The sequence below is a fragment of the Pelobates fuscus genome, chromosome 5 (genome assembly GCF_036172605.1).
Source record: "Pelobates fuscus isolate aPelFus1 chromosome 5, aPelFus1.pri, whole genome shotgun sequence".
NCBI lineage: Eukaryota > Metazoa > Chordata > Amphibia > Anura > Pelobatidae > Pelobates > Pelobates fuscus.
Genome location: NC_086321.1, coordinates 150,855,636 through 150,927,724, shown reverse-complemented (window position 1 = coordinate 150,927,724; position 72,089 = coordinate 150,855,636). Strand labels below are relative to the sequence as shown.

The following is a 72,089-nucleotide window of genomic DNA, read 5'->3' as shown; positions in this document are numbered from 1 at the left end:
TCAGTGAGGCGGGTCTATGGACGCAGGGAGAGTGTCAGTCTTCGAAGACTGACACCACGTGAGCGGAAACACGGACCAATGACGGACCACACGGAATTTTGGCGCGAAGGGTAAGGGTAAGTTAGAGTATACTTATATCAGTCACTGGTTTCTGAACAGAGTAGAAATCTTTTTCCTTCCACAGCGGCCTAACCATTGCTCCTCATACAGTGAGGGCAAGCATTGCAGCAAGTGAGGGCTATCAGCCTTTGGTTTGAATTGGGCCGGTATTGGAGGAGTCATATTTCCTTCCTGCAGCAGGTTCACAGAGTCCGCTATGTAATTGGAGTAATCCACTGCTACCACTCAGTTAGCCCCATTGCTGGGTTATTACATTGTATCCATAGCAGGACAGGCGGCAACTCTGTGTCCCCCTAGATATACAGGGATATTGTACTCCCCAGCAGTGGCAGCTAGATATCAGTTACTGGTTTCTGAACAGAGTAGAAATCTTTTTCCTTCCACAGCGGCCTAACCATTGCTCCTCATACAGTAAGGGCAAGCATTGCAGCGAGTGAGTGCTGTCAGCCTTTGGTTTGAATTGGGCCGGTATTGGAGGAGTCATATTTCCTTCCTGCAGCAGGCTCACAGAGTCCGCTATGTAATTGGAGTAATCCACTGCTACCACTCAGTTAGCCCCATTGCTGGGTTATTACATTGTATCCATAGCAGGACAGGCGGCAACTCTGTGTCCCTCTAGATATACAGGGATATTGTACTCCCCAGCAGTGGCAGCTAGAGATCGAGCCACTTATTTTCTCTTCATGAATAGGTTTTTCTACAGACTGATGCTGAGGGATACAAGTCTCTAGTGCATAATTTAACACTGGCAACTGGATTATCCCTGCCACAGCACCAGGTTCAGTGTGTGCTACTGATTCAGTGTACAGACCCACCCCAGTGTGTTTATATTGGTGGCGGTACATTAAGTTTTATTTGTTCATTTATTATTTTTTCCATTAGGGATCATATTTTCAATGATACCCTCGATTAAAATATTTTAGACCATTATTTAAAGCAGTACAACAGCTGCAGTACTCCCCCTCCTGGCGCTCCCAAAGCTTGTCAAGCTAGGGAATACGCCTTATCTTCTTTATTTTGTGTATATATACAAGGGTTACCCCCTATTGAGTTCTGCAGACACACTCTAGTTCCCTCCTTTGGGAACCTAGCATTTCGGTGCTCCTTTGTTTCAACATAAACTTAAACCTTGTTTATTTGGCCCATTTTAGCCTTTGAGTTTGACATGCTTGATTTAGTGCATCAAATATTCTGATCTAAATGTTGCTGACATTGTATAATGTTTGCTTTGGAACCCATCATTACAGATGTATGGATAACTTCACCTTTAGATGAGTTGTAAAACGATATATTGTGCTAGGGAAATCAAGCTACACTTTATGACTATATAAGAAAGCAGTAATGACATGATCTGAAACATATTCCTTGATTTGTTGGTTAATATGAAACATAAAGTTATATATTGTACATACAAATGTTAAGGTTCAAAATGTGATATACTTGCTACTTGTATAATGCTATAAGGGCACTACAGAATATGTGGCCAAGATGATATTAATAAACCAGATAGGATTTGATGTCAAAATAAATTGCGTAAAAAATAAAATCATTACCAGTAGAGCAGCACCCTCTAGTGTTGTTTTGTCTGCTGTGCACATACATTCCATGACATTACAATCTACAGAAAGACATTGTCATTCATCAGAAACACTGTAATTTTGACTTGTTGAAAACAGTGCCGTACCATTATAGTGCTGTTTGATGATCATGGTAAGAGACTTTACAGTGCTTGGTATGCTGTGATACCAGATACAGCAATGGAATAGATTAATTACAGGGGTCTGTCTGAAGGCAATGTTGGCTTTTAAATGCAGTTATATATTTGTGTGTAGGAATAATGTTTGACTGAAGGGGTTAGTTTGTATATTATTTTGGTGTTTGATTGCAGAGGTCTGTTTGTATGTAATATTTGCTTTTGATTACAAGGGTGTGTTTGCATGTAGTGTTGGCGTTTGATTGCTGGGATGTATGCACATATATACATACACTGCCACATATATACATACTTACACAGATACAGATACACATGCACATTGCAATACACAGATACACACACTGACACACACACTCAGATACACACATGTGCACACACTGGCATACAAATACACACATTAACAAATACACACATATAGACAAACATTGCCACATACACTGATGACTTTTCTTCAAGGTCATGCAGCCGGTTAAAGGACTGGGAGAATTTGTAGTGCTCTAACTAAAACAGAAGGGTCGAGGTGTGATATGAGGCATAAGCTGTTCTGCACAAGGCCAGGAGTAAACAGCGGATTTTTTGTAAATGGGTAAAGGGTGGGAGAACTGCCTCAACTGCATCCAAACCCCATGAATCACAAAGTGGCCAATAATAAGGACCTCTTGGTGGGTCGAAATGTTGCTGTCTGTTTTATTTCAATTAATCTGCCTGCGGCTTTCACACTTTGAGTGCCTGGGAATCTTTCTTGCTGCCTTAATGTGTTGGGATTGCTGGTCCTGTTCCAGAGCACCTGTGGCTGCTGGGAGTGAGTGCGTTTCCTGTGATCAATTTTACAATAATAAGGACCAGTCTATCCTGTCGACTGAAGTAAAATAAATATGCATTTATTCTACTTCAAAAGCAAACAATCATATACTTAACAGATGCTATTTCTTAACAATGTTACAAAGAGTGAGAGAACTTAAGCAGTCGTCTTAATATCAGCAAGTCAGGGACACACCAGGAGAGGAGAGCGGAGCGGAGGAGAAACAGAATGTGGTCCTTTTGTCCTCAGTACTTTATAGGCAAAATTATATAGCTTTTCATTTAGACTCTGGCCATATAAGGAAACTCCCCATATAAGGACCTTACCCCCAATCTCCCTATACAGCACATTCCAGAGTCCTCATGGTACAGAATAACAAACACCATCTGTTCTTTTTAACCATTAGACAGCAACACCTTAATATGCATTTGAATAAGAATATATAGAATTTTCATTTGTATATACAATATGTATTTCTGTTTGCATTGTGAGTAGGATACATGTATATTTTAAATAAAGAACATCACATTGTGTATTAATATTTTGGGGTGATATTAAAGTATATTACAATGAGCCATTAATACAAGAAAATATATACATTTAAAAAAAAAAAAAAAAACTTATTCTAACCACCACTCAAAACAGATATCTGAGGGGAGTCTTTCAAATTAGAAATGTTATAGAAGATGTCCTGAAAAGCCTTAGTGATATAAGGTAAAAGATGGTACTCTATTCCAGTATGTGTTCTGATTTTTGTAATAAAGGTAGCCTGTCAGCTTTGTTGGAGTTCTTTTGCCAGTAGGCATCCACATTGGCCCCCTAATGCATAATACATGCTCTTGGTCACTAAGAGTTTATGTTTCGTTTGGGTGCCCAATAACATCTGCAATTCTGTCCATTTATCACTGAGCTTGTTGTATGTAAGAAAGGAGTGTCCTGATTTGTGTTTGTCTTCCAGATCCCCAATTTTCTGCAAATGTGTTTGGGCCTTTGAATCATGTAGCTGTTTCTTTTTATACTATGCTTATAAGGATTCCTGTAAGCGAACATTTGTGAGCTTGCCAAATAACAGTAGGAATTTGTGACGGGGAATTATTTTTCTGAAAGTACTGGTCAATGGATTTTTGAATTTGGGAAACTATTTCACAGTAGTTAAGGAGGAGATCATTGAGTTTCCATAGAAACTCTAGTGGAAAGGGAGGGAAGGGAAGGGAGATCTGCCCATACTATCTGAAACATATGTCTTATATACAAATGGTAAGTTAGCTGTAAACAGTATGGTCACACCCCGTAACTTTGATTCAATAAAACTGCAGAAGTATCCAGTATGATATCTTTGGTTTTGGAGAGTAGGTTTCTAAAATAAGTCTCTTGAATAAAGATAGCATCAGTTCTATCTGTGGAATTCTGCCAAGGTCAAAGATAATTCAGGAGTGTTTAAACCTCTGACATTAAGAGTTACAACATGATGAGTGGCCATAGTGTGGCAATAAATGAAGTATCATAATCCTATACCAAAACTCCAGAGTATAATCACAAAAGAACACAAAGAAACAACAATGAACAATAAAAAATAAACTGTTTTCTTTTGTTCTCGCCATAATCATAAATCCTTAGATAGTAGAAAAATACCATTGGTGTCTATCTCCGTATGGGAAGATTGTCACCAGGGATATTGAGTTTTGACAACGCCTTAGGTGAGGAAATTTGAGGGGATGATGCTTAAGACATGTGTCACTGGAAATCTTGAGCTGTAGTAGGATTCTTACACTTTAGACGGTATATGTCTAAAGTGTAAGAAGTACAGATCTAATAGTTTAAGGTCTGATCCACAGTTTCAGATAAGGAGGATGACCATCCATAATAGATGAGTTTATGTATCTGGCATATAGATATCATATAAAAGGGTAGTGGGATAATATTTCAACTCACAGTAAGGTGGAAACATTTAACTGGATGGCTCTTAAAGTGGTAAATCCTACATGCCTGTAGCCCCACCACCTGAATGGAGAAGTTCTGTTTTCTATACCTCATCAGGGATAATACCGGGCATGGACCATAAGTATATGGCTGCACAGTAGATTTGGTTCAATATTTGTTTTCAGTAAAATGGGTCATATGGAGCTCATAATGTTTACATGGTCAAAATAAAACTTTAGAGAATGGGTGGCGCATACCAATATAAATAGGTCCATTTAACAGATAAAACACAATAGAAAAATCTATAAAAGCTCATTAGAAGAAGAAGCAAAAACAAACTAATATGTGTCCTGGTTATCAACAACCCAGCATATTCAGATAATGGCCAAGTGGGTAAACAAGGAACCCCACCAAAATAGGTTCTGTAGGGTGAAGCAAGGTCCATGTGACTTAACAGTGAGGACCAGTCCAATTTGTCAGAATGAGGCTGTCGAACCCACAGGTGATAGTTATTCAGGTAAACAATGTAAGCTGTAAAACGGATACGACTATTTCACCTTAGATAAGCTTTTAGAGTATGCAGATTTGGAGGTTTAATCCATCAGTTCATTTTTTTAAGGTTACTACTTTGGTAGCTGGATGGATTAATTTGGTTGTTGTGGGGAGTACAAATCTATGATTAGTGTATCAGGTAAGAAATTGGTGTATCTTGAGAAATAGTTTCACTCAATGGAATGGTGGAGATTACGTTTTTGGACCAATTGTGGATAATAATTAGGACAAATAGAAAGCCCCAGCAATATTTTTAGTTACACTTAGGGAGATGTTCATTAATAGGTCTTAAAGCCCTTCTTGCCTGAAAGGTTAGCCAGAAAAGGTTGGTGAAATCTAGGATCGGATTGTCATGAAAAAGTAGGGGGGAGCAAAATCTTCTCTTTAAGGGAGTAATTGTGCAGCCTGCAAATAATATCACTGGAAGATTCATTGGGGGGACATCTAGGCCTCAAGGACTTATGTGCTCTTCAAGTTTGACCGGAGTATCCATGAACCTACCCAGGAATAAATTGAACAGCTCTGCCAAGACCTCACGGAGAGATTATGTATCCTACTCTGTAGGCCACAGATTCTTCATTTATTGCACTGACCGCATTTAACTTGGAAGTATATTGATATTAACTGAGATGCTATGTCATGGGCCAAGGTTTTTTTGTTTATTTATTTGTTTTTATTTGTTATTTAGCACACCTACACTTAGTGCACTTTAGGAGCTAATGTTATGTATTTTCTGTGTATATTGGGACTTTTTAGATACCTTTGTTGCATAATAAAGATTGATACACTTTTAGCCTTATTCCTTTAAACCATCCAGACATTTTGTCTGGTATGTGTTTTCCTTTGTGTTTTGTTCTAGTACTTAGTCATAGATAACTGTGGGTTATCCCCAATTTTCTGTTTAAGGCTAAAATTACCTTCAAACTGCACTTTCAGTACATGTTTGGTTCTAACATGTTGCCTAGTAATTACCTCAGATCTGCACACTAAAAGCTCAAAGAGCCCTCTGAAATCAGTGGGATAAAAGGAAACACCCATTCTCTATTGAGGCCTGCGCTATGTTTGGGTTCACATGGTCTGAGTAGCAGTCAGTCATGTTCCTGAAATACTTTGTCAAGGAACCCACTTTTCCTGAAGCTTTCTTGCCTGAAACATTCTGATAACTGTGTTTTTTTCTGGTTACACATAATTGTATCATGTCCAGCTATAGTTCTCTGTCCTTGTGTTGTGTTTGTATTATCTCGATGATTTAAAGTTAAGGCTAATCAAACTGTTTTCTCTTTTTAGGAGTCAAGAGAAAAGGAAAGAGGGAGATTCACTAAACAAGCAAATAAGTTAAAAAAATTATATTCCAAAAAATCTAATTTTGCCAGGTGAGTAAATAAAATTAGTTAATTTACCTTATAGGTTACAGAAGTTACTGAAAAGCTTCCAATTAGTTAGTGTGGAGCAGAGAAGGCCTTATGCAATTTGTGGAAAAAATACAGTAAGAATTTTTTTTAATTTTTTTTTATGGAAGAGGTATTTTCCTTGGTGGAAAACTGGTTTGGTAATTCGTAATCCTTCCAAAGGGTTAGTTTAAAGAACTTTATCAAAAAGTTTGTTCCAGGGTTGCAAACTGACAAAGTGTTAGAAATGGAACATATTGTATTTCATACATGTTTCTTTAAGCAATCACCTCTTACCTACTTTCAGTGCATCATATGTTTACGCCAATTTGTCTTAGCTTAATACAAAAACAAGTAATGCATAACATCTTCAAGGTTATGCTACATTATCCTGATTCATGCCATTTTGTCCTAAGTCAGGGAATTTCCCATGACGTGTGCACTCTTACGTTTTAGTATAAACAATAAATAAGATGTCTAGTTCATGACAAATAAACAATAGATAAGATTGGATTCTTCAAGGTGAAATAGGAAGCACCTTTCATGTGTCGAACAGCATTGATTTGTACCACATATTGTGATTTCTAATAATTGTTTGCGCTTTTTTGTCTATATTTTAAAATAGATAAGATGTTCAGACTTTAAGACGCCATCTTGTCCTAAGTCAGGGAATTTCCCATGACTTGTACACCTTTACATTTTAGTTATGGCCTTGTATCTTCGCCAAGTTAAGGGAGCTCCTAAATTAATGAAAAGTAAAAAAACTTTTACTATTTCATATATGTACTATGGTAACCCTAAAATGAAAAATGTATAAATAAGTGTACCTTTTAAATGTTAACGAAAAGAGAGGAGAGATTTGGAGACAGAGACACTGCTCCATATTATATGCATATTAAATTCATATTAAAATGCCTGAGAGATGTTGACATGTTCAAGAGGGTATGTTATTCTATTTTAATGATATTGCAAGCATATAGTTTAATCCTATAAACGCTGCTATAAATTATTGTAATGGATTTTGAATAATATATTTTGTATATAATAAAACATCTAAAAAGACAAAACTGTATTGCTTCCAAGACAATCCTTATTTTATATTGTATTCTCAATTATGTATATATTTCAGATAGAGGATCTCTTACTAACTATATAAATTTATGGCTAAGATATCTGTATGGTTAGCCATGCTAAGTTCTATGCTTTAAGACGTTATAGTGGTAAATAAGGGAACTGGCTGCGGTTACAATGGCACTGATAGGGCATTCTTTTATTCAATTTGTGGCATTTATAAGTGTCTCTTAAAGGCACAAGACAAAAAAAACTCAAATCAATAACATAATCATTACATCTTGACACTATATGATTCTTGACATTATCAGGGTTATTCATTAAACTCTGAATGACCCGTATCGAATGGGGTAAAACCACTGCCCTGAGTATCTGCGATTCTTGGTTTTCAGCTACCCAAGGAAGACCTCCAGGGTCTGAATAGACCATGACAGGGTCTTGTTGCATGCTCCTGCAGGGCTTTGCAAGATCCCCTTTACCAATCACATTTTGATCGGCATAGGTAGCATTTTACAGATATATAATTGTAACACTTAAAATAGTCAGTAGATGGCAGTCACATATCGTTCTCTAATGTTTTAACTAGTAAACCCATCAGCAGATATCAGTATTACTATTAGCAAATTGAATTTCTTAGGATTAGGGTTAGCTGTAGGGTTAGGGGTAGGGCTTGTGTTAGTGTTAATGCTCGGTTATGGTTAATGTTGTTTTTGTGTTAGGGATAGTGTAGGGTAAGGTTCAGTAGTAAGGTTAGGGTAGGTATATTGTTAGAGTTAATGTAAGCATAGGATTAGTGGTAGGATTGGTATAGCATTGGGGGGAGGGTTGGTATAGGGTTAATGTTAACTACCAAATATTTATTTGGATCCTAGATGTATGAGGCATTTAACAATCAGGACTGATAAATCAATGTCGAGTTATTTTCTTTAGTTACCCTGGATAAGTAAACACTATTATAAGCAAATAAATGTGCAAAAAAAAGTATTATTTTTTTTAAAAATGTATTTACCATTTGTGACATTTTTTCATTCTTAATGTTGGGTTAGATATACATATAGGATATTAAAAGAAAAACCTGTCTGTCATTTAAAAAACAATATAATATATATAGGGCAGGGCTTGGCAAATTTCCTTTGAATCTAGAAACCAGCAAAAAAAGTTAGAAGCCAGGTTTTTCAATGTCAAAAATACAGTTCTTAACCCCTTAAGGACACATGACATGTGTGACATGTCGTGATTTCATTTTATTCCAGAAGTTTGGTCCTTAAGGGGTTAAAGGGACACTATAGTCACCAGAACTACTACTACTTAATGTAGTTGTTCTCATGTCTGTAACCTGTCTCTCCATACTTTTCAATGTAAACCCTGCCTTTTCAGAGAAAAGGCAGTATTTACAGTGTTGCCTAGTAACACTTCTAGTAACAGTCACTCAGACGGCCTCTGGAGTGCATCCTGGGTCAGTGCTGCACAGTACGCAGCACCTACGTTTAGCGATTCAATTCACAGCTCCCTCGTGCACCTGCAATTCTGCCTCAATCCTCCAGTAGCCTCCCGCACGCTCGCCCTAAGCAGGATGACCGACCGCACGCCCACGCTTTCCCTTTAGCTGGCCAGCCGAACACACATTCTCTTTATGAGTCGGCCGGCTGCTCGCCTCCACTCATAAGCAGCCAACCACCTCCAGGGCTGAATGGGCCAACAAATCCCAGGTGCCAGGAATAAAATCCTCGTCGCCATGGTGACCTGGCGCATTACAATGGAATAAACAAATGCTAGGTTTTGTTTAGGTTCAGAATTTGCACAATTGCCTCAGTTCTTGAAGGGTAAGCAAGGGCAACTCAAACAGCTTGCCCTTCTGTTGTTCCCTGTTTAGTTCTCATGCTGGTTTTAGATTATCTTGTGCCATTAAAGAGAGAACCTAAACCATTTGGATAGCAAACTGATTCCACTCAAAAGGTCAGTCCAGATAAAAAAAAAGCAGGCAGGCTTCCTATGTACAAGAGCAAAAGCAACCCAGGTGATCATTTAGTGGCCCTCATCAGTGAGGTACCGTGTGGCTCATACTAATCACAGTGACCAAGGGGTTTTACAACTAGGTTATCTTTTTTCCTATAATTGATATATATAAAGTCAGGGAAGTCCAGGAATGACAAGAGAAGAGTGAGAAAATTCCAGACATTTCTGAAAGATATCACTGTGCTGCCTTTTACTAATAGTTTTAATAACTTCTACTGCCAAAGTGTCGAAAACCCAGAAGTCTCGTGCCTAACATATTTTTTTCTCAGTGGTTCTGTGGCTGAGATCTGAGACAATCATGCTATGGTTAGTTGATAAGTTGCAGGTCGGAGGCTGTGACTCAGAGGACTGAGCTGATTTTGTTTAAAATCTAATTATTACGAGTATATATTACTCTTATATAGTATTTTATTCTTATACTATGTCGATATTTTGCAGCACACTAATTGGCCCATTTTCACGCTTTGTTTTGTTCTTCTGATTTGGTTCCTGAATCTTAATATCGCTTCCAAAATTCTTTATTCAGCCAGAAATGTTTTCATTAAAATATTTTGGCCTAGCTGAAATTTCTCACCATGCACAAGTCTAGTTGCTTGCTCAGACCATGAATTCAGGGAATGTGTTAGCTATGCTCAAACCCAGATTTGTTAGAAAACTGTTTGCAAGCCTTATTAGGTGTTGAAATGACCATTGGTTCCTTTAAACTGTCAAATCCGGAGTGCTTCTGACTGTGGAATAATTCTGGCCTGATCAGATTGGGTTAGTGCAGGTAGGCAGGGCCTCCATCAGGGGTTGACAACCATGACTGTTGTCACAGGCCCGGCCACCCTGGGGGGCACGGCCACCTTGGGGGGCACGGCCGCCCGGGCTCCACGTGGAGTGGCGAAACTGCCGCAGGTGCATCTGCACCGGGGCCCATCAGGTGGCCCAAGCATTTAGGGCCACCCAATGAGCCCTATATCTTCAGGGGCCCGGTCAGCGCTGCTGTGTAATAGCACGACCGGGCCCCTTTAAAAAAAAGGGAGGGGGGAGGGAGGAAATTTGAGTGGGGGGGCAAGGGAGGAAATTTGAGTGGGTGGGGGGGCGAGGGAGGAAATTTGAGTGGGTGGGGGGGCGAGGGAGGAAATTCGAGTGGGTGGGTGGGAGAGGGAGGAAATTTGAGTGGGTGGGGGAGAGGGAGGGAGGAAATTTGAGGGAGTGGGGGGGAGAGGGAGGGAGGAAATTTGAGTGGCTGGGGGGAGAGGGAGGGAGGAAATTTGGGGGGAGAGGAAGAGAGGAAATTTGAAGGGGGGAGAGGAAGGAAATTTGGGGGGGAGAGGAAGGGAGGAAATTTGAAGGGGGAGAGGAAGGAAATTTGGGGGGGAGAGGAAGGGAGGGAATTTGAAGGGGGAGAGGAAGGAAATTTGGGGGGGAGAGGAAGGGAGGAAATTTGAAGGGGGGGAGAGGAAGGAAATTTGAGGGAGGGGAGGGAGAGGTAGGAATTTGAGGGGGGAGAGGAAGGGAGGAAATTTGAGGGAGGGGGAGAGGAAGGGAGGAAATTTGAGGGGGGGGAGAGGAAGGGAGGAAATTTGAGGGAGGGGGAGAGGAAGGGAGGAAATTTGAGGGGGAGAGGAAGGAAATTTGAGGGAGGGGGAGAGGAAGGACATTTGAGGGGGGAGGGAGGAAGGAAACTTGAGGGGGGAGGGAGGAAGGAAATTGGAGGGGGAGAGGAAGGAAATTGGAGGGGGGAGGAAGGAAATTGGAGGGGGGGAGAAGGAAGGAAATGAGAGGGAGGGGGAGAAGAAGGAAATTGGAGGGGGGGAAGAAGGCAATGAGAGGGAGGGGGAGAAGAAGGAAATTGGAGAGGGGGGGAGAAGAAGAAAATTGACGGGGGTAGGGGGAAAGATTGACATCCATCACACACACATCCAATGCACCCCTTGCACACAGAAAAACACACAATGCATTACACACAGACACACATACACAAGCAATGCATCCCTTCCACACAGCAACACACAATGCACCCCTTCCACACACTCAGTGCATCCCTTACAGCAGTGTTTCCCAACCCAGTCCTCAAGGCACACCTACCAGTCCAGGATTTAGGGGTGACCCAGTTGTGTCTAAGGTGTTTTTTCTTTTTTTTTCGAAAAAACACCTTAGACAAAACTGGGTAATCCTTAAATCCTGGACTGGTAGGTGTGCCTTGAGGACTGGGTTGGGAAACACTGCCTTACAGACACACACACTGCATCCCATACATACACAAACTCACCTTGCAGCCCTTACACATACAAACACAGATTCACACAATGCATTCCTTACACACATCAGGACACCCCCCCCCCCCCCCCACACACACACCCCTGTGAACAAACTCATTGGTGGAACATGAAGGTGGACCCTGGGACCCAGACCTTGAGCTGTGTAAATGGCCCTCAAAAAATGGAGCTACTTCCCGTTCTCCCAGAACATTGATTTTTGTGACCACAGTTACAAACCGCCTCCAGAGAGCCTGTTCTACACCAGACCAGTGGAGCCAGACGGCAGCTGAAGCCCATCATCATCCTCATCTGGTTGTAAGTAGGCAATCTAGTATATTATTCGTGGCACTAATCTCTAATTTACCTCACATTAAAGGGACACTATAGTCCCCAGAACCACTGCAGCTTAACGTAGTGGTTCTGGTGTCTATAGCCTGTCCCTGCAGGCCTTTTATTGTAAACACGGCGGCACTGCAGCACTGTGTTAGGTAACATGGCAGATCATATGGGTGGGGCACTGTGATGTCACATGGGGGACGGCAAACTTTACTTTTGCCTAGGGCGGCAAAAATCCTTGCACCGGCCCTGCACAGACACTGCATCCCTGTGGGCGGACTCGGGGGGGGAGGAGGGGGAGACCCGGGTGCAGGCGCCGGGGGGCCCAGACCTTGAGCTGTGTCAGGGGCCCCAAAATTTCTGATGGCAGCCCTGATACTGACAGTCTGGGCATGTCCGCTAATGACTACTAATGACTGGGCAGATATTGCAGTTACATAGGCTGAAAAGAGATATGTGTCCATCCTTCCTTGATTGCTGTTGATCCCAAAGAAAGGGAAAAAAACAGTTTGAAGTGCTTCCAATTTTGGATCAAGAAGCTATTACCCCACAAATTAAAATTATATACCTGGATATTATGTTTTTGCAAGTAATAATCCAATTGCTGTTTATATATGTGTATAAACTATGAAAAAAAAACACCTCCTCAGGCAGATAATTGCACATCTTAATTGTTCTAACCAGGGGAGGGCTGGCAGCCTTAGGCCTGGGGGGCAAAACCAGTCAAGTGGCCCATTGCGCCACCAAATCAGTTCACCATCCATGCCCACCTTTTTCTGGTTTTATAACGGATATTGATGTTATGCTAATCAGTAGCTCTTTGCCATACCCGCTCCTTCACGGCTCTGACTTTCAATGTTGTCAGAGCACAGGCTGAGAATCTCTGAGCCTGTGCTCTGACTCACTAACTGAGCGCCGGAACCACGAGGGAGAGGATATGATCTGACTGCACCTACTGCTGGTGCGCACCAGTGGACCACCAGCGAATCGTTTAAATTAAATATGCTGGTGTACCCAACTTGTGAGCTGTGTTGGCCGCCGGGCGCCTCTGTTGTCATGGCACCCTGCGTGACCGCACAGCTTGCCCACCCTAACGGCTGGCCCTGCTGACCCACACTGATGTTACTACTTAGACATCCCTCAATATTAATACAGAGATGAGAGTAAACACCTATAAACTGTGGAAACAGAGCTGATCCCCCCAAATTTATAAAGGTTTGCTTAGAGGATTTATGTGTCATATTAAGTTTGAGATTTCTAAACTAAAAAGATCCACAAAACTCCAAAACACCCATGATGACTCTTCTGGCTACATTGATATTTTTTAGAATAATATGCAAATATGTTTCTGAGCTTCTACTCCTAATTTGTAGCCAGTCATCAGGCTAGCAAAGTTGCATTTAAAGGACACTATATTCTTCCAGACCACTTTATCTCAAGGAAAGAGCCTGGGTGCAGGGCAGGGGAGGGCTGGCAGCCTTAGACCTGGGGGGCAAAACCAGTCAAGTGGCCCATTGCACCACCTAATCAGTTCACCATCCATGCCCACCTTTTCCTGGTTTTATAACGGATATTGATAATATGCTAATCAGTAGCTCTTTGCCATACCCGCTCCTTCACGGCTCTGACTTTCAATGTTGTCAGAGCGCAGGCTGCGAATCTCTGAGCCTGTGCTCTGACTCACTAACTGAGCGCAGGAACCACGAGGGAGAGGATATGATCTGACTGCACCTACTGCTGGTGCGCACCAGTGGACCACCAGTGAATCGTTAAAATTAAATATGCTGGTGTACCCAACTTGTGAGCTGTGTTGGCCACCGGGCACCTTTGTTGTCATGGCACCCTGCGTGACCGCACAGCTTGCACACCCCAACGGCTGGCCCTGCTGACACACACTGACGTTACTACTTAGACATCCCTCAATATTAATAAAGACATCAGAGTAAACACCAATAAACTGTGGAAACAGAGCTGATCCCCCCCAAATTTATAAAGATTTGCTTACTGGATTTGTTGTAAGATTAAATCATGCCTCCTCCTCTCTCCCCCATGCACTGCTCTGTAGGCTGGGAGGAAGTGAAGAGTAATCACAGTCTCCCAGAACAACGCCATCTGTGGCTGCATGGGGAACAGCTGTTTAATGTAATGCTTGCAGGACGGCCAGCTGCCGCAGAACCTCTTTGTTTCCGTCTCTGCAAAGGGCTCTAGGCACTGCTTGTTGTGAGTGTGAGCCACTGTAAATTAGGGGCAGAGGGCACTTGCACTGCGGTCAAGACGGGTCTGGGCAGGAGGAGAGTGCAGTGCAATCAGTGCACTCCCCTCATGTGGGTCACCAGTAGACTGGTGCACCTGCCCAGGATCAGAGCCGGTGCAAGGATTTTTGCCGCCCTAGACAAAATATAAATTTGCCGCCCCCCCCCATGTGACATCACAATGCCCCACCCATATGATCTGCCATATGAACTAACGCCAGTGCTGCACACAGTGTGTGTTTACATTAAAAAGCCTGCAGGGACCAGCTATAGACACCAGAACCACTTCATTAAGCTATAGTGTCCCTTTAATGTGAGGTAAATTATAGATTAGTGTCACTAATAATATACTAGATTGCCTACTTACAATTAGATGAGGATGATGATGGGCTGCAGTTTGGCTCCACTGGTCTGGTGTAGAACAGGACCTCTGGAGGCTGTTTGCAACTGTGGTCACAAAATTGAACGTTCTGGGAGAATTGGAAGCAGCTCCATTTTTTGGGGGCCTCTTACACAGCTCAAGGTCTGGGCCCCAGTGCCTGACGGTGAGTATGCCCATAAGGCCCACTCATAAGTCCACTTATATGTTCCACCCACCCATGAGCTCGCTCACAGGGAGTGGAGTGTGTAGGGGATGTGTTATGTGTTATCTCATATGTGTGCTTATGGTATGTAGTGTATAGGGATACCAGTTTGTGCAGGTGATGCAGTGTGTTTGTGTGTAGTGGAAGCAGTGTGTATTTGTGTATAAGGGATGTATTATGTGTTTCTGGTTGTGTGTGAGGGATGCATTGTGTGAATCTGTGTTTGTATGCATAAGGGATGCAAGGTGTGTGTCTGTATGTGTGTGCATTGAGTGTAAGAGATGCATTGTGTTTCTGTGTGTATGTAAGAAAAACAGTGTGTGTGTTTGCATGTGTGTGTAAGGGTTTGCATTGTATGTTTCTGTGTATGTGTGCAAATGATGCATTGTCTTTGTGTGTAAGGGTTGCATTGTGTGTGTGTGTAATGGATGCATTGTGTGTTTCTCTGTGTGTAAGGGAAGCATGTTCTGTTTCTGTGTATGTATAGGGATGCATTGTGTGTTTCTGTGTATGTATAGGGGTGCATTGTGTGTTTCTGTGTATGCATAGGGATGCATTGTGTGTGTGTGTGTGTGTGCGCGTAGTGTTAAAGAGCTCCCTGTCTTGCCCCCTGTCCTATAGAGCTGTCCCTTCTGTCCCTTAGATCTCTCCCCTGCCCCTTAGTGGTCTCTCCTCTCCCCCACCCTCCCCAGGCGGTCTCTTCTCACACTCACCCACCCTCCCTGTGCTCTTCTCATCCCCCCTCCACCCTCCCTCTGTGTGTTCTCACCCCCCCCCCCGTGTTCTTCTTACCCCCCTCCTCCCTGTGTTCTTCTTACCCCCTTCTTCTTATTACTACCCCCTTCTTCTTAACCCTCCTACTTCTTCTTACCCCCTCATCTTCTTCTTACCCCCTCCTTCTTCTTACCCCTTCCTTCTTCTTCTTACCCCATTCTTCTTCTTACCCCTTCTTCTTCTTACCCCCCCTTCTTCTTCTTACCCCCCTTCTTCTTCTTACCCCCTTCTTCTTCTTACCCCCTTCTTCTTACCCCCCTTCTTCTTCTTACTCCCCCCCTCTTCTTCTTACTCCCCCATCTTCTTCTTACCCCCCTCTTCTTCTTACCCCCTTCTTCTAATTACTCCCCACTCTTGTTCTTACTCCCCCCTTCTTCTTCTTACCCCCCTCTTTTTCTTATCTCCCCTCCTTCTTACTCCCCCTCCCCTCTTCTTACTCCCTCTCTTCCCTCTTCTTACTCCCTCTTCCCTCTTCTTACTCCCCCCTCCCCTCTCTTCTTACTCCCCCCTCCCCTCTTCTTACTCCCCCCTTCTTCTTACTCTCCCCCCTCCCCTCTTCTTACTCTCCCCCTCCCCTCTTTTTACTCTCCCCCCTCCCCTCTTCTTACTCTCCCCCCCCTCTTCTTACTCTCCCCCTCCTCTTCTTACTCTCCCCCCTCCCCTCTTCTTACTCTCCCCCCTCCCCTCTTCTTACTCTCCCCCCTCCCCTCTTCTTACTCTTCCCCCCTCCCCTCTTCTTACTCTCCCCCCTCCCCTCTTCTTACTCTCCCCCCTCCCCTCTTCTTACTCTCCCCCCTCCCCTCTTCTTACTCTCCCCCCCTCCCCTCTTCTTACACCCCCCCTCTTCTTACTCTCCCTCCTCCCCTCTTCTTACTCTCCCCCCCTCCCCTCTTCTTACTCTCCCCCCTCCCCTCTTCTTACACCCCCCCCCTCTTCTTACTCTCCCCCTCCCCTCTTCTTACTCTCCCCCCTCCCCTCTTCTTACTCTCCCCCCTCCCCTCTTTTTACTTTCCCCCCTCCCCTCTTTTTACTTTCCCCCCTCCCCTCTTTTTACTCTCCCCCCCTCCCCTCTTCTTACTCTCCCCCCCTCCCCTCTTCTTACTCTCCCCCCCCTCTTTTTACTTTCCCCCTCCCCTCTTTTTACTCTCCCCCCCTCCCCTCTTCTTACTCTCCCCCGCTCCCCTCTTCTTACTCTCCCCCCTCCCCTCTTCTTACTCTCCCCCCTCCCCTCTTCTTACTCTCCCCCCCTCCCCTCTTCTTACACCCCCCCTCTTCTTACTCTCCCTCCTCCCCTCTTCTTACTCTCCCCCCCTCCCCTCTTCTTACTCTCCCCCCTCCCCTCTTCTTACACCCCCCCTCTTCTTACTCTCCCCCCTCCCCTCTTCTTACTCTCCCCCTCCCCTCTTTTTACTTTCCCCCCTCCCCTCTTTTTACTCTCCCCCCTCCCCTCTTTTTACTCTCCCCCCTCCCCTCTTCTTACTCTCCCCCCCTCCCCTCTTCTTACTCTCCCCCCTCCCCTCTTTTTTCTCTCCCCCCCCTCTTTTTACTCTCCCCCCCCCTCTTTTTACTCTCTCCCCTCCCTCTTTTTACTCTCTCCCCCCCCCCTCTTTTTACTCTCTCCCCCCTCCCCTCTTCTTACTCTTCCCCCCCCTTCTTCTTACCCCCTCCCCTGTAGGTGGCCGAGCTGCACTCCGGTCCGCGGTCCCAGCCGGAGTGATAGGAAGGTGCTCAGTGTGCACCTTCCTGTCAGTCCGGCCGGGTACAGGAAACAGAAACTCCTGTTCCGCGCGGAACAGGAGTTTCTGTTTCCTGTACCCGGCCGGACCTTCCCATCACTCCGGCCGGGACCGCGGACCGGAGTGCAGCTCGGCCACCTACAGGGGAGGGGAGAAGCTGCTGCAGCCGTCTGAGCGCTCTGTAAAGAGCGCTCGGCGGCTGCAGCATTTAAAGGGCCGGCCCGCCGCGGCCGGTCCTAAAATAATTTTGTGCGGCCTGGGGGGCAATTGCCTCCCTGCCCCCCGGCCCAGCCCGCCCCTGGTTCTAACTGTAAAAAAAAAATTGCTTTACCGTTGACTACATCTCCTTTTTTCTGTCTAAATGTGTGATTTCATGTTCTATGTATAGTCCTGTTTATGAATAGATTTCCAAAATATGGTTTGTATTGGACCTAAATATATTGGACCTAAATATAATGCTATCATATCCCCTCTGAGGTTCCATTTTTCCAAACTAAAGAGATTTAAATATGTTAACCTTTCTTCATAACTAAATGTTCAATTCCTTTTATCAATTTTGTAGCCTGCTTCTGCATTTTTTCTAGAACCATAATTTCCTTCTTCAGAACAGGTGCCCAAAATTGCACAGCACATTTAAGGTGTGACATTAACAGTGATTTATAAAGAGGCAAAATTACATTTTCATCCAGAGAATTTAATGCCCCTATTTATATATGACAGTACCGTACTAACCTTAGCCACTGCTGATTAACATTGCACATTGTTGCCTAGTTTGTTATATATTTAGTTAACAGCCCTACCCACCACCAATTGGTGGGGGCTGGAGGTAGATACTATTAAAAGCTATTAATAAAATGGGAGGGGTGGGTAGGACTTTATGTACCACCATTTATTCTAACTACAGCCCGCACCTGCTGTCAATGCCTATTAATGAATTACCCCTACCATGGACAGAAGGGACACTAGGTTGTCCCTCACACTTTTTTTAATGTAATAGCTCCTACTCGCTAGCCAAGGAGGTAGTGATTTGTCCATCCTCCATTTTTTAAATTTGAAGCATCCACTCAATGGCCATGGGGGGACATATGAAATACCCCTACCCCTCACTAATATTTTATTACAGTGAGCTACCAGTGGCCAATTGTTTAGCATACATGTTCAAATCTGTTTCATGTAAAAGTAAAAGTGTTAAATCTCACTTCTACAAATGTTTGGGTCGTATAACAGGATTAGTTATTCAAAAAGGCAGATAAATGTGTTTCCAAAGCAAGATTTTTCTCTAGCAGTTGGCTCATTTATTAGGTTCACCTGCGAGAATTTGGCCTGGCATTAAATCCATTGGAAATTCGATAAATAAAACAGTTGATATCTATCAACTGTTCTCTGCCAATAAAATTAAATCAAGGCCAATGTATGTGTTTTTACAGTTGGGAATTTTTGTCCCTGTAACATCTAAAAACCCCAGAAAAACTGTGCATTGTGTAGTCGAAGGACATTGTAGAATACAAATGAGTGATTTTTTGCAGTAAAATATAATAGTATTATGATATTCATAGTAAATAAAAGTCCTGCCCGACTTTGAAAAAAAATTACATTTCTTAATTTCTAACACTTATTTAGATTCTATTCATATTTAACTGTGGTATAAATATTTGATGACAAATGAAAGCCCTATTTGTCCTTTACAAAATGATATCTAATAAGTGTAGTTAAAACTAATATGAAAGAAGTACGTAAATTAGAATTGAACAAACATATATTTCAAATTATAGGTTTTGCTTTGCTTCAGACTTTTGCCTCCATCCTCAATGGGTTAATGTTCATTTGATGGAGATCTTGCCTTTAGATTACATAAATCTTTAAAAGAGATTCTTGGAGCTGCACTTTGACAAAATGTATCTTTGAGTACAGCAACAGTTTTTAGAATACTTTGCAAAAGTTCTAAATTCTTTATATTAAACCTCGTTCCCTACTACCTATACTTGTTTAGCTTGAACTATCTCCAGGAAAACCTGCTGCTTATAAAAAATTTATAAATTTCTGTTTTCTAAAATCTCCTGTTCCTTTGACATCAGAAATGGATCTAGCCTATTTGACTGATATTTCCGTCCTAATGTGTCTTATACCCCACCTCCTATAGACTGTAAGCTTGTTTGAGCAGGGTCCTCTTCAACCTATCGTTCCTGTAAGTTTTCTTGTTATTGTCCTATTTATAGTTACAACCCCTCCCCCCCCCCCCCCCCCCCTTCTCATAATATTGTAAAGTGCTATGGAATCTGTTGGCGCTATATAAATGGCAATAATAATAATAATAATAATAATAATAGCCACAAGTGGGTTTAAAAAGGTAAAGTTAGTAAAGGAACTGGTGGCATCCCAAATCATCTTCACATACTCTGTGAAAGCTCTAAATTCTTTAAAACAGACCACATTCCCTACCACCAATATTTGTTTTCCTCCAACTATGTCCAAGAAAACCTGCTGCTTAAAAAAGAAAAGAAAAATAGTGTGTGTGTGTGTGTGTGTGTGTGTGTGTGTGTGTGTGTGTGTGTGTGTGTGTGTGTGTGTGTGTGTTTCTTTAAAAATGAATGGTCTTTGACATCAAAAATGGATATGGCCAAAAAGCATTTGAAAAGGGGGTTCAAACGGTAAAGTTAATGAAGGAACTGATGGCATCCCAAAATTATCTTCACATCTATAAAATCTTGAGCATAGTGTGTTTATTTGTTTGCAGAACATTTACAGCAACAGTGCATACATGTTACAAATGGTACAAATGGTAAAAAATATATAACTTAAGCAATTATGTTCATTGAAGAAATATGGAGTATAAAGTAGGGGGATGCTAGTAATTTACTTTATTTAAAACTTTCAAATAATTTCTTAGAATTGGTAGAGAACAGCTGAAGTGGACTAGGAATTAAAAGAGTACAGTAAAATATTAAGGGCTGCGAATTAATAATGAGATTGGGGTAATTTTGGCCTGTTATGCTTTGTATGACCCCTCTTAAATCTCTAAAGGATTTTTTTTTTTTAAACTTGTTTTTTTATTATTGAATACGTCTGTTTTCTGTTTGTATCCTCTACATTCAATATTCTACACATATGACACAATTGATGTCGAACTTTAGTTTTTTAGTTATGACAGATTACTGAGTAATACTGTATCTATTTTGAGAAAATTATATGAATACCCACGCTTTACCATAAGCTCCAAAATTTGACTAGAACACGCTTCTCCCTGTTTACTTTATGAGTATTTTAATATTTATCGATTCTTTGATATTTTTGGAGCCTCATCCTCACTGCGATGCAGAAAGAACCATGTTTATATACTATTTGCACTAACTGAAAGTTCAAACTATTCCTCTTCAGTTTAATCTTGCGCATGTACCTTTAGCATATTCATTAATTTGAATATACTCGTGTACCTAGAATATATTGATTTCTGTTGAAATGTGATACTTAAGTCCAGCAGTAGCATAACATTCATGACATGACATCATTTAGAAAGTCTATTGCATTGTTTGCATGCTCGTGTCATGTCAAACTTGTCTCACTGCAGCTTCACAAAGCTGCATGTTAGTGATGTCATTGATGAAAAAGCTGACATCACATGCTGTCTAAGCAGCAGCTGCAGATACATAGCATTTCTCTACAGTGCTTCTGAGGAGTAAGAGAGCATTTCATTTGCTGAGAGTTTTTGCCTCTTTGCCTTGTATTTGGTGTATAATTAAACAACCAATGATGAAGAACAAGAAAAGAAAGAGATGAAAGTAGGAAAGAAAGGAATGATAAGTCAAACAATCAGCCAACGAGTGCAGAACTAGAATGCAGGGAGGCTAAGTGCCAAAGGGGTAAAGTGGAAACGCGTGTGAAAAATAAGAAAATCAAAGGTGAGAATAGGTAGATAGGCCAGGGCTGCTAGTCTTTATATAATCTATGGGAATAAAGTAAAAAAAAAAAAAAAAATGGGCATTTCTGTTAACAAAAGACATGGAATATGATTCAGTATCAAATAGTTAATAATGTTGTATAAACCAATTTAACAATGTAATATATAATTCACCACTCTTAATCTGATTGGATAACGCTGATACATTAAGTCAGTACTAAATGTAACAGGATTATTAATGCTCAGAACTGATCATTTGTTGATTTCTTTTTTAAGGAATCTTCTTACATGATTATTAAATCATATTATTTATTTTTCTTTACAATAGGAAAATGTAATGAGCCTCCAGCTACATCTGCAATTTCGTTAGACAGACTTTCATTCCAACGAGTCCTAAGAAGAGGCGCCTTTGGAAAAGTTTGCAATGTTTAAGCTAGAATTTAGTATTTTATTGGAGAATTTGAAATAGTTTTTTTTGCTACAGATTCCCAAACTACTATATATAACATGTTCAAATGTCCAAATTATTTTAGTTACTTTGATCTACTTTAGTGTGAACACTTTCAATAATTTCCATCGCAGTATCAAGTCTATATTAAAGATTGTATTCAGGACCAGCACATCGGAAAACATGTTGTATACATTAGAAGCCTATATTATTATGATATATTCATCCCCAATTTTTGTGGAATCATTATATGCAGGGCCGTCTTTAACGCGGGGCAAACGGGGCAGCTGCCCCAGGTCCAGTTACTCCTGGGGGCCCAAGGCAGCTGCCCCGTGGGCCCTGCTGCCCTAAAAAAAAAAAAAAGTTCCCCGGCCAATTCCCCGCACTGTAATGAGTCCCACCGAGTGGCTCATGCACTTAGGGCCACCCAGTGGGCTTGTACCAACAGGGGCCCGGTCGGGCGCTGTGGCCCTTTAACAGCACGACCGGGCCCCTTGCTTTTCGGCAGCGCTGGGAGGAAGTGACAGCCAAGAGTCACTTCCTCCCATAAAGAAAGCTGCTGTGCTAGAGAGGGCAGAAGGAGCTGCACAGGAGGGAGGAGGAAGAGGCAGTGAGGATGGGGGCTCCTCACTCGCATCAGCTTCAGGCAGCACACTGGATCCCAGGGATGCCACCCTCCAGCAAAAAGTAGGAAACTGGAGGGTGGACTTAAAAATTTAAATTTTACATGTATGTCAGTTTGTCTGTCCATGTATCTGTGTATGTATCTGTGTGTGTCAGTATGTCTGCGTGTGTGTGTTTGTGTGTATGTCAGTATGTCTGACAGTGTAAGTGTCAGTATGTCTGTGTGTGTGTCGGTATGTCTGACAGTGTGTGTGTCAGTATGTCTGTGTGTGTGTGTGTCAGTATGTCTGACAGTGTATGTGTCTGTTTGTGTTAATATGTCTGACAGTGTATTTATCTGTGTGTGTCAGAAGGTCTGTGTGTGTCAGTATGTAAAGTAATAGAGGTCCAGGCAATCCTTGGTTCAAGACAGGAACTTTATTAGGAACCACAACAGCAACGTTTCGACCCCAAAAGGTCTTTTCACTGTGTGTGTCAGTATGTCTGACAGTGTATGTATCTGTGTGTGTCAGTAGGCCTGTGTTTGTTAGTATGTCTGACAGTGTATGTATCTGTGTGTGTCAGTAGGTCTGTGTGTGTGTCAGTATGTCTGTCAGTGCATGTGCCCATGTGTGTGTCAGTATGCCTATTAGTGTGTATGTGTGTTTGTCAACATGTCTGTCAGTGTATTTATCTGTCAGTATGTCTGCCAGTGTATGTGCCTGTGTGTCAGTATGTCTATCAGTGTATGTGCCTGTGTGTCAGTATGTCTAGCAGTGTGTGTGTATGTGTGTGTGTACCTGTTGATTGTGTGTGTACCTGTTGTGTGTGCAACAGGCACATACACTGATATACATACTGACACAGGCACATATACAGACATACTGACACACACAGGCACATACAATGACAAACATACTGACACACAGATACATACACTGACAGACATTCTGACACACACAGAGACTCATACACTGATAGACATACTGACACACACACACACACAGGCACATATACAGACATACTGACACACACACAGGCACATACACTGATAGATATACTGACACATACACACTCACACACAGGCACATATACAAACATACTGACACACACAGTCATATACGCTGAAAGACATACTGTGTGTGTGTGTCAGTATGTCTGTATATGTGCCTGTGTGTGTGTCAGTATGTCTATCAGTGTTTGTGCCTGTGTGTGTCAGGATCGGGACAGGGATCCAACACGCAGAGTACAAAGAGTGGAAAGGTACGTATACCGGGCCTTAGAATGGCCGGACTAACGTACCGAGAGTAATAGAGAATAGTCAGAGACAAGCCGAGGTCGAGGGAACGAGAAGACAGATAAGCGAGAGACAAGCCGGGTCAAGGGATAACAGAGATAAGCAGGGTAGTACAACAAGCCGAGTCAAAACCAATAGAGCAAACTAGAATACCAGAGCACTGAGTGACTAGACAAGCTAGAACCACGACAGGGCAATGAGCTGAAGTGAGAAGTAAGCTTAAATACCCTGGCTCTGGATGGTAATCACGCCTCTGACAAGTACCGATTGGATATCGGACACTTGAGTGACAGGTCGCTCGTGATAGCGTCATGACGTCACGTATTGAGCGTCCCGCTAGAAAAGGATGTGGATTCCTCGCGGTCGGTGTTTAAGTGACTGGATGAACCGCGAGGAACGAAGGAAACAGCTCGTTTGGACGGATAAACTACTAAGTCTCTACCTCTTTTAGAGGTAGAGGCCTCAGGTACCCTGACAGTACCCCCCCTCTCAGATACGCCCACCGGGCGGAAGGAACCGGGACGAGATGGGAAGTGGAGGTGAAATGCTCTGCGAAGGCGAGAAGCATGAACGTCCTCCTGAGGTACCCAACTCCTCTCCTCAGGACCATATCCCTTCCAGTTGACCAGATATTGCAATTTTCCCCTTGAAATTCTGGAATCAATGATGGAGCTGACCTCGTACTCCTCCCGACCCTCCACCTGAACAGGACGAGGTGAGGAAACCTTAGAGGAGAATTTGTTGCAAATAAGAGGTTTCAACAAGGAGACATGAAAAGAGTTAGGAATGCGTAAGGCAGGTGGCAGAGCAAGGCGATACGCAACCGGGTTGATACGAGTGAGAACCCTGTAAGGACCTATGTAGCGAGGAGCAAATTTCATAGATGGAACTTTCAGGCGAATATTCTTAGTGCTCAGCCACACCCTATCGCCAGGAACAAAGACCGGAGCCGCTCTTCTATGCTTGTCAGCGTGTCTCTTGAACAACGAGGAATTATGTAACAGAATTTGCCGAGTCTGATCCCATAATTTCTTCAGGTTGGCGACATGATCATCAACCGACGGTATCCCCTGAGAAGAGGAAACCGAAGGAAAAATTGAAGGATGAAAGCCATAGTTCATGAAGAAAGGGCTAGAGCGAGTTGAATCACAAACAAGGTTATTGTGTGCGAACTCCGCCCAAGGAATCAAACCGACCCAATCGTCCTGGTGTTCGGAAACAAAGCAACGTAGATACTGCTCAATCTTTTGATTGGTGCGTTCAGCAGCTCCGTTAGACTGAGGGTGATAGGCAGAGGAGAAGTTCAATTTGATTCACATTTGAGAACAAAAGGATCTCCAGAAACGTGAGACAAATTGAGAACCTCTATCAGAAACAATCTCCGAAGGAATCCCATGTAGGCGAAAAACTTCTCTCGCAAAAATCTCTGCCAATTCAGGAGAAGTCGGAAGTTTAGGTAATGGCACGAAATGGGCCATCTTTGTAAATCTATCCACCACCGTGAGAATAACAGTCTGTCTCTTGGAAGCAGGCAAATCTACGATAAAGTCTATGGACAGGCAGGACCAAGGTTTCTCAGGAATGTCCAAGGGGTGTAACAGACCACAAGGAGATGTATGAGGTTGTTTAGTCTTAGCACAAGTCTCACAAGCTGCGACGAACTCCTCAATATCTTTTCGTAGTGAAGGCCACCAGAAATCCTTGGATATCAGAGAGTATGTCTTGCGAATACCAGGGTGGCCAGCTACTTTACTTTCGTGAAAACATTGTAAGAGCTCCAGTTGGAGTTCAGGGGGGACAAAGTTTCTTCCCTCAGGAGTGTTTCCGGGTGCCAGATGTTGTGACTTCAAGATCTGGTCAAGTAGCGGAGAATGGATTTTGAGACTGGTATTAGCAATAATATTGCATTTGGGTACAATGGAGGACAAAAGTGGTTCAACTGTAGCAGAAGGCTCATATTGGCGAGATAGCGCATCGGCTTTAGAATTTTTTGACCCAGGTCTGTAAGTCAGAACGTAATTGAAATGGGTAAGAAATAACGACCAACGAGCCTGCCTGGAGGACAAACGCTTGGCCTCTCCGATATAAGACAAATTTTTGTGGTCCGTTAGAATGGTAACAGGATGTAATGTACCTTCCAATAAATGTCTCCACTCTTTCAAAGCCTTGATAACCGCTAGTAATTCTCTGTCACCAATGTCATATCTGCTCTCTGTACCAGACAATTTTTTAGAGAAAAATCCACATGGATGTAATGGTTTATCAACACCCAACCTTTGAGATAGAACAGCACCTAAACCAGTCTCTGATGCGTCTACCTCAAGTAGAAAAGGCAGAGAAGTGTCGGGGTGAACTAAAATTGGAGCGGAAGCGAAAAGTTCCTTGAGAGTTTTGAACGCAAGAAGAGCTTCAGTAGTCCAATTCTTAGTATCAGCCCCCTGTTTGGTCATATTGGTGATAGGTGCGATAATTGAAGAATAACCCTTAATAAAGCGCCTATAATAATTAGAAAAACCAATAAATCTCTGTACGGCTTTAAGACCTTTGGGTAAAGGCCACTCTAGAATGGACTGGAGCTTATCCGGATCCATCTTAAATCCCTCCCCCGAGATCACATAGCCGAGAAAGGTTACCTGGGTTTGATCAAAGCTACATTTCTCCAACTTGCAGTATAAGCCATGCTGGAGAAGCTTGTGCAAAACCCTCCTGACTTGCTTGTGATGAGTCTCAATCTCACTAGAATGTATGAGTATATCATCTAGGTATACAATGACGCAATCCTGCTGAAATTCCCTAAGAATCTCATTTATCAGATCCTGGAATACAGCTGGTGCATTGCATAACCCAAAAGGCATGACAGTATATTCATAGTGGCCATATCGAGTATTGAATGCCGTCATCCACTCATGTCCCTGCTGGATTCTCACCAAGTTATATGCCCCTCTGAGATCTAACTTGGTGAAAATTGTAGAGCCCTTCAAACGATCGAAGAGTTCGGTGATCAAGGGAATCGGGTAGGCATTCTTAATGGTTATCTTATTTAGGCCTCGATAATCAATACAAGGTCTTAAAGAACCATCCTTCTTTTTAACAAAAAAAAATCCAGCCCCGGCAGGAGAGGAGGACCTCCTAATGAATCCCTTGTCTAAATTTTCGTGAATATACTCCTCTAGAACTGAGTTCTCTTTCGTAGATAACGGGTATACATGACCTCTGGGCGGCATGGTACCAGGGAGTAGGTTAATTTTGCAATCAAAGGACCTGTGTGGGGGTAAGGTATCGGCTTTCTTTTTGTCAAACACTGCCTTTAAATCTATATACTGAGACGGAATTTGTGTCTCTGTAGGATTGTCAGAGTTAGTCGCGGTGTTGGTTAAGCAGAGAGGTGAGACCTTCCGCAAGCATTTCTCTTGACAATTCTGTCCCCATGAAACTATCTCCCCTGACTCCCAATTAATAATAGGGTTATGTCTCCTCAACCAGGAGTACCCCAGGACTATGGGAATAGACGGAGACGAAATGAGCAGTAAGGATATGTCCTCTCTATGTAGGATGCCAGCAGTTAAATTAATCGGTATGGTCTCACGGAAAATGACAGGCTCAAGTAACGGTCTACCATCGATGGCCTCAACAGCCAGTGGTGTCTCTTTTAACTGGGATGGAATAGCATGCTTGGCAGCAAAACCCTGATCTATAAAACTCTCAGCAGCTCCAGAATCGATTAGTGCCATAGTCTTGACTACTCCCTTTTCCCACTTTAAAGAAACGGGTAACAGAAGCCTGAACTCTTTGTAGTTGTGAATAGAGGACAAAGTAGAAACACCCAAGGCCTGTCCTCTAGAGAAACTTAGGTGCGAGCGTTTCCCGAACGATTAGGACAATTTAGGCGTAAATGACCTCTGACTCCACAATACATACATAAACCCTCCCTTCTTCTGTACTGTCTCTCCCTCTCTGTGAGATGAGTACTGCCTATCTGCATAGGTTCAGAAATACGTAAGTCCTCGAACTCAGAATTTTGAAAGGTAGGTGCTAGTTTAAAGGAGGGTCTACGGGTCCTATCTCGAGTGTTCTGCCTCTCTCTTAGGCGTTCATCAATACGAGATATAAAAGAAATTAAATCCTCCAAATTCTCAGGGAGTTCTCTAGTAGCGACCTCGTCAAGAATTACATCTGATAACCCATTCAGAAACACATCTATATAAGCCTGTTCGTTCCACTTAACTTCTGCCGCCAAGGACCTGAACTCTAGTGCATAATCCACAAGTGTTCGATCGTCCTGTCTAAGGCGCAACAGTAATCTAGCTGCATTGACCTTTCTACCAGGAGGGTCAAAAGTTCTTCTAAACGCAGCTACAAAGGCATTATAATTATAGACTAGTGGATTATCATTCTCCCATAAAGGATTGGCCCATCTCAGAGCTTTCTCAATGAGTAAAGTAATAACAAATCCAACCTTCGCTCTATCTGTAGGATAAGAGCGGGGTTGTAATTCGAAATGGATGCTAATCTGGTTCAGAAAGCCACGACACTTCTCCGGTGACCCGCCATAACGTACTGGTGGGGTAATACGGGACGAAGCACCTACAGTGGCTACCTCTAGACCTGAGACTGCAGGAGAAATAGAAGGAGTACGTGTCTCCTCAGGTGGGTTACTAGCACGAGACAAAAGTGCCTGTAGTGCTAGAGCCATCTGATCCATCCTATGCTCCATGGCGTCAAACCTGGGATCAGAAGAACCAAGCTGACTGTTTGTACCTGCAGGATCCATTGGCCCTGTCGTAATGTCAGGATCGGGACAGGGATCCAACACGCAGAGTACAAAGAGTGGAAAGGTACGTATACCGGGCCTTAGAATGGCCGGACTAACGTACCGAGAGTAATAGAGAATAGTCAGAGACAAGCCGAGGTCGAGGGAACGAGAAGACAGATAAGCGAGAGACAAGCCGGGTCAAGGGATAACAGAGATAAGCAGGGTAGTACAACAAGCCGAGTCAAAACCAATAGAGCAAACTAGAATACCAGAGCACTGAGTGACTAGACAAGCTAGAACCACGACAGGGCAATGAGCTGAAGTGAGAAGTAAGCTTAAATACCCTGGCTCTGGATGGTAATCACGCCTCTGACAAGTACCGATTGGATATCGGACACTTGAGTGACAGGTCGCTCGTGATAGCGTCATGACGTCACGTATTGAGCGTCCCGCTAGAAAAGGATGTGGATTCCTCGCGGTCGGTGTTTAAGTGACTGGATGAACCGCGAGGAACGAAGGAAACAGCTCGTTTGGACGGATAAACTACTAAGTCTCTACCTCTTTTAGAGGTAGAGGCCTCAGGTACCCTGACAGTGTGTCAGTATATGTATCTGTGTGTCAGTATGTGTATCATTGTATGTGCCTGTGTGACAGTGTGTGTCAGTGTGTGTGTCAGTATGTTTATCATTGTATGTATTTGGGTGTGTCAGTATGTCTCAGTTTATCTGTCTGTGTATCTGTGTGCGTATCTGTATGTAGTCAGTGTGTGTATCTGCATGTGTGTCAGCGTGTTAACCTGTGTGTCTGAGCATCTGAGCATCAACATTAAATACAAATACACCCCTCCATTCAAACTTCAACACTACATACAAACACACTCCTGCATTGAAACGTCAACATTACATACAAATACATTCCTGCATTGAAAGTCAACTCTTCATACAAGCACACCTCTATCTTAAACACCAAAATTATATATAAACAAACCCCTACATTAAAAAAACAGCACTACACTTAAATGCACACTTGCATTCAAACTCTAACACCACATACAAACACATTCACACAAATATACTCCATACAAAAACATGCTTACATTCAAACACAAAAACACAGTGCTAAATACAACCCTGCAAGCATGGGAAATTGGTAGAGCCCCAGCTGTCAATGCATTGTTGGAGTTACACGACAGATAGGGTTCTACCTTCTTTCCAACCATGCAATTGGGGGTCCCAATGAAATTCTTGCACCAGGGCTCTTTCAACTTTAGTTCCGCCACTGCGTTGGGGTGGAGGCCTGATTGCATGCCAGGGAGTGGGTCCAGGGGGCCCAAGCAAATGCTTGCCCAAGGCCCAATCAATATTAAAGACGGCCCTGATTATATGTATAGTACATTTGCATTTGGTACCAAGCTCTGGGGGTGCTGTCTGCTATTTGAGACAAGCATATGATCTTCCTGAACCACCCAGCACTGTTGTGAGAAGCAATGTGTCTATGTTTCTTCCCCCATAGATACTGCTCGGCTGCCTCTGTCAAATCAGAAAGTGGCAGGAATATGTTATCAATATAATTTATAAGGTGGAAGTGCCCCCATTCTGTTATGTGTAAGAAGGAGGAGAAGGAGGCATAGCATTATATACAAATGTTTCTTCAGCTTAGACTTAGAACTTTTAGGATCAACTTTGGTACCTATTAGAGTCTATAGGTTTATAGGGTAAGGAGTATCCCCATTTAATAGCACTTTAAAACGTGAAATTACACATAGGGCTCCACAATTAATAGGAAAAGTGGGGAAATAAAAAGGGAATTTGTTTAAGACCAAATAGTCATACTGAAAATGGTCTTCAGTCTTCCAGCTGCATTTTTCTGGTCAGTTATAACTGTGTCCTCCTAGCTGCTCATTTCAACTTGCAAGAAGTCCAGAACATGGTAGTATTAAAGCCAGCTGAGGAAATGTATATAATGTGCTTTGTGTTTATAAAATTAAATAGGGCTAATAAATTATACATTTCATTTATTTATTTTTCAGGTTCCTTGCTGCTGAAATGGTGTGTGGGATACAATACTTACACATGAATGGCATTATCCATCGGTAATCTATTGTATTAGTTAATTATTATATATCGTATGCTCATTCTCTCTCAGTTCTAGGCTTTATATTTGTTATCCTTTGTGTTTGTAATTATTGAAGACTGATTTTTCATTTGTAAAGTTTATCTTCCCTACAGAGACCTGAAGCCTAGAAACATCTTATTGGATGGCAATGGTCATCTTAAGATTGCAGATTTTGGCTTGGCAGTAGAAAATATGTTTGCCGGGAAAACATGTAAAGAGTATGCTGGCACTGCAGGATACATTGCTCCTGAGGTAACAAATACATCGCAAATCCAATAGTCTGTTAATTTGAAACTATTTATAAAGAAAGGAGTGGAACAACAACATATCATTATGTACATGGCACTAGAGTCTTCAGCTTAAAATACACTCAAATTGGTAATTTTCTTCATATTAATCAAATTATATCTAGAAAATCACAATTGAAGGCTGTCTGCAGAAGTTGTGCCAAGATCTTAAAGAAGAAGATATAATCTATAAAGTGTAAAGAAAGTGAGGTTTTCTGGAGTATTATCCAAAAATAAAATACTCCACCATAGCAAAGCTATTAATATATTAAAATAATGAAATTATTGTCACTTTTATTATTCAATGACTCTTACTAAAATTCTGTAAAATTAAAATTACTATATATCATCTCAATTGAAAAGCCCCTTACTCCTCGATTTTAGAAAATGTTTAGAAAACAATATATTTTATACAATATTTACAAAGTATTGCAAAGTTTCATGTCTTATTGTCATGTTCCACACTTTGTCTCTCCCCTACAATTTATTATTTTGTATTAAATATTTGGGATTGTAATAGATTTTCCTATGTGTCAAATTTTGCCTAATATTCTTCTGTGTTCATTATATTGGTAGATGCTTAAAGAGCACAGATACAATGCTTCCATCGACTGGTGGTCATTCGGAGTGATTCTGTATAACATGGTTACTGGAAAAAAAACATTTTGCTGTGATAAATCCAGCAATACTAAAGCTAAATCTACACTGGAGGACACACCAAGTTATCCTCCTTATCTGCGTGCTGTTACACAAGACTTTTTAGAGAAGGTGGGTATGAATGTGCTATATAGGATAATACCATAAAATAGGAAAGATATGTTATAAGGAACAGATTTATAGAACACCGAGTGGAGTTATAAGAAAGAAAGGTTTGGATATGTTGGCTATTTTTGCCACCTAAATCCTAACTTATAGAGATATCATGTTAGATAGAAGAATAAAATAATATTTGTGGTTGAATGGTAAATGTGGGTAGTTAGAGAAAGTAAATTTATAAAAAAATAAATAAAAAAAATTATTCCCCTACAAAAATACTTCTAGCAGAAACATAATGTGTACTATGTTTAACCCCTTAAGGACACATGACATGTGTGACATGTCATAATTCCCTTTTATTCCAGAAGTTTGGTCCTTAAGGGGTTAAAGAACAGCAGGAAAAACCCATGCACAAATCCCATCCTGATAGAAATAAGAAAATATGGTGAACAGTCATGTCTTTTAAAAAAATCCTTGATTATAATTCTTAGTTTCTATTTCACAAAATGCCATCAACTCCCACTGTATCATTTGAAGTGAAGAGAGAAATTACCAATTCAGCTCATTATGACCCTAAAACAGATAGAAGATATGGGGTAACACAAAAAAGGATAGTGATCTTAAAATTCAATTAATATTGTTTACAATCTTATAATTAAAATCATAATTATTCTATAAACATAACTTAATATGCTTATTGGATAGATTTTGTTTGACTGATTTGTTTACTTTTGGTTTTTTTTACAGCTGCTTTGTAAAACACCTTCTAAACGCCTTGGACACAAAGGAAATATACGCAAGCACCCCTTTTTCAAATCAATAAATTGGGAGGAGCTTGAGGCTGGGCGACTAGTCCCACCATTCTTGCCTTGCACAGTAAGTACATCGATAGAAGTTTGAAATTATGTGTGACTTATGAGATCTCTGAAATATTTTCTAATTAACTCCTTCCCGACCTCGGACGTACTAGGTACGTCTGACAAAAATGGCCCTTGAGGAACTCGGATGTACTTAATACATACGTGGAATTCTTAGTATTTACCCGATCGCCGCCGTTCCCTCTCCGGTGATCGGTGTTTCTCTCCGTCTGCGGGGGACTGTCTGACAGTCCAGACATTCCCCCCTTGGTAAATTAGGACCACGCGGGCCATGTGATCACACTGAAAGAGCGGTCACATGGCCGCAATAGGCGTCCATAGTGCTGCCTGAAGGGGTACTGCCTGAACTGGCAGGCAGTCCCCCTGCTGGTGAAAAAAATTAAATAAAAAATGCTTAGTAAAGAAAATAAATATTATTATCTATATAATATGTATATAACACGTCATAAGTAAATTCCAAAGAACTTTCCCATGCTGTGTAAAATGACACAGAGCACTGTGATTGGATGGCTTGAAATCCATCCAATCACAGTGCTCTGTGTCATTTTACACAGCGTGGGAAAATTTTACTTTCCCATGCTGTGTAAAATGACACAGAGCACTGTGATTGGATGGATTTCAAGCCATCCAATCACACTGCTCTGTGTCATTTTACACAGCGTGGGAAAGTTCTTTGGAATTTTCCCACGCTGTGTAAAATGACAAAGAGCACTCTGATTGGCTTAAACCAGCCAATTAGAGTGTTCTTAGCCTAATTGCAGGGTGTGGCAAGACTTTATAAGCCTTCCCCCACCCTGCAGAGCTCAGTCTGCGCGGAGCCCTCCATGGGTGAACATGGATTTTTTTTTTTTTTTATTGCGTCGGTTATTATGTTTTTTTATTTGGCTTTTTTGGGGGCTTAAAAAAAAAGATTGTAGAAGAAAGAAAACATCGAATGGTAAGTTGTTTTTATCTAATTTCTTTTTTACAGGTTTTTAGGGTCAGTGGGGGGAAGGTAGGGAGATCATTTTTTTTGTATTTAGGGCCTCCACCCACCGCTCAGGGGTGGGGGCCGGGGGGGACAATAGGTCCCCCCCTTATTGTTATTTTTAGGGCCTCCACCCACCGCTCAGGGGTGGGGTACGGGGGGGGACAATAGGTCCCCACCTTATTGTTATTTTTAGGGCCCCCACCCAACGCTCAGGGGTGAGGGCTGGGGGGAACCAGAAGGTCCCCCCCTTATTGTTAATTTTAGCGCCCCCACCCACCGCTCAGGGGTGGGGGCCGGGGGGGACATTAGGTCCCCCTTGTTGTTATTTTTAGGGCCCCCACCCACCGCTCAGGGGTGGGGGCCGGGGGGACAGTAGGTCCCCCCTTATTGTTATTTTTAGGGCCCCCACCCACCGCTCAGGTTTAATAGACATGCCCCTACTCGCGGTATTGGGAGTAGGGGCACAATTTACTAATACTAAGTAATTTTTAGTAAATGTGGCCACAAACAAAAAAATAGGGGGCGGACCGAACATCGCATATGTTCGCCGTCCGTGGCCAACGCGAACACGCTATGTTCGCCAGGAACTATTCGCCAGCGAACCGTTCGGGACATCACTATTCCAAAGTAGTATCCTAAAATAACGTGATTTTTCAATAACATGAGAAAAATACTATTTTCTGAAGTGCTACTTTTCTTGAAAAGTTCTTAAAAATGTGTTATGGGAGATCACAACAATCTTTTATAGGCAAACACCCCAAATACTTGTCAAATTTAAATGTGCAGATCCAGCAAATCTAAGGAAAAAGACAAAGAAATCCTAGTGCAACGCTGTATAAATAACATAGCAATTAAACTGTGCACTTAATGAATTCAAAATAAACAAGTCAGCAATTTAAACATTCAAATAAATACCCTTAAAAAATTGTCTAACCTTTACTAAGATCATGTTTATATTTTTCTCTGTAGACATCATCACACGTTTCAAAAGAAACAATGAGTGTAGAAGAAGCCATATCACAGGTAAAGACAGTGCAGAAACCAATAAATGCTAAAGACCAAAAGCTGTTTGATGGCTTTACTTATGTCAACCCCAAATGGATTACTGCTGTACAGCCAATAGCAGTTCAAGGACCATCAGGGCTAGGGGAAACATCTTCAACATCTGCATCAATAAAGGTACTAAAATACATAATGTTATTGCTATTTGGATTAATTTGGATCCTGGTTACTCTACTATAACTAAACACATTTATTTAAAAAAAAAATGAACATGAGACCTATTTTCTCACATTCCATCAGGATATTAATAATACAGACTTAAATGTTTAATCTAAAATGTTAGTATGCTTTAAATCATGGATGTCAAACACACAGGCTGCGGCCCATGGGCCGAATGCGGCCCAAAATAAACATCTTTGTGGCCCAGCAAAGATATTCATTGCTAAGGGGAACTGGAGGCACATGGAGGTGGGCCAGAGGCGGGCCAGAGGTGCATGGAGCTGCACAATGTCACATCACGTTCCAACGTGACGTCTACATGCTCCGCCTTCGAGGGGTTTCAGGTCTGGCATAAGGTACGGACGGCACCATTGGGGGTATAGATGCAGGACTCCAAATTCAGATACACAATGTGAGTGGAGTCTGAGTCTGGAGGCTAATATTGTGGGGGTTTCTTAAAACAGGGGCAGGGGTGTGGGGCTGGAGTTTAGTGGGGTTTAGTAAAGGGATGGCCTGGAGTTTAGTAGAAGGGGGCTGGAGTTTAGTAGAAGGGGTGAATAGGGTTTAGTAGAGGGGTCGAGGGGTGGATAGAGTTTAGTAGAAGGGTGGATAGGGTTTAGTAGAGGGGGAACTGGGGTATAGTAGAGGCAGAGGCATCTATCTGTAGCTGGGGTAGCAAAGGACAGCTTGATAGTCCAGGATATAGGTATTTCTCAATTATTTTCCAATAGGTATACTGACAAAATCTGGACCATTTGTGTGCCTGGAGGACTAGACTGGGAACCACTGTTGTAGACCATTCAATGCTATTATGTCTGCTGTTTAATAAATCTGTTAGGGATAACATTGATTATTTTATATGTAATTAAATGTCTTTCAGAAGGAAAGCTACCATGAAAATCCACCCTCCTCTTCTTAAGTGAAAGAGTTATTTCCACTCATATCATGTAGGGAAAACATCATAAGAAGGAAAAGAAAGATGGAAGAAAGCGAGAAAGAAATGGATTTTAACAAATAAAGAAAATCAAAGGCGTCTCAATGATTCTCCTTCTCCTCTCCAATATAAGCCATTATTTAAATTCTTTATTTTTCTCATTCTGCAAAGATGCCAAAAAAAATACGATTTACATTGGTTGACAGAACATAAGTATGTAACTGGTCACATTTTGTATATTTCACAAGCGATAGGCATGCAGAATGAGGATTTTTTTTTTGTATGCACAGTCAATAACAAAAACATTATAAAAAAGAGTAAGGGGTCCTCCTAGGCTGGGGAAAGGTAACTTAGTGGTGTTCACGAGGGGAGCAGTACCCTTTTGGAAGACTGACCCCCTCCGGCTATCTATACTGCATTATTGCATTGGTATTCGTTGTTCTGGGGGGGGGACAGGGAAAGAAACGTTCCGCTAAAGAGCGTTATAAGTGCGTGGTCAGAGTCATGCCTATGTGTGGGTTCTTGGGGGGCACAAGGACCTGCTAGTTTTAGGCGTCCTCGTTCGTGTCTTGTCGCGGTTTGCTACATTGCGAGCTGAGGAGGGGACCCTGGAGGGGATGTCTTAAGGGTGCCCCAATGAGTAACACTGGGGTTTTCTCTAGGCTAGGTGTGCTCATCGAGGAGTTTCATCACCTCCTTGGGTAGTGTGTGTGGGGGTGTGCTATTGGTAACGCGGCTAGGACTAGCATAGATAGCCGTTGGTCTGGTAAAGCCCGGCAGCCATATATGTGTATGGTTAAGATAGGGCCATCACGTGATCGCTGCACTTAGGGGAGCAGCGGTGGTTAAGCGGTTGAAAATACAAAATACAAATTAACAACAAGAAAACAGATAAGAATAACATAAAATTAAAACTGATTAACTCCTGAGGCATCAGGTGGTGTTGTGGATCGTAACTGGAGCCAGTTCGTTATGGTGGCAGAGGGGTGGTCTGTGGGTGTCTCCTGTCTCATGCTGGATCTTGCGCGGGTGTGGACCTTTGATTTCGGCGTGGGACAAACTCTGCTATCCCCGCTGGGTTCAGGTGGGAGAGTCTCGTATTACCTTTGCCTGTGTGGGTGTCGAGGCCCATTTTGAGCAGGAGAGCGTCCAGTTCCAGATAGGTGTGTGCTCTATAGGCCATCCCTTGGTGGGTGAATAAGATCGCCCTCGGTGTGCCCCAGCGGTAAGGTACTCCGTTGTTGCGCAGCTGTTGTAGAAGCGGTTGCAGGGTTTTCCTCCAGATGAGGGTTGCGTGTGTGAGGTCTGGGAACAGTGATAATGTAGATCCCTCAAAGGTTAAGGGGGTCTTCCCTCTTGCTGCATTTTGAAGCATTGCTTTGTCCTGTAAGGACTGGAATCTAATAATAGGATCTGCAGTGGCTTCCGGGGGTGCCTTCTTTGATTTAGGAAGACAAAACATCTCGTCAAGTTTCAGCAACTTCATTTGTTTAGGCGGTAAAAGGACTGCGATCAATCTCCGCACATAGTGTGGCAGGTCAGTGAGGGTGACCGAGTCCGGGATTCCACGAATGTTTAGATTATATTTCTTGCGTTGGTCTTCTATGTTGTCCAGCCTGTCGGCCGTTGCCAGTTGTTGCCTTTGCAGGTCCTCGATTTGTTTCTCGACTGAGGTGAGTCTGGTGTCGTTGGAGCTCTCGGTGGCTTCCAGGAGGACAATCTTGGCTGTTGCGCCTTCAACTGCGTCTTTAAAGTAGGCCATGTCCGCGGCCATGTCCGCGGTCTGCCAACATAGTTTTGTGCAGATCCGCCGTTACTGGTGCCCCGGCTGGTGTTTGTGCGGGAGAGGGTACTGGTGGTAAGCCCAGTACCGAGCCTCTGTAGAGTCCCACTCCGAGATCCGAGGGGGTTCCATCCGAGGAATAGAAGGAGCCGTCTTCCTCCAGCGCCATCTTTTGCCACGCGGCCTGTTGCGCGGCCTGCTGTGTGTTGCGCAGAAGTTCCCCAATATCTCTGGCGTTTGGGCTTTTCCCGTGTTTGGGTTTTTTGTGTTTTCTGCCCATCTTGTTCCCCTGCTAGGAATGCGAGGAATTGGTCGGTGTTTTGTCCAATTTCCACCCGAAATTCGTTATTCTTATTCTACTTGGTGCAGAGCTCCAAAGTGTGCGACCGTTCCGTTCCACGGCTAGCTCCGCCCCCCTCTAAGCCATTATTTAAAGCCATTCACTAAATAGGAAGTACTTCATGGTTCCACAAATCGTGAATATAATAGATCCATCAAAATAAAACATTTGCTGGAGTAGTGGGAAAGGACAGGGTTCATGGGTGCATATCTGGTGGAAAAGTGAGAAGATCTCAAAGTTGGATAAAAATGTTCCAAATAATTTCAGAAATTGTAGGGGGAAAAAATGTCCCGTGTCCCCAGAAAGCCTTACTGCACTTAAATTAAGGAGGGATCAAAAAAAACCAACAACATGGGTTGATTCACCATGTCCTTTTGGCAATGAAAATCACCATTGCCAGAAAATGGAAACATGTGGATACCATCTGTTGGGAACATATTAAAAACCAAATGAATATACAAAGACATATGGAAAAGGGATTGTTTAATAATAGCAGAAGTACCCTCAGGTTTTTTTGATATTTGGTGGAAATGGAATAATGTGGTTTAAGATATATTTCACCAGGGGGGGCGGCGCCTGACTTCCGGTGTGAATGGCGGTGCCTTGCTAGAGCTCCGAGCGATCTGGTCCTACAGCAGCGATTATCAGCCGCAATCCACAGCCAAAACCACCCTAAAAATACACCTCAGCACCCACAAATCGGAGGTGCACCCGAGGGAATGGGAGGAGGAAGAAAATCCAAGCAGGGGTCGGCCGTGGCCCCGATCTTCAAAAGCCGCAGGCCGGAGGAGGAACAGAAGGCCGGTGAGCAAAAGGAGTACGACTCCGATTCCACAGCTAGCGACATTAGCCACCACCACAACAACAGCCCCATCACAAGGGAAGACCTCAGAGGTTTACTACAAGACATTAAAGCTAATCTGACTGCAGAATTTACAAAGCACTTAGCGCCCATACGGGCAGGCCTCACTGACCTCGTGCAACGCACTAGCTCCCTTGAAGATAAAATGGCCGCCACCACAGTCAGAACAGACCTCCACGACCAGGCCATAAAAGACCTAAGAGACCAGGTGAAGCAGCTCGAGGATGCCCAGGAAGATCTTAATAACAGATCACGACGTAACAATATCAGAATTAGGGGCATACCCGAGGCGATAGATATGGAGTCCCTCGCGACCACTATCAGGGAGACATTCTGCAGCCTACTTCCAGAGGCTCCCCCTGCCGAGCTACTCCTAGACCGAGCCCATAGGGCCCTGCGAGCTCCCACACCGGGCATGACCCGCCCGCGGGACGTGATAGTAAGGCTACACTATTTCCACATCAAGGAGGCCATAATGAGAGCCGCCAGAAACACTCCTCTCCAAATTGAAGGCCATCCAGTGATGTTTTTCCAAGACTTAGCCCCTAGCACCTTAAGAAAACGCAGAGAACTGCGTCCACTTACATTGGAACTGACACGGAGGAGAATCCGGTACGCTTGGGGGCACCCCTTTAAGCTCACAGTACGTAGAAACAACCAAACGTACACATTGCACGACATCGCAGATGCAGCCAACTTCGCTGAAAGGCTGGGTCTCCCCCACCTCGAGGCCTCCAATGGCGAGAGATCTAACAGGGCCCAGACACCACCGACCCGGAGAGAAGAAGCACCACATCACCGACTTCGCTCACCTGCTGAAGACCTACACCCCAACGATCAGAACTAAACACCACCGACTAGCAAGAGGACTCCACATAAAGGCCACACCTGACATCCCAACACAGACTGTACATAGTCACTCACCCAGAGACTCCGACATATGAAACCCCAAGACTCACCCGGAGATGATGCGACGAAGATCTTCAACATCACCACAGCTAACCTGACGACTAAGAAGCCGACTCTTCATAACCGCATCATAAGTATTTCTTAATATTGGTAGGGCATGATTGCAAAACACACCACCACCCACCTCCCCACCATAGCTTAAACCATCGGGGCCCCTTCACCCCGATAACTGCCCACGAGACACTTCCACAATTGCTGTGGATATGGGACGGAAGGGAACACAGCACAGGGGAGGAGGAAAAAGAAGGGGGAAAGAAAATAATATATAAATAAATAAATAAATAAATAAATATAAAAAAAAAAAAAAAAAAAAAAGATATACATATAAAAAAAAAAAAAAATACATAAAAAATGGGGAAAAAAAAAAAAAAAGGAGAATAATGATAACGTTACCCTATCGGAAAATACCACAAGCAATGGACACACCACAACCCCAACATAATCGAAAGCACCCACTGCCACCATACACCATACATAATATTTGGGGACACCAGGGAACTGACCAAAACACAAAAAAAAAATAAAAAAAATAAAAAAAAAAGAGGAACAAAGCCAAACTGGTTCAACAGTGCTCCCCATGAATGCTTAACACCTTGAGTACAGGAGATACAATAAGCCTAGCATTGTAATGATAACCAGCAGTATAAAGGTTGCAAATACTGCACACTTCATAACGAATGGAACACTTAAGGACGAGATTTGTACAGAAGTGTCAAGTGATAAGAGATGGGGGGTTTGATGGGAATGTACTGACATTGAGATTGTATTAATATTAGGTGTGCAACCAAAACGTTCTACTAATGTTATGAATATTGTTAATCGAATAGCAGGCGCTGTTATATAACTAATCTTTGTTTATCTTGAACAGGAACGCTTCTGACTAACCAGGGTATACATACCACGATATCCTGCCCAACTATGATGACTAAATTACTAGACGAAACCAGTACTGGGACGCATCACCCTCTGGGGGAGACTTACAACGCTCAACAGACAACTGACTCTGGGTACAGTAAGCACCTCCATCAAACATTCTATGACACCACACTCCTGGGGCCTCTCCCCGTTCATCCCCGACCGCCCCCGCCCCTAGGGGGGGAGGCGGGGGGGAAGGGGGCGATGCCACAGGGTCCAACACATGGCATACACAATACTCGGACCTCGATACATTAGGACATTGCACCGACAAAAATATAGGACCAGAAAGCGACTCTGGCTACCCGCCACCACAGACCACCACACTACCTACTCTTACCCCTACCCTATAAGGAGCGGTCAGGCGCACCACCCCACTACCTGCTGGCAAAGTATAAGACCAGTAGTTTGGCCCCTAGGGCCCTTTTCAATAGAACCTCACACCCCCTACCTCTCACCCTCCCCAATCCACACCCCTCCCTAGAACCCACCACTGAGGCACGGGATCACAGCCCGCAACCGGGCACATCTGCCACCTCGCCCATAACCCGCATAAACTCTACACACTACGTCAAGAAGCAGAACCAGCATAGGATCTAAGCCGTCACGATGCCCCTATCAATAAAATGCGTTTCTATCAACGTCAACGGCCTCAACACACCCATTAAAAGGCACGGCCTACTACGATGGGCACACAGGCAACACATAGACGTATTGCTCCTACAGGAAACGCACTTCACGTCCACGAGATCGTTCCCCCTTACAAACCGTTACTACAAACAAAGCTACATGGCCCACTCCCCAGACACTAAAACTAAAGGGGTGGCAATTCTACTCAAAACCACATGCCCCCTGACGGACGTCGGGTGTGTCATGGATCCACAAGGACGATATGTTACAATAGAAGGGAAAATAGGCGCTACCCCCTATGCCATAAGCTCAGTCTATGCCCCATCTGTTCCTAACAGCACGTTCTGGCAACATTATGCATCGCACCTACAGGCGTATGCAGGCAAACGCTTAATAATAGGAGGAGACTGCAACGCCACACATATCCCGGCCATAGATAGATCAACTCGCGAGACGAACGCCCCGCAACCGTCCAGAAACGACACATATTTCGCACAATTCTTAGCCACACAATCATTAGTCGACATATGGAGGGCGCAACATCCGACCACCCGTGATTACACCTTCTACTCACACCCGCACTCCTCATACTCACGTATAGACCATTTTCTCGTATCCCCGAACCTGACAACGCAGATAAGTCACTCGTCCATAGGCACTATCTCACGGTCGGATCACGCCGACATAACTATCACCATCCGCATACCAGACCTAAAACGACCTTGGTCGTGGAGGCTGAACCCACTACTCCTACACGACACCCAAATCAGGCTCTCAATCGCCAAAGCCATAAAAGACTATTTTGACACCAACACTACCTCGGTTGCTTCCCCAATAACACTGTGGGCTGCACACAAACCAGTGATCAGAGGAACCCTCATTAGCCTAGCCTCTGCCTACAAAAAAAGAAAAACGCAACAAATAACGGAGACGCTAACCGAGCTACGAAAACTAGAAATGAGCCACAAACATAACCCACAACCACAAACGCTACGAGACCTAATTGCCACAAGAGATCTCCTCAAAAGACTCACACACACAGACACGACCAAAGCCATGATGTGGCTTAAGCAGAAATACTATGAAACGGGCAATAAAGCAGACACTATGTTAGCCCGGCGACTTAAGAAACGCATAGAATCCAAAAAAATATCATCAATACGCACAAAGACGGGCACAATTAGCAACTTGCCTGATCAGATAGGAGACACGTTCCAACAATATTTCAAATCACTATATAACCACTCCCCACACCTCAACCAAGAGAACGCAACATATCGGGAACAACTGGACAAATACCTACAACGCACATCATTACCCGCCCTATCCCAGGCCGCCAAACAAACCATAGCAGCTGAGGCAACGGTAGAGGAGGTTGCGACAGCCCTCGGGGCCTGTAAACCCAACAAATGCCCAGGCCCAGACGGATATACTGCCCTCTACTATAAAGAATTCAGCCCCTTACTCCTCAAACATCTATGTGCAGTGTTTAACGCTACCCTGAAAGGAGATCACCTCCCACCCGACATGACGACAGCGAACATATGCCTACTCCCCAAACCCAATAAAGACCTCACAGAACCGGACCATTACAGACCGATCTCCCTACTCAATGTAGACCTCAAAATTATGAGCAAAATGATGGCTAATAGACTTAACCCGTACCTAGAAAAATTAATACACCCAGATCAGGTGGGTTTTGTCCCCAACAGGCAGGCACTGGATAACACGCGCAGGAACATTGACCTCATCTGGCTGACCCAACACCGCAAAATCCCCACCACAGTAATATCATTAGATGCCGAAAAGGCATTTGACCGCCTGCTATGGCCCTTCCTGTACCGCACATTAGAACACATGAATTTCCCGAGCTCATTTCTCGCATTCTTGCGGGCAACGTACCACTCCCCGCAGGGAGCCTTACTACTCCCCAACATCTCCCCACCTAGATTTCCGATCCTAAACGGAACGAGACAAGGCTGCCCACTTTCACCCCTCATGTTCGCCATATCCCTAGAGCCCCTTCTTCAGGCAATCCGTACCAACCCTAACATCGAAGGTGTCAACATCAGAGGAGACTCATACACAGTATCCGCTTACGCAGATGATATACTCCTCACGCTCACCAACCCAGATCACTCCATAGACCCCATGCTAGCCACCATACACGAATACGCATTAGTAGCAGGATACAAACTGAACATCGCAAAATCGGAAATACTACCGATACAACTGTCGGACTCGCAACTATCCAACCTAAAAAACAAATATCCATTCCGAATATGCCCCTCTAACATAACATACTTGGGAATTCAGCTCCCAGCTGACCTGAATACATTATATGGGAAAAATTACACACCGCTTCTGCGTAAAGCACACACCGACCTCCAAAAATGGGAATCTCTGGGAATATCATGGCTAGGCCGGATCACATCAATAAAAATGAACCTTCTCCCCAGATTGTTGTATCTCTTCCAGGCACTACCCATACCTCTCCGCACGACAGACTTCAAAGCTCTACAAACAGCGGTAGACAAGTTCATTTGGAACGGGCGTAAGCCCCGGGTCCGCAGAACCACGCTATACGTCCCAAAAAAACAAGGAGGCTTGGGGTTACCAAATTTCATACACTATCACGCAGCTGCACAACTGACCCAAATCCAACACTGGCATGCACCTCCGCAAACCAAACGGTGGGTAGACATAGAACACACAATTTTTGGAAGAGATCACCCGTCTCTCTACATGTGGGTCCCTAAACCATACAGACCCCTGCCCCCCCCAACCGCCCCCTCCATCACTCACTCCCTGGACCTATGGGACAAACTACAGACCAAATATGACCTATCCTCTTTCCTCTCCCCAATGACCCCGATCTGGAGGAACAGACTGTTCCCACCAGGACTAACCCCGAAACACTTCGCTAGCTTCGACCAAAGAGACATGGACAGGCTTAAGCACTTATACCTAAACAATAAGGTGATACAATTCTCGGAAATCAAAGAGGCGGACACGCTGACGACATTCGATCACTTTAGATTCATTCAACTACGCAGCTTTGCCTCAAACCCGATAATTCAACAAGCAGGCACAGCAACGCCCTCCCGATTCGAAAAAGAATGCACACACTGCCCGACCAGACGGGGACAAATCTCAGACCTGTACACATCCATAGCAACTCACCCCACTCAAATCACGCTCCCGTACATAGCAGCCTGGGAGAAAGACCTAGGACCCCCGGGAGACAACACTGACTGGGCTGACATCTGGGACGCTACAGCGTCAATATCTATCTGTGTAACTCACACAGAACAAGCATATAAGATGCTATTCCGCTGGTACCTTACGCCCAAACGCTTAGCAATTATACACAAAACACCCGACACTTGCTGGAAAATGTGCGGCGAACAAGGAACGTTCCTCCACTGCTGGTGGACTTGCCCCAAGATCAAACCCCTATGGACGCAGGTCACTGCTCTACTGACAAAAATCTTGCACAAACCGTACCCACTAGACCCATGGGCGCTGCTGCTCTCCAGGCCCTTGGAAGACCTAACCAGAGCAGAAAACAAACTTAGTGCCCGTATCGCCCTTGCAACAAGGAGAGCAATAGCGGAACTATGGTCGACCACCCGAATCCCTTCACCAACGATCATCACCAAAAAAATATTAGATCACATACAAATGGACAAACTTACGTCCTTGATCCATGACACACCTCGACGCTTCCACAAAATCTGGGACCCATGGATCGAGGGAGACACCGCACTGCCATGGTAGCGCTAACATACGCAACAAACGACCCACCACCTCTGGAATATGGGCCCACCAATACACACGATTAAAATGGCCCACTAACTGTAAGGTCCCCATAGAACATATCCACCACCTAACCCCACCGGGAACATCGGGCTGGGATCCCGTGCCGTACCTCACCCTATCTATCCACCCAAAGTACCCCCCACCGGGGAGAACTCTCCAAAGACTTACTCCCCATCCAGGACACCATTACCTCACCCCGATACCAGGCTCAGATACTTAGATTCCCCAATATATCATGACACACAAGCCCGAACACACGCAAACCCAAACTACAAAAGACGCTTGTGACTCAGGTCCAGAACTGACCCCATGAAACAACAACACAGACTTTCTACACCATAACTCTCGACGACCAACTGCATCTTCTCTGGGAATCGCAGAGGGAGACGCGGGAGGAGGGAGGGAGATAATAGAATGACTACTACCGGAACGCAACAAAGACTCCCTAGAAACCACAGAGACGCACCAAGCCATACGGGTGTGCACTGGATAACGATGATATACACCAAGACAGCCAAGGTCCACCCACTATCAATGTTGCTCCCCCTCCCCGCCACACTAACTCTCTCGCTTTCAACACCCCGTTGAGAGACCAAACCCTTCCCAACGATGCATAGTGACAACACATATGACGGACAAGCGGATGAATATACGGGAAAACTATCCAGAATGCTCAGGGGTGAAATATACACCACCAACCCTCCCCGAAACTTCCCACATGTTACCACACCCCCACTTACTTGGGATAATTACAGCAAAATCGAATAGGGCAACCGTACCCCCTCCCCTTCCTAGTTCTGTACCCTTCCCTAACCCTTAGAATCAAAGCAGCAACAAATGTTACATATGTAGTACAAACGTACTAACAAACATCTGATAATGTAACCAATGAAAGACCTTATCTTATAAGTATTTCATGTATGTCTGTCAATCACATGGTAATTAAGCTTTTTGATCTTTGTAATAATAACAATCATCTTATTCCCTTGTTTCCTTCTGTACCCCCACCCCAATGACAATGAAAACGTTATAAAATATGACAAAAATAAAGAATTTAAAAAAAAAAAGATATATTTCACCAGGCATGAAAGAATTAGTCTTAGAGAACAATAATACCTTTTACGACCATAAGAGAATTGGATAGTGAATTAGGAGAAGTCATCACACTGAACCAAAATTGTTTGTCTAAGTTTGTGTATTAGTTTAGTGAATATGAATATGGATAATAGATACAGATTATGTGTCTAAAACTCTTTGTATGAAGAAATTATTTAAGAATGTCACTTTTGATAATTTGGCTTTATGAGAATTATTATATTTTTGTATCTTCAAAAAAAAAAAAAAAAACAGAAGTACTTATTACTTCACACATATTAACTCCAAATTGATCACCACAGTACAGCCCAGGGCTAGGAGAAACATCTTCAACATCCACATCAATAAAGGTACAAAATTAATTAATGTTATTGCGATTTGGATTAATTGGGATACTGGTCACTCTAGTATAAGTGAACACATTTATTTTCCAATGAACAAGAGACTTGCATCCTCATATTTCATCGGGATATTGTTAATAAAGACTTTAAACTAAAATGTTAGTGTTCTTTAAAATGTTTAGTATTTAAGATTGAATGGTCAGGATTTGTGTTTTTCTTCCTTTTATCCAAGTCTTTTATAGTTCCTAGTAATATTCTTACTTTCAGTTTTCTTTGCACACTCCATCACATCCATTTTTTTTATCAGAACCCACATTTTTCCATTTTATGAGGTATATAATGCCTCTATACCTGGGATAGGTGGGTTTTTAAAGCACAACAGCATGATAAAAGTTGCTGCTCTGGGTACATTTTAAATAACGATAATAATAAAAACAAAAAAATGAATCTGGGGTCAATTAAGCACAGAGGGCAGAGGCATCTCTGTAGCTCTGGTAGGAAAATGAGACCAACAGTCCAGGATATTGCTATTTCTCAATTATTTTCCAATGGGTATAGTGACAAAACCTGGATCATAGTTAATTCTTAAAGATAAGGATGGGAAACACGGTTGTAGACCATACATTGCTATTATATCTTATGTATAGTAATGGATAACATTAATCATTTTATATACAATGAAATGGCTTTCAGAAGGAAAGCTACATTGAAAATTCCCCTTCTCCTCTGCAAATGGAAGAGTCATTTCCAGGCATATATAATAGGGCAATCATCATAAGAAGAAAAAGAAAGATGGAAGAAAGCAAGAAAGAAACACAGAGAAAACCAAGGGCATCACAATAATTGTTCTTCTCTTCCCCAATTTAAAGGGATTCTATAGTGTAAGGAATATAAAGTTGTATTCCTTACACTATAGTTCCCTCTGCCGGAGGAGGACGTCCAGCATCAGTTAAAAATTCAAAACTCATCTAGCCAACAGGAAGTGCCTCTAGTGGCTGTCTGATTGATAGCCACAAGAGGCGGTCTTAGTACTTAGTACAATGTAATCATTACAGTTTTTCTAAAAATCCAATGATTTACATTGCAGGACTAACTTAGAGCGACAGGGACACTGCACCCAGACCACTTCAATGAGCTGAAGTGGCCTGGGTGCCTATAGTGTCCCTTTCAGCCATAATTTGATGCCATTCCCTAAATAGGAAATGATTGCATGGTGAAAGCAAATAAAGGAAAAAATTTAGTGAGATAGACATTAAATTTAGAGGCATAAATGTAAATAAAATGTGATTTGCCAAATATTTTATGAAGCAATCTTGTTTTTAATGCCACCTATATATAGTGGAAATGTGAAGCAGGAGTATTGAATTAAATGTATTTTACTTAGTGTACCTATTGTGACACTCATAACCCTTAATTTAAAATATCCCCATTCGTCCATTTGCAATGTTGGGAGGTATGGGTCAGTGAGAAAGAGTAGCGGGGAGGAAGGGGTGAAAAAAGTTGCAGTTAAAATATATTAAGAGAGGGGGCGTGGTTTGCAGCCGAGCGAGCTGGACGTGTCCGGGTAGAGCTCCGCTGCGACCGCGGTGCCAACAGCATACAAAGGCGGAGATAAACTCTCAAATAGACCGATTTAGGCGAGGGAGACGTGATGGATCGGAGGGCCACGAAAAAACAAACGAAAAAGGCGGTGGAAACGGGCGTCATTGTGCCGGATATGTTTGCGGCCTCTCGCACACAAGATGGCGGACGAAAAGGCCAAACTACGCCCCGTTCCCCCGCGAGCCCAGCAAGCGGTGTGGCGTCGGATACCGATACCTGCCAGATCCTGGCGAAACTTGCAGAGGTTCGTAGCTATCTGGCTTCAGAGATGGTACGTACTACTTCAGAGGTGAAAGCAGAAATACAGGCCCTGGGGGTGAGGACGACGGTGCTTGAGCAGCGGGTCGAATCCACAGTTGTGGCCCACAATGCTGCAGCCGCCCAGATCAACCACCTCACCTCCCAACTACTCACTGCAGAATCGGCTATAGATGATCTGGGGAATAGAACGCGGCGCAACAATATACGCCTTCGGGGATTACCTGAGCAGGAAGGGGAAGGGTCCCTGACTGAGGTCGTTCTGGGGATTTTCAGGCCGCTACTCCCCGACATCCCGGAGCACTTGTGGCACATTGAACGGGTGCATAGGGCCCTCAGGGCTAGGAGGGCGGAAGACCGGCGTCCCAGGGATGTAATAATTAAATTCCTATCGTTCCAAACGAAGGAGGCCCTGATGAGGTATGGCAGAGACCGACAGATCCTCTATAACGGGGTAAGCCTTTCTCTCTATCAGGATCTTACCCCACTGACCTTGCAGAGGCGAAGGGATTGGCGTCCGATCACTGAACTCTTGCAGAGCCATTCCATCAAGTACGCTTGGGGGCACCCATTCTGGCTGATGGCCTTCAGGGATGGCCGCACGAAGCTTCTGTTCCCTAATGGCGACCCAAGGAAGTTCCTGGCCAAGCTGGGGATCCAATCCCCTGATGATTTTTCGGTGTCGAGGGGGTCGGCGGAGGTTCTTGCCGCTCTCCCCCGAGAGTGGTACGCGACGGATGAATGAGGAGGGAGGCTATTTCATTGCCGTATCCGATCGGCAGGCTGTTCTTCTGGATGGTAAGACCTCGCGGGTGGGACTAGGTTGCTTGGGTGGGCGACGCCTGGGCCCCGCTTAATGCGCCTTTTGGGTCTTTATTATTAGCATTTCTGGCTGCGGCAGGCCCAGGATGTCGGGATCTTATGCGAGGCGCATTTGGGTCAGTGGGCTACTTAATCCACGGGTGGGCCTGCTCGTTGTGGGGAGGGTTAGGGCTTCTCGCCATCCCCAGACCTCGCCCTGGTTCCCACACCCCTGTCTTATTGCTGCCCCTTCCCCAGGGGTCCTTTTTTCAGATTGGCCTTTTTTTTTTTTTTTTCTCTTCGTTCGATTTTGGGATTCATGTCTGGTCCCTCGGAGCCGAGGGCAATGTACGTTTAAACACTGTCTTTCTGGGGAGAGGGATCAGGGTGGGGCGGCGGGCGGCGGGAAGCGTTTTTTCACTGTGTTCATGTTACTTATTGCTTGCTCCCCCTTCCCCAAAGGACTCTTTTCAGGTTGGCCCACCATTTTTAGTAGCATGATTTTTGGGGTTCATGCCTGGTCCCTCGGGCCGGAGGCAATGTACACTTAGACACTGTTTTTCTGGGGCATGGGTTCGGGGTGGGGCGGTGGGCGGCGGGATGAGGCTTTCCTGGTGTTCATGTTATTTTTTCGTTACCTATTCTAATGCATCAGGTTATGACGTTGCTTATTATGTGTGTCCCCCCCCCCCCGCCCCCCATCGCTCCTGTATCGATGCCGCCCCTTCCCCATAGGATTTTTCTCGGGCCGGCCCACTATTTTTTGGTTTCATAGCTGGCCCTTTTCGGCCGGGGGCAATGTACATTTATGTCATTGTTTTCTTGTGGGGGGTGGGTTCGGGACGAGGCGGGGGGATGTGGGTCACGCTACGTTCACGATTATTTTTATGCTACATGCACTTTTACGTCAGGTTATGACGCTGTGTATTATACGTGGCTGGGCGGGGGGTTGCGTGGGGGAGGGGGGGCGGATTATGCTGTGTATAGGTGTAAGTTTAGGGCACCTGATAGATCTTAGGGTTTTGTTCTTTGATTCTGGATGTCGCCTGGGGGCGGCCCAGCGGTCTCCCCCTTCATTTCGGTACTTTTATATAATATTTTCGAATTATGTCTCCAATTGGGAAGTGTCTGGCACCCTAGGGGTGCTATTCGTTGTTGGTCTATGTTGAGGTGGTTCTGGGGCCGTCTCGGCTCTCTGGAAACGCCTCGACATATATCCCATTTGGTCCTGGCAACAGGTAAGACCAGGCTACTGTCTTTTATGTTTTTTTCTTTTTCTTCTCTTTTCTACCGTTCTACCACCCCTCGTTATCCTTTTTACCTTCCCTTACCCCTTTTCCTTGTTCGGACCCTGTTGGGGGGAGGGGTCATTGTGTCCGCTACGCATTATCAGGGTCGATCCATAGAGGATCCGACTTGTATGACAAGCCGATCTCTTAATTCACTACAATGCCGTTGAAACTTTTATCTCTGAATGTTAAAGGCCTTAATGCCCCGAGTAAACGGTGCCTTATGTTTAGGGAACTTAAACGCCTGAACCCTGATATAGCCTTCCTGCAGGAAACGCATATACCAGCGCCAGCAAAATTTATGTTGAGGGACCATACATTCCGCATTGTACATGAGGCGAGAGCTCTAAACAAGAGGAATGGCGTAGCCATCATCATACATCACAGATGCCCCTTTCGGATAGGGAATGTGATAGCTGATCCGGCGGGACGCTATTTATTGCTTTCTGGGAGTTTGCACTCCCACACGATTCACTTCCTCAATATATACGCCCCCAATGTCCCCTCTGCCGAATTCTGGGACGCCATGGCCCAAATGGTCAATAACTTACCGCATGGAATGATAGTTGTGGGCGGCGACCTTAATGCCACTCCGTGCCCGGCTGTTGACCGGAGCCGTTGCAGCGGGTTGCCAAGATCACACAGTAGGGGGAGTCAGGACAAATTACTCCGCACATTTATCCAGCGTACTGGCCTCTTAGATATTTGGAGAGCTCACCATCCCGATGACCGTGATTTCACGTTTTATTCTGCACCCCACGACTCTTACTCTAGGATTGACCTATTTCTAGTTAACTCGCACGCGGCATCCAAGACCTCTGATTCCACGATCGGTTCTATAACCTGGTCGGACCATGCGGAGATCTCGTTAACGATGGACAAATTATGCACTGCATCTCCGTGGTCCTGGAAACTGAACACATCGTTACTACAGGACCCGGTCGTGGTGGAGACAGTCCGTCAGGAATTATCCAATTATTTTCTTCGGAACGTAATGCCTGACCTTCGCCCGGCAACGGTTTGGGCCGCTCACAAAGCGGTTATCCGGGGAATATTTATTCGAGAAGCGACGATAAAAAAGAAGCGTAAAATGCAACTATTGTCATCCCTTCTGGAGGCCCTGGGACGTGCGGAAGAGAAGCATAAAGCAGCCCCGTCTGCTACCACGTTGGCGGACGTACAGAAATTGCGTATGTCTGTGCGAGAGACACTCTTAGATGATACAGCTAGGGCAGTGGTATGGTCCAAGAGGACATACTACGAAAAATCGAATAAAATGGACACATTATTAGCTAGGTCCCTCCGCCCAAGACAGGGTCACTCTCATATCACAAGCATTAAGGACGCTGCGGGTAAGTATTGCACGGATCCCACTGATATAGCAACGGTATTCACAGCATACTACTCTAACTTATATAACCACTCTGGAGGAGCAGACGGGGAACAACAACAGCGTGAGACGGAGGAAACAAGGATTTTCCTCAATCAACTAGCCCTACCAAAACTGGAGGGTGGCGATGCTGCCACCTTGGGAGCTCAAATCACGGCCGACGAAATAGACGCAGCAATCTCGTCCTTGAAGGGCAATAAAGCCCCAGGCCCAGATGGCTTTGAGGGCGGTTATTATAAGATGTTTCGGGAAGAGCTGGTACCGCATCTTGAGACGTTGTTTAACGATCTAATGAAGGGGGGCATACCAGACAGGGACATGTCGCTGGCCGACGTAGTCCTGTTACCAAAGCCAGGCAGAGACGATTCGCTCCCTGAGAATTTTCGACCGATCTCACTGATAAATCAGATCTTAGCGACTCGCCTGAACCCCTTTTTAACTCATCTGGCCCATCCGGACCAGGTGGGTTTTATCCCTGGTAGACAATTGTACGAAAACACTCGACGTAACATCGACCTTCTCTGGCGGCAGGCGACTAGGGAGATCCCAACATTGGTCCTGTCGCTTGACGCAGAGAAGGCTTTCGATAGGGTTAAATGGCCATACTTATTCGAGGTCCTGCGACACTTTGGCCTCCCTAACACGTTTATCACTGCAATTCGGGCTCTATATACGGATGTCCGGGCACGGGTACGTATAGCAGGATCAAAGGCTCTACCGTTTACATTGGGCAACGGAACCAGACAGGGCTGCCCTTTGTCGCCCTTACTCTTTGCTTTGTCACTGGAACCCCTATTGCAACAAGTGAGATGCACTGATGAGATTCATGGAATTTCGATTGGGGACCAGCGATATGTTGTATCCGCATTCGCTGATGACGTTCTGCTGACTCTGACGGAACCGACAGAGTCCATGGATGCGCTGACAGCAGTCTTAGAGACATACGGTGAATTGGCCGGATACAAAGTGAACCTGCCCAAGTCGTGCGCTCTGCCTATAAGTATGAGTGATCCTGATATCGCTCGCGTGGGAAATAATCACAATATTCGTATTGATAGGCATCACATCAAATACCTGGGGATCCATTTGACGGCAGATCCTGCCCAGCTCTTCCAGCAGAATTACACCCCCATGATACGCACCCTTATCTCGGACATGGAAAACTGGCAGGATAGAAACAAGGCCTTTCCCCCTGGACTACACGCTAGGGAATTCAAAGGAATAGAGGGTACGGGCGTCCAGCGCCTTTGCCAACTCTATGAAGGTGGCTCGCTACTTCAGTTTGAGGATTTAAAGGCCAGGGCAAATTTACGCCCTTCTGACTTCTTTCGCTTTTTACAACTCAGAGACTTTGCACAGACCTCGACTAATAGGTCTTGAGCACTGCAACCGCTTACCTTTTTCGAAGCCATGTGCCTCAGGGAACAGTTCCCGAGGGGCCTTATAACAGCCTTATATGCGCATTTAAGCACCTCCACGTCAGAATGGGGGGACCTCACATACATAGCTCAATGGGAGGCAGATCTTGGCGAAGAATTGGAGGGGGTGGATTGGCAGGAGATTTGGGAAGCTGTAGCAACTTCGTCTATATGTGTTTCAATGCAGGAGCAAGCATATAAAACCATGTTTAGATGGTACACCACCCCGGTGAAGTTGTGTAGGATGAACAGGGCATCCACGGATGTATGCTGGAGAGGCTGCGGTCATAAAGGGACTTACTTACACATGTGGTGGGAATGCCCTAGGCTCAAATCGTTCTGGAAGGGGGTGGCGGACTTACTGAAGGATATCTTTGGTAAGGAGATCGAACCAGACCCATGGGTTTTCCTTCTGGCCAGACCTCTAGAGGGATGGACCAGAACGGAATTGAAACTGTTAAATTATGTAAACCTGGCGGCAAGGCGGGCATTGGCTCAGGTCTGGCTTCAACCTTCCTCCCCTCCTATTCACAGGGTGCTACAAAAGATTAAGGATACGTTCCTTATGGATAAACTTACAGCGAAGGTCAGAGGCACGACGGCAAAATTTTATAAAGTTTGGGCACCGTGGATGAATAGTGGCGTGGGAGAATAGGCGATAAGGGAGTTGAATCCGGGCCTCCGTCCTCCCTTCTTCCGTCACCTTTTAGCGAACAGGATGCTTACCTGACTTGTCCCCCTTACAGAGGATGTAATGGGGCTCCCATTGGGAGCCTCTAGGATACTGCTGGTCTTCGGGGATAGGTTGGGCTGTATACAGGGAATAGTGTGATGTGGTTATGAATGAGGGCACTGCCTCATGGGCTGGTGCTGAGGACGGATGACTACTCCTACCCTTCATACCTCCCTTCCCCCTCCCCCCCCCACCCTCCCTCTTGACCTTCTTTTCTATACTTTTCTTTATCCCCGCTTTTTCTATCCGTATTGTTCTTTGATCTCTATTTCCTCTATTTCTTTATTATCTGAATGGCTTTAACTTCGCGTTTTTCCCTATCTCGGCCTGGGCCTTGTCCTATTTGGTGGGGATCGCGACTATTTAGTGATATTCTTAGGCATCTGCAACTATATCAATCAGCGTCCCCCCTGGCGGGGCTGTAAAAAGGCCCTATGTAATCTGTAAGATATGGGATCATATATGCATACTCAGTGGCGTACACACAACCCATGGGGCCCCGGTGCGAAAACTGATCCGTGGGCCCCCCCGCGCGCGCACTTACGCTGCGCGGGCAGGGGCCGCAACACATGGCGGCGGGCACCGGGTCGCAGGGCTGCGACCTGTGTGACCGCGGTATGTACGCCAGTGCATGCATAAACACATACACTTTAAGGACCACTACAGACACCCAGATCACATCAGCTCAATGAAGTGGTCTGGGTGCCAGGTCTCTAGTTTTAACCCTGCAGCTGAAAACATAGCCGTTTCAGAGAAACGGCTATGTTTCACTGAGGGTTAATCCAGCCTCTAGTGGCTGTCTCATTGACAGCCGCTAGAGGATTTTCTGCGATTCTCACTGTGAAAATCACAGTGAGAAGACGCTGAACGTCCATAGGAAAGCATTGAATAATGCTTTCCTATGGGCGGTTTGAATGCGCGCGTGGCTCTTGCCACGCATGCGTATTCGGAGCTGAGAGGCGGAGAGATTCCCAGCGCCAAGGGAGTCCGGCGCTGGAGAAAGGTAAGTGCTTAAGACACACACACACAGAATCTCATGAACAGACGCACACATTTACTGACAGACACACACTCAGTGACAGACATACATACACACTCACTAACAGATGCACACAAACATACTCAGTAACAGACACACACACTAACACACACTCTAACACACACACTAACATACACTCACACACACACTCTAAGACTAACACACACACTAACATACACTCACACTCACACGCTAACATACACTCACACACACTCACTAACACACACTCACACTCTAACACACACTCACACACTAACATACACTCACACACTAACACTCACAAACACACACTAACATACACTCACACACACTAACATACACTCACACACACTAACATACACTCACACTCACAAACACACACTAACATACATTCACACACACTAACTCACACTCACACACACTAACATACACTCACACTCTAACACATACTCACACACACTAACATACACTCACAAACACACACTCACTAACACTAACATACACTCACAAACACACACTAACATACACTCACACTCTAACACACACTCACTAACACTAACACTCACAAACACATTTTTTTTTTAAATCCCCCCAGCCTCCTTACCTGTGGGAGAGCTGAGGGGATTCCCTGGGGTCCAGTGGTGCTGCTGGGCTCCTGGGGGGCCGGTCACCCGGTGGGCAGGCAGGCTGGCGGGCGCGCGAGGGAGCACTGTCTCCTGAGTGCTTCCTCTTCAGCTCCCTCGCGCGCCGCGTACTGATGCCGGAGCCGGAAGATGACGTCATCTTCCGGCTCCGGTATCAGTGCGGCGCGCGAGGGAGCTGAAGAGGAAGCACTCAGGAGACAGTGCTCCCTCGCGCGCCCGCAGTACCGGCCAGCCGGGCCAGCCTCGGGGGGCCCGGAGGTGGCCGGCTCCTGGGCCCCCCAGGAGAAGAGGCTGGCCCAGTGACATACATACCGGGTCGCAGGGCGGCCGGGCCCCCTGGTGGGCCGGGCCCGGTCGCAGCCGCGACCCCTGCGACCCCGGTATGTACGCCACTGTGCATACTTAACAACAAGATGCCTCCTGTACTGCAGCCATTCATGTTCTTTTCAAATTTTATACTAATGGAAAATTTGGAGGGACACCGTACACACATATGGACGCTTCGAGGCCAGTGAGCCGAAGACATTAACAATGCTATGAATAACATACGCTTTACTTTGAACTATTTGCTCATTACTCACACTGGATCTTGCTAAAGTCTCTACAAATGCGATGTATATATATGTATATTGTGTTAATGGTGTTTCACCTTGTTATAAATAAAGAATTAAAAAATATATATATATATATATTAAGAGAGAAATTTGGTAAAGGCCAGGAATGGAGAGGGATATTAAGTTTTGTCTTGGGCTCAAGCCCCAGTTTGTTTTATCGAATGCCTCTGATGTAGATTTTCTTTTCCACAAAGCAATATCAGTGGAATGTCAGTTTTTACTAAATCTGGACTGCATTGATTGACTGAGTCTATAATTTATTTATAAGAGAAAATTAAAACATCTTTTTTTTAGAGGAATTTAAATCTGGAATGCCAGCTGTATAAGGGAACAATGGGACATTTGACAGATAATATCAAGTGATATGCCAAAGAGATTTTTGCATTCGATTTCAGGCTAATTGCAATTTGTCTGAATTTTGGCTGATTGGCAGGACATATAACCGAACAAACAACTTGTACAATGGACAGGCATCTTTGATTTGGATTTCGATCTGTGTTGCAAAATGAGATGATTTACGGGAAAAAAGATGATTGATTGTTATTTAATAAATATATTAAATATAAATATAGGTGTTTGTTTTACTGCTCCTCATCTTTTTCATTGCGTTATTTTTTCTTACTATATCTGTGAACCAGCTGCATTTGACACCATTGATCATTGGATTTTAATAGAGCACTTGCAGCACATCTGTGGTCTAGTAGGCACAGGTCTTAACTAGTTTAAATCTTTCCTCACTGGTAGATCACAGAGAGTAACATCAGGATGACGCTCATCGTCACCAACAGAATTAGCCTGCAGAGTTCCACAAGGATCCATCTTGTCTCCCATGCTATTCTACTTGCTACTACTGGGGGAACATCGTCAGGCGATATGGCCTAAGGTATCATTGCAACGCTGATTACATAGTTACATAGTTACATAGCTGAAAAGAGACTTGTGTCCATCAAGTTCAGCCCTCCTCACATTTGTTTTTTTGCTGTTGATCCAAAAGAAGGCAAAAAAAACACAGTTTGAAGCACTTCCAATTTTACAACAAACTAGGAAAAAAAATCCTTCTTGACCCCAGAATGGCAGTCAGATTTATCCTTGGATCAACCAGTTATTACCCTACATTGAAAGATTATATGCTTGAATATTCTGTTTTTACAAGTATGCATCTAGTAGCTGTTTGAACATCTGTATGGACTCTGATAAAACCACTTCTTCAGGCAGAGAATTCCACATCCATATTGTTCTTACAGTAAAAAAACCTTTCCTTTGCCTTAGACGAAATCTTCTTTCTTCCAGTCTAAATGCATGACCATGTGTCTTTTGTAAAGTCCGGTTTGTAAATAGATTCCCACACAATGGTTTGTCTTGGCCCCGAATATATTTGACACACAACACTTCTCCTTTGCTCCAGATGCTACAGACCCAACATGCCTCATCAACAGTTGCTTAGTAGACCTCATAGAGTGGATGAATGCTAGTTGGCTAAAAGTGAACCCAGACAAAATAGAGTTACTTTTGGTGAGGGGACCTCAGGCAATAAAAATATCCCATGATCACACAACTGGCCTGGAGCTTGGAGGCTCTGAACTCATTAGTTCATTAGAGATACGAAACCTTGGAGCACTAATGGACTCTGGACTGTCATTTAAACAGCAAATTTCTTCTGTAATAAAACATCTTTCATCTGAGAAACATAGCCAGGATACAACACTTAATTCCACCAGATTGTATGCCAACATTAATCCATACATTTTTATTTTCTAGGCTAGATTACTGTAATGTACTTTACATTACACTACAAAATGCAGCAGCCAGGCCACTGACCAATCAAACTCGCTCCTGCCAATCAAACTCGCACCTGGCACATAACACATGTTCTCCACTCCCTCCATTGACTTTCAATTAAATGGCAATGGATATTTCAAAAATTGGCCTGCTGACCTTCAAAGCTTTTAACAATCAAGGCCCACAGTACCTGAAAGAGCTCCTGACATCCTAAATTCCATCTCTTTACTTTGGTCAGCCAGCAAATCACTCCTGCTAGTGCCCAGAATAAATACAAGCTCAGGTTCCAGGGCACTCAGCCACACTGCCTCTGCGCTCTGGAACTTTACCGTGCTCAGAGAGGCACCGTCCTTATAGTTTTTTTTTTTTTTAAAAGCTAAAGACCCAACTCTTTGGTCAGGTATTCAGTCGGTCATCTGACCATCATAAATTCAGCTTGGTCCTTGCAAAGGCAACACACATATTTTATTGGAGGAGGAGAAACAGAAATGTTTCCAGTAATAATGACTGACAAATATCGAAAATAGTTATAGTTCTAGGATTAGGGTAAAAACAGTGATGTGGATTTCTACATTTAAAATACCATAGCACCTGCCTTTTGTAAGTAGTCAAACCATTTAGGAACAGTTTGACTGCAAATCTGGGTTATGCCAGACAACACTCCACGCCTCCTCTGCTTAGGAGCTTCCATTAGCTTGCCGTAATGATAGGCCCAGCAGTGCAGGGTTAGCTTATTGGCTGAGGGTGTCAATTGAACACTATCAGCCAATGAGTAAAGCCAGGCATCCTCAGGCTTAGCCTTCTGAAAGTTATCTGTCTTAAGTAGTGGAGATAGGAAGCAGCCCCAAGCCCACCCCTGGTAAGAAATAAAACCATTCTAAAATAGTTTGACTAGATACACGGGCGGGGAGATGGGCACCAGGGTGCTCCTGGCATCAAAGTTTGTTTGGAGTGCTTTTTTTTTTATTTTTTTTTTCAGATATCGAGGCTAAGTAAACATAATATTAAAAATCTCAATATGTCATAATTCCCTTCAAAATGTCAAAAGGTTATAGAAAGGAGCATAATAAATGTGTCACTTCAGTGGAGTTTATTTAGTCATCCCCTGATCACCTGGGAATATTTCAGTCCTAAAGGTCAATTCATTAATGGTCCAATAGTGACTGGGTGAATACAAGTTACTGAAATCTCATATTGATATTGTGTAGTATCTACTTGTCATTAGTACTCAGGGATCTTTCTTTTACCATTATTTAAGTGCATTGCCATTCCATGAATTACATGTCTGATTTTTTTTCCCTAGCATTTACAAATATTGACCTTGATTTAATAAGCTTTCCAAATGATTCAATATCGATAGAAAAACTTTTCAAAATATATCAAATAAAAAACTAAAAACAAGTGTGTATGGCAGACATAGGCACCCTTTGGCACTCCAGATGTTTTGGACTACGCCTCCCATGATGCTTTGTCAGCATTATAGGTGTAAAAGCATTATGGGGGATGTAGTCCACAACATCTGGTGTGCCAAAGGTTGCCTATCCCAGGTATGGTGTTAAAATACGTAAACAATGGATTAATACAAAATTACTTAAAGAAGCAGCATCTTAAAAAGCGTAATAGCTCAAGAAACACTCCAGAGTAATATAACCTCAAAAAGGTATGCTGTGCCTTTAAGTATTAACTATTACCCTATATGTTTCTTCTTTTTCATTTCCATGTTATGATTTGATCTGACCAAGTACTGCAAGTTACATTTTGCACTTCACACTAAAATTAGAAATGTGCATGCACAGTTTGCATAGGTATATACATAATCATTTTTGCTCAAATATAAGTAAGCACAAAATATATATTTACAGAACCTATATCTACAAGACTCATTGATGCACTTTGGGATTGAAGGATAGCCTGTCTGGTCTGATCACACAGAAAAGTTACTGTAGCTTAAATTGCTGAAAAACATAATACTGGCCATGATAGAAAGGTGTCAAAATACACAGTGTATAACAGCAGTTTTTACTTATTGAGCTGTGTAACTGCAGACCAGATAGAGTGCCCATGTTGACCCATGTCCACTGCCGAATGTGCCTTCAATGGGGATGTGGGTTTTAGAACTGGACCATGGAGCAATGGAAGAAGGTTGCCTGGTCTGATTAATCATGTTTTCGTTTGGATCGGGTGGGTATCTGGCTGCCCAGTATCATTTCCTGGAAAAGAGATGGCAGTAGCATGCACTATGGGAAGAAGACAGAGCGAGTTTTATGCTCTGGGCAATGTTCTGCAGGGAAACCTTGGGTCCTGGCATTCATGTGGATGTTACTTTGACACATACCAACTACCTATAGATTGTTGCAGACTATGTACAACCCCTTTATGTCAATAGTGTCCCCTGATGTCAGTGACCTCTTTCAAGAGGATAATGCATCTTGCCACACTGTACCAATTGTTCAGGAATGGTTTGATGGAATATGACAAAACATTCAAGGTGTTGCCATAGCTTCCAAATTTCCCAGATCTCAATCCGATTGTGCGTTTGTGGGATGTGCTGAAACAAATCCAATCCATGGAGTCACTACCTCACAACTTGAGGGTCTTAAAGGGTCTACTGCTAATATCTGGTGCCAGATAACACAGGACACATTCAGAGCTCTTGTGGAGTCCATGCCTGTATGAATTAGAACTGTTTTGGAAAAAAAACTAAGGGATCTGCACGATATGAGGCAGGTGGTTTTAATGTTGTGGCTGATTAATGTATATAACTATAGTTGATGTTAACGTCTCCTCAAAAGTCCTGGTGGCTTAATGGCAAGTTGTGAATAATATTTTCAAGAGATGCAACGTTGGATGAGACTTTATTTGGCCTCAGAGTTTATAAATGTCTTAATTTTTAATACATATTATTACTTATTAATTGTTTTTTTTTATTAAAAGAACTTTCATAAGACACTCTGAAGAATTATATGGCTCAGGAATAAGCCATATAATTAGATAATGTGAGAAAGGGCATAATCTTTTAAAACTCAACAGCCTGCCCATTGTTTAGTCCATAATCAGATCTCAAACAAAGCTTTGAATCACATGTGCCAGTATAAGAACGTATACCATGTCCATATAAGACTGATCCTGCCCATAAGGAAAGTCCAGATCTGAAATGCTCAAGTTCTCTTTGCACGAGAGATGCAAAAATCCTGGGCAATCGTTTCAACCTTCTTTGGGCCTTCTCGGCGAGGTGTCGCTGATACCTCTTTACGCAAACTAAGCATGGGGCCTGTGTCTGGATTATCCTTGAGAGACCTCAAGCAAATGCTTTGAAGAAAAAACAGAGAAAATAATAATTAGGCCAGATAGCCGTTTATTTTTTATATAGTCCGAGTGCTATCTTGTGCATTTTCCTTTCCTTTGATGGCTAATAATAAGCTTTTCAAATTATGTAATATTTTGGCTAAACTTTTAAAATAATTTTTACCAAATATTCAATTATATATTATATATAAAAAATGCCAATATATCAAAATATAACAAAACTGAAATATTTTTCATAATGTTAAATAATTTTAAAGGTTTAGCTAAATATATGAAATCATTTGATGAACTTATCCAACAATATTAAGTAGAGGCCTTTGTTTGGTCTCTTAACTCTATAAAAATGTGTTTTTGGATTGCTTTTGTCCTTCACTGAGTTTGTCCTCACAATAAAAATACATTTCTAAATTGACTGAAGTAGCCTCATTCTTTGGGTTTTTATACTCATTAGTCTAATGTAATGTCTTTTGATGAAATAGCAAAATAAAAGGACTTTGATTGTGAACTTATTTCAAAGTGTAAAGCAGGGATCAGCAACCTATGCCATGTGTGCCAAGCATGGCACTCGAAGGTGCCTCTGAACAGCACTCAATGCTATTAGAGCCAAACAGACTCTGGTCTATCAGTCCTGGGGGACTTCAGATATCTGCTAGTGCAAAAAGGTGGTGCGGGATAATCCTCAATTTACCATTCCAGCACTTGTGAACAGGAATCCATACTGGAGTAAAGCAGCCCCCACCAACTGCAGCAGCTCCTGCCTTTAACCTGTACCTGACCTACCTGGTCCCCACTGAATACCAAGGAAGCCACACACTAGATATACACAGAACTGCAGAATAAGCATCTACGTCATACAAATAATACTGACCGCCCACAAACACACACACACAGTCCCCACAAACCTCACAAGCAGACTCTCACATGTAATACCCCAAGCAGCCCCATACACGCCAACAAACACACTGTGACATATCATACACACACACACACACACACACACACACAGCCCCCATACACAGCCTACATTCATAGGTATCATACAAAATACCACAAATTACTCATGAACATAGCTACATGCGCACAAATACAATGTTAGAAAGCAGCTTCAGCATCCATAAATAACACAAGAAGAATATGGCAACATACACACCTGAATTTAAAAAAAAATTGGTCCGGCACACCAAGGGACTTCAAGATATTGTTTTGGCACAGTACTACTAAAAGGTTACCTACCCCTGGCGTAAAGTATGCCTCAACTAAAAGTTACCGTAATATGTGCAATATTTAGGATGGCCACAAGATGGTGGACTGCCATCAATAATTTTATTTACTGGCTTGTGTATATATAATTTTGCTACTTGAGAAATTGTTTTCATGTACATGCTGGCAAACAAAAATGGTTCTATGTTATATGTAGTACTACTACTAACATAATGCTTATTTAATCAAACCATTTCATTGATTTTAATTTTTACAGCATATTAATTCGGCATATTGTACAGCTTATTCATTAGCTGAACTCACTTATTAGTCATTTGTCCAATATATTTTGATCTCTGTCTAACAGGGCATGTAGGCAATGTTAAAAGCTATACTATAAAGCTTCATTTTGAGAGAAATACACAGCATTTTTGGTCATAATTGGTTTTAAATATTATTTTAAATAAAAGCTAAATCAATTATAACCTCTGTGTGTATTATTATATTATTTTGTATACTTCCCAACTCCGGCATCCTGCAAATTGGAACGCCGGTGGGAGGGAGGTAAAGGGGGCAGGCCAGTGACACAATGCACAGAGAACAAAATGAAGAGTACAAATGGTACATGACAAAAGAGTACAATTCTAAGGGTGGGTATATCACAAAATATTTCAAAACGGCTCGTGGTGGCAATGATCGCGAATATCACAGTGAATAAAAGGGTTTGTTACCTAAGAAAAATCAAATTGTAATAATAACTATATATTTCTCAATAAAACAAAAAGATGAAACGAACAATACAAAATATCAGTCATTTGCAGAACAGTTGGCATAAACAAGGAATTTATAGCTATTGTGGGTAATATACAAATAAGGTGGAATGATGGACTGTGGTTTGTAGTATTAGATCAAATGGTAAGCTTTGTGTGCTATTAAGTTGTGGCCCATACATCCCAAACTTGGTGAAACCTATGAAAAGACTTTAAATGAAGAGGTGGTCTCTTCTAAGGCCCTAAAGCTCTTCCCTATCCCACTCTACACCCCCTGAACACAGTACACCTATCTATATATATATATATATATATATATATATATATATATATATATATATATATATATTGTACCCTAATGTAACAATGCAATGTTTTGTGGACCCAGGACATAATTGAAAACTAGAGAAATCTCAATGTATCTTTCCTGGTAAAATATTTTATAAATAAATATAAATAGATAAATATACACATATACATACATATATATATATATATATATACATACATACACACACACACACAATACTTTAGAAAGAGATCAGAGAAGGGCTACTAAACTGCAGGATTGCAGGATAAAAAAAAAACTTACCAGAAAATGCTAAAGGATCTTAACATGTATAGCTTGGATGAAAGATGAGACAGGGGGGATATGATAGAACCATTTAAATACATAAAGGGAATCAACACAGTAAAGGAGGAGACTATATATAAAAGAAGAAAACTACCACAACAAGAGGACATAGTCTTAAATTAGAGAGACAAAGGTTTAAAAATAAATTCAGGAAGTATTACTTTACTGAGAGGGTAGTGGATGCATGGAATAGCCTTCCAGCTGAAGTGGTAGAGGTTAACACAGTAAATGAGTTTAAGCATGCGTGGCATAGGCATAAGGCTATCCTTACTATAAGATAAGCTAGGGACTAGTGAAAGTATTTAGAAAACTGGGCAGACTAGATGGGCAGAATGGTTCTTATCTGCCGTCATATTCTATGTTTCTCTGTTTTTATAAAACCAGACATATTATCTTTATATTTGATATAAAATGACAGTATGTATTAAAGGTTAGTACAATTACTATAAGCATTCCAATAATAAACATGTTCTGTTCTTAGAGCAAAAGGTTTGACTACTTACAGTGAGGGCGGAGGCGTCAAGGCACTCCTAGCAACAAAGCCAATTCAGCATGTCGTACTGGTTAAAGGGCTCGGGGGATCCTTTTAAAGGTCATCTGCCACCCCAAAACTATTTTTTTTTATATTATAATCCTTTCTTTAATAAAGTATATAAAAAAAAAAATGGAAAACCCATCCCTACTTTTAGTACATGACAGGATCCGTCAGTGTTTGAATGCAGACAGTCTATCCGTGCTGGGAGTGAAGCAGGAATGGCCATAGAGACTAACTGACGCTTTTTTCAAACACTGTCTGACCCAGGGTGCGTTTATATGGCCGAAGAATCCGGTCATATACTAAAGTTAGATATAATAAAATGCTTGATAAGAGGAATAATATATATAAAAAAAAATAGTTTTGAGGTGACAGCCATCCTTCAATTCATAACAGTCACAGTCTGGCTGCTATAGTTCTGTTTAGCAGTTCTAGTCATGCTATGTAACAATTAAAACTGCTCTTTGGGCATAAATTACTCATCTCATAAGTACTTATTGTACCTAGATCAGACCCTCTAGACCAGAATCAGAGGATTCTGATTGGAGGATCTCATCCTGGTTGGCGGGGGAGGGGGGGGGAGCAGGGGCGGGCTGGGAAGGGGGGCAGGGAGGCAATTGCCCCCCAGGCCGCCCTAAACCCAGGGCCACCCGCACCCAGCAAAAAAAAGGAAACATCTGAACCCCTGCTTCTGGCTGAGGAGTCAGATTTTCCAACTTACCTCACTCTCCCTGCAGCCAGTGGAGTCGGCCGGCCTCTCCTGATGATGTCAGGAGGAGGGGGCGTGACTTCCACTGCTCTTCTCACAGGACCGCTGGGGAGTCTGGGAGAAAAGCAGAGGAAGTCACGGCCCCTCCTCCTGACATCATCAGGAGGGAACGACTTCACTGGCTGCTGCTGGTTGCTGCTCCTGTTGGCTGCTGTCCACCCCTCCCTGGCCTAAGGTAAGACTCAGGGAGGGGGGAAAATACACTTTAGTGTTTTTTGTTATTCCCCTCCTCAGCCCCTGTCCCCTCCTCAGTCCCTGTCCCCTTAGTCGTCCCCTACCTCAGCCCTGTCCCCTTAGTCAGCCCCTGCCCCCCCTCCTCAGCCCCTGTCCCCTTAGTCAGCCCCTGCCCCCCCTCCTCAGCCCCTGTCCCCCCTCCTCAGCCCCTGTCCCCTTAGTCAGCCCCTGTCCCCTCCTCAGCCCCTGTCACCCTTCCTCAGCCCTGTCCCCCCTCCTCAGCCCTGTCCCCATCTCAGCCCCTGTCCCCATCTCAGCCCCTGTCCCCTTAGTCAGCCCCTGTCCCCATCTCAGCCCCTGTCCCCTTAGTCAGCCCCTGTCCCCTTAGTCAGCCCCTGTCCCCATCTCAGCCCCTGTCCCCATCTCAGCCCCTGCCCCCACCTCAGCCCCTGTCCCCACCTCAGCCCCTGTCCCCACCTCAGCCCCTGTCCCCACCTCATCCCCTGTCCCCATCTCATCCCCTGTCCCCATCTCATCCCCTGTCCCCACCTCAGCCCCTGTCCCCTTAGTCAGCCCCTGCCCCCTCCTCAGCCCTGTCCCCTCCTCAGCCCCTGTCCCCATCTCAGCCCCTGTCCCCACCTCAGCCTTAGTAAGCCCCTGTCCCCACCTCAGCCCCTGTCCACACCTCAGACCCTGTCCCCACCTCCCCTTCGTCAGCCCCTGTCCCCTTAGTCAGCTCCTACCTCAGCCCCTGTGTCCCCTTAGTCAGCTCCTACCTCAGCCCCTGTCCCCTACCTCAGCCCCTGTCCCCCCTCCTCAGCCCGTGTCCCCTACCTCAGCCCGTGTCCCCTACCTCAGCCCGTGTCCCCTACCTCAGCCCGTGTCCCCTACCTCAGCCCGTGTCCCCTACCTCAGCCCCTGTCCCCTACCTCAGCCCCTGTCCCCTTGGTCAGCCCCTATCCCCTTGGTCAGCCCCTATCCCCTTGGTCAGCCCCTGTCCCCTTGGTCAGCCCCTATCCCCTTGGTCAGCCCCTGTCCCACCCGTTCCCTGCTCCTTTCCCCCTCTCAGCTCCTGCCCCCTTCCTCAGCCCCATGCCCCCCACCACAGCCCCATAACATCCCCACTACAGCTCCTCTCCCCAAATTGCAACCCATATTACCCACACCACAGCCCCTTTCCCAAATTGTAGCCATCAACTTGCTTCAGCCCCTATCCCCCCCGTATATTTCCTAAACCCCCAATTACAGCTTATACCCTCCACTACCACCCCCTGTCCCCCACTACAGCCCTGTCCCCTTACTCAGCCCCTGTCCACTGGTTTTAAAAGTGTAAAGTTTGTGTGTGTGTGTGTGTGTGTGTATGAGTATGTCTGTGTGTGTCAGTATGTCTGTGTGTGTGTGTGTGCGCGTCAGTATGTCAGTATGTCTGTGTGTGCGTTAGTATGTCAGTATGTCTGTGTGTGTGCATCAGTATGTCTGTCTATGTGTGTGCATCAGTATGTCTGTCTATGTGTGTGCCAGTATGTCTGTCTGTGTGTGTGCCAGTATGTCTGTCTGTGTGTGTGCAAGTATGTCTGTCTATGTGTGTGCAAGTATGTCTCTGTGTGTGTGCCAGTTTGTCTGTGTGTGTCAGCCAGTATGCCTGTGTGTGTGTCAGTAAGTCTGTCTGTCTGAGTCAGTATGCCTGTAACAGTGTGTCTTTCTGTGTGTGTCTGTGTGAGTACCAGTATGTATCTTTGTGTGTGTGTCAGTATGTCTGTGTGCAAGTATGTCTCTGTGTGTGTGCCAATTTGTCCCCTTAGTCAGCCCCTGTCCCCATCTCAGCCCCTGTCCCCATCTCAGCCCCTGCCCCCACCTCAGCCCCTGTCCCCACCTCAGCCCCTGTCCCCACCTCAGCCCCTGTCCCCACCTCATCCCCTGTCCCCATCTCATCCCCTGTCCCCATCTCATCCCCTGTCCCCACCTCAGCCCCTGTCCCCTTAGTCAGCCCCTGCCCCCTCCTCAGCCCTGTCCCCTCCTCAGCCCCTGTCCCCATCTCAGCCCCTGTCCCCACCTCAGCCTTAGTAAGCCCCTGTCCCCACCTCAGCCCCTGTCCACACCTCAGACCCTGTCCCCACCTCCCCTTCGTCAGCCCCTGTCCCCTTAGTCAGCTCCTACCTCAGCCCCTGTGTCCCCTTAGTCAGCTCCTACCTCAGCCCCTGTCCCCTACCTCAGCCCCTGTCCCCCCTCCTCAGCCCGTGTCCCCTACCTCAGCCCGTGTCCCCTACCTCAGCCCGTGTCCCCTACCTCAGCCCGTGTCCCCTACCTCAGCCCGTGTCCCCTACCTCAGCCCCTGTCCCCTACCTCAGCCCCTGTCCCCTTGGTCAGCCCCTATCCCCTTGGTCAGCCCCTATCCCCTTGGTCAGCCCCTGTCCCCTTGGTCAGCCCCTATCCCCTTGGTCAGCCCCTGTCCCACCCGTTCCCTGCTCCTTTCCCCCTCTCAGCTCCTGCCCCCTTCCTCAGCCCCATGCCCCCCACCACAGCCCCATAACATCCCCACTACAGCTCCTCTCCCCAAATTGCAACCCATATTACCCACACCACAGCCCCTTTCCCAAATTGTAGCCATCAACTTGCTTCAGCCCCTATCCCCCCCGTATATTTCCTAAACCCCCAATTACAGCTTATACCCTCCACTACCACCCCCTGTCCCCCACTACAGCCCTGTCCCCTTACTCAGCCCCTGTCCACTGGTTTTAAAAGTGTAAAGTTTGTGTGTGTGTGTGTGTGTGTGTATGAGTATGTCTGTGTGTGTCAGTATGTCTGTGTGTGTGTGTGTGCGCGTCAGTATGTCAGTATGTCTGTGTGTGCGTTAGTATGTCAGTATGTCTGTGTGTGTGCATCAGTATGTCTGTCTATGTGTGTGCATCAGTATGTCTGTCTATGTGTGTGCCAGTATGTCTGTCTGTGTGTGTGCCAGTATGTCTGTCTGTGTGTGTGCAAGTATGTCTGTCTATGTGTGTGCAAGTATGTCTCTGTGTGTGTGCCAGTTTGTCTGTGTGTGTCAGCCAGTATGCCTGTGTGTGTGTCAGTAAGTCTGTCTGTCTGAGTCAGTATGCCTGTAACAGTGTGTCTTTCTGTGTGTGTCTGTGTGAGTACCAGTATGTATCTTTGTGTGTGTGTCAGTATGTCTGTGTGCAAGTATGTCTCTGTGTGTGTGCCAATTTGTCTGTGTCAGCCAGTATGCCTGTGTGTGTCAGTATGTCTGTCTGTCTGAGTCAGTATGTGTAACGGATCGCCTGGCACCCCGACTGGGTACCTCCGTTAAAGGATGCTCCTAGCGCTCCTGAGGACTTCAAGCACTCTAGCCGACACCACAACCACCGCAGGACGAACCTCTCTTCCTTCCAGAGCGAAGCAGGAACGAGCTCTTAAAAGAGCTTAGGAGTGATTATAGCAAGGGAATATGCAGAGCATAGCAATCCCTTGTAGCAGATTCCCCCAATAAGAGACAGGACTCCAAATTGAGGGTGAAGTAGAACTGACACAATCTTTATTTTACTTGGGACTAGCCCATTTGGTCATTACATTAACATTGCTGTGAAAACTCAATAAAATTACAAACAGTCAAATCATAGCAGGCAACATTCAGTGACTTATTATAACAGAATTACATATTTATAAATAGGTGGGGAAGACCATAATTAACACAAATGTCTCTCCTGCATGCAGAATTAGCGATATGCAAATCTACCCGAATATGCAAATTACCAGTCTTGCTATTCAGGTAGTGCATATTACTGTTGCTACCAACAGAGGGCACTACACAAGCTCCATAGCCAAATCCACCTAAGGGGTAGCAATCCTCAGCAGTACAGGAGAGCAGGCAATACATCCCAGGGGCCATAGTCACATGGCAGGAGGCTGGCAATCAGTCTTCTCCAATGCCCAGTGGCAAGGCTGGTACCGCCACATTTCTCCCCTTTTCCAAACAGACTATCAGGGTATCTGACCTCCTGCCGGTCAGTGCCCTGGTTAGTCCAGCAACCCACCCACGAAGCACAAACAGTAATACAGCCTACCCACAATACATGGTTACTACACCTGGGTAAAAGATTAGCTCGTCCATGTCCAGGTGCCTCAACAAGGCTGTGTGGAGTACTGATAGGCTGCCTTGGTGGGTTGCTGAGTGCCAGCGCTACCACGGGAGTAGCCTGGTTGGAGCCATGCTGAAAAGAAGAATTGGTAGGCTCCTCTCTCGGGATCTGGGGCTGCTGCTGGAGGGGGAGACCGACTGTCTCCCCTTTGGTTACATAGTCCTGCTGCTGGAGGGGGAGACTGACTGTCTCCCCTTTGGACACACAGCCCTGCTGCTGGAGGGGGAGACCGACTGTCTCCCCTTTGGCTAAACAGCCCTGCTGCTGGTGGACAGGACCGACTGTCCCTACCCCTAGTGGTGCTTGTGCAGAGACCACGGTCCCATCTGCACTGTTGTGGAGCTTACTGTATCCCCTTGGTGGGTTAAGCTGCCGCTGGGGAGAGGGGGTAACAAGCTCCTCTCCCATACATACTTTCAGCTGCTGGGGAAAGGGGGTAACAAGCTCCTCTCCCATACATACTTTCAGCCGCTGGGGAGAGAGACCAACTGTCTCCTCTCCTAATGACACACACTGCTGCTGGGGAGGAAGGACGACACCTTCAGCTCCCTGTAACACACACTGCCGCTGGGGAGGAAGGACTGCACCTTCGGCTCCCTGAGACTCACTGGACTGCTGGGGAGAGGGACCAACTGTCTCCTCTCCTAAGGACACACACTGCCGCTGGGGAGGAAGGACGACACCTTCAGCTCCCTGTAACACACACTGCCGCTTGGGAGGAAGGACTGCACCTTCGGCTCCCTGAGACTCACTGGACTGCTGGGAAGAGGGACCAACTGTCTCCTCTCCTAAGGACACACACTGCCGCTGGGGAGGAAGGACGGCACCTTCAGCTCCCTGGGATACATACTGCCGCTGGGGATCTGGGCCGACTGCCCAGCATCCCTGTAGGGCCGGTAGAGAGACCTCGGTCCCATCTCCACCTGCCAGCTGGGTGTCTTCCCAGGACAAGTCAATAAGATCTTCCATCTCTGGTGCTGGTTGGGACATATGTGGTACAGTACCAAGGTCCCCTGATAACAGGCTTGGTTGCTGGGGAGGAGGAACTAAACTCAATGCTTCCGGTGGCATACAGTCAATAAGCCCCATCATGTCAGAGACAGGCGGCGTTATACATTGGAATAGGCAAACATAATCCTGTTCTAGTTCCCACTCCCGGTTGGCAAGAAAAGATAGATCTGGCTGAATGGCATCGATCTCCGTAAGGTCCCAGTTGTCTGCCCGCTCAGCTCGGATGGACCAGAAGCGAGCAATGTCGGTGTCTCCGAACCAGAGACTAGTTTCAATAGTATCCCACAACAAACCAGGGCCATCGTAGTCTTCCCCCTCAATACACTTGTACTCGATCAGCCATGGGTAGAGGTGGTAAGCATGCCACCGCAGGGCCCGATAGGAATCATCCAGCCACACCTCAGTCTCAACTAGCGTCTCCAGTTCGCTTACCCATTCCTCTGAGGGCTGGTTTCCCAATAATGGCATCCGCAGCTCTAGTTGTTCTGCTTGGCGCTGGTTAGTGGTCAGGATTTCCTCGAACCGGAAGGGTCGAATTTCGTCGATGTCCTCCTTCCAGAGATCGGTACGAAGCGCCACCCTCCACTCTGTCTCTTTTTCCTCTGGGATAGGATACTCCATACTGCGCATCACATCCTGTAGTCGCTGCTGGAGCCTGGCATCAAAGGGAGATACTGCACGGCCTTCCATCTCTGAATTAGTGCTGGTTTTCCCAAGGCTAGGAAGCCATCCCACCGCTTGCCACCAATGTAACGGATCGCCTGGCACCCCGACTGGGTACCTCCGTTAAAGGATGCTCCTAGCGCTCCTGAGGACTTCAAGCACTCTAGCCGACACCACAACCACCGCAGGACGAACCTCTCTTCCTTCCAGAGCGAAGCAGGAACGAGCTCTTAAAAGAGCTTAGGAGTGATTATAGCAAGGGAATATGCAGAGCATAGCAATCCCTTGTAGCAGATTCCCCCAATAAGAGACAGGACTCCAAATTGAGGGTGAAGTAGAACTGACACAATCTTTATTTTACTTGGGACTAGCCCATTTGGTCATTACATTAACATTGCTGTGAAAACTCAATAAAATTACAAACAGTCAAATCATAGCAGGCAACATTCAGTGACTTATTATAACAGAATTACATATTTATAAATAGGTGGGGAAGACCATAATTAACACAAATGTCTCTCCTGCATGCAGAATTAGCGATATGCAAATCTACCCGAATATGCAAATTACCAGTCTTGCTATTAAGGTAGTGCATATTACTGTTGCTACCAACAGAGGGCACTACACAAGCTCCATAGCCAAATCCACCTAAGGGGTAGCAATCCTCAGCAGTACAGGAGAGCAGGCAATACATCCCAGGGGCCATAGTCACATGGCAGGAGGCTGGCAATCAGTCTTCTCCAATGCCCAGTGGCAAGGCTGGTACCGCCACAGTATGCCTGTAACAATGCGTCTTTCTGTGTGTGTCTGTGTGCCTGTCAGTGAGTGTGTGTTTTTTAGTGTGTGCCAAATCAGCAAGTGTGTGTGCCTGTCATTGATTGTCTGTTTAGGTGACTGCTTCCCCCCCACACACACACACT

The 72,089-nt window shown here is 44.5% G+C and overlaps 1 protein-coding gene across 1 annotated transcript; it reads left to right on the top strand.

The window, feature by feature from the left end:
- The first annotated feature begins 30,540 nt into the window (after positions 1 to 30,540).
- On the top strand, positions 30,541 to 35,700 carry LOC134612639 (protein kinase C delta type-like). The gene is made up of 6 exons (XM_063457049.1): positions 30,541 to 30,599; positions 30,736 to 30,874; positions 31,486 to 31,677; positions 32,413 to 32,541; positions 34,483 to 34,692; positions 35,615 to 35,700. Exons 1-6 carry the CDS (start codon positions 30,553 to 30,555, stop codon positions 35,651 to 35,653), a joined length of 756 nt encoding a protein of 251 aa, XP_063313119.1. The 5' UTR covers positions 30,541 to 30,552; the 3' UTR covers positions 35,654 to 35,700.
- The last annotated feature ends 36,389 nt before the right edge of the window (positions 35,701 to 72,089 follow it).

What these genes read in the sequence shown, in the direction of transcription:
- LOC134612639 (XM_063457049.1), top strand. Translation starts at nt 30,553, where the DNA reads ATGGTGTGTGGGATACAATACTTACACATGAATGGCATTATCCATCG. An exon ending in ATGAATGGCATTATCCATCG is followed by an intron (nt 30,600 to 30,735) that starts GTAATCTATTGT and finishes TCTTCCCTACAG; the next exon opens with AGACCTGAAGCCTAGAAACA. An exon ending in CAGGATACATTGCTCCTGAG is followed by an intron (nt 30,875 to 31,485) that starts GTAACAAATACA and finishes TTATATTGGTAG; the next exon opens with ATGCTTAAAGAGCACAGATA.